General features: G+C 43.7%; 2 protein-coding genes across 2 annotated transcripts in view; one reads left to right on the top strand and one right to left on the bottom strand.

Moving 5' to 3' along the window:
* The window catches only part of LOC127231924 (gamma-secretase subunit APH-1B-like), a 15,581-nt gene extending 11,768 nt beyond the window's left edge, over positions 1-3,813 (top strand). The window contains exon 3 of the mRNA XM_051197827.1: positions 3,592-3,813. Coding sequence (XP_051053784.1) covers positions 3,592-3,759 — 168 coding nt within the window. The 3' untranslated portion in view covers positions 3,760-3,813. The remainder of the gene's footprint in view (positions 1-3,591) is intronic.
* A 15,149-nt stretch (positions 3,814-18,962) lies between these two features.
* Positions 18,963-68,604, bottom strand: Ca12 (carbonic anhydrase 12). Its single transcript, XM_051197828.1, has 11 exons — positions 68,449-68,604; positions 64,999-65,019; positions 36,651-36,830; positions 35,450-35,595; positions 32,323-32,418; positions 31,315-31,378; positions 30,879-31,036; positions 29,580-29,706; positions 20,971-21,003; positions 20,043-20,130; positions 18,963-19,350 (listed from the first exon to the last, which is right to left on the bottom strand). Exons 1-11 carry the CDS (start codon positions 68,531-68,533, stop codon positions 19,281-19,283), a joined length of 1,068 nt encoding a protein of 355 aa, XP_051053785.1. The 5' UTR covers positions 68,534-68,604; the 3' UTR covers positions 18,963-19,280.
* Positions 68,605-71,908: the final 3,304 nt, after the last annotated feature.

Below are 71,908 nucleotides of genomic sequence, written 5' to 3'. Positions count from 1 at the left end.
CTACTTTTACATTTTATATTGTCTAATTAATTGGGTTTTACTATTTCTTTTTATGTTCTGATGAATAAATAATATAACCAAATTTCAAGTTTTAAAAATTAATTTTCTCATTTGTGTGTTCTCATTTTCTATAACAAAGTTACATTTCTTTTGTGATTGCTTAAAAGTGAAAAATGGCTCTAAAGGAAATAAATTGAAGAAAATGCAAAAGACTTCACCATTCTATAATATAAATAAAAATTTAATGGGATTGACTATAGAATTATTCTAGAAAAGAATCCATAAACTTCTTAACACCTGCCATACCCACAGACACCTTTAGAATAAAGCATTCTGCCTATATGAGATTTTGCCTGCAAAATGAACCCATCTCCCTGAACAAAGCTGATAGGTCAGTGCCTTAGCTAGGGTTATGTACAGGTTGAGTGGAGATGAGAAGGGATACTTAGGGACTCTCCAAACGCTTATTTAAAAATCATCTGGTAAATAATTGTCACAGTCAAACCTTCTCCTTTGTTAGCATAAAGCTGGGGGTACATGGGAACGCAGGCTCTGACCTTATCTCTGGTCCAACAGAGGCAACATCTGCTCCCAGGTTAAGGCCATTCTACTTAGGCTGCCACCCTTATCCATCTTCCCTGCCCTGAGTACTTCCCTCTGTTATTTGTGCCACCATCTAGGACCAGTCTCTTCCTCTTTCTACACTCAGACACATCTTACACAAAACTTGTTGGTGTGACTTTCACCCTTCCAACAATTTTTTCCTCTTTGATCACAACACTACACATCTCCAAATATAATCTCCACAAATTCCGTCTCTATTTCTTAAAACTTTTATTTATATGTATGTATTTATTAGTGTGTGTGTACGGTGTGAAGTCAGAGACCAACTTGTTCTGTCTTTCCACCATGTGGGTCCAGAGAATCAAATTCATATCATCTGGTGTGACAAACAACCTCTACCCACTGAGGCATTTCACTGATCCTGTCTCTTCTACTTTATCCCTCAGACTTCTTCTAGCCTAATGTAGCTCCTGCTCAAACCACCCTCCCAAACGTTACCTTTCCAAATCTAATGGACATTGTTCTTCATTTATCTTGCCAGCCATTAAGATTTATTTTACTTTAATTTACGTGTTTATATGTGAGTCAGTGTGTTGCAGGATATTTGATCACACTGTGAACCCTAGAGTTTGCATTTGTGTTAATTCAATAAAATCAACTGTGTGTCAGGAGATCAAGTTAGTAACTAGTTGACAGAAATTAATCATAGAGAGTCAGAGGATGTCTATAAGATGATAGAGTGATGCACAGGAAGTAGTAGGGACAGATTTTGTGTGGTGTGGGTTCTTTTGTTGTGGTGGAGCAGAAGGATGCTCTCTTTCAGAGACAACGGCAAAGACAGAAGGTCAGCTAGTTGCTACTCAACCTCTCTGAGCCAGCAAGTTTTCACACCCACTCCACCCCACCTCCTAAAACAAAAACAAAAAAAACAAAACAAAAAAACCCTGCTAGGTTGGTCAGAGAAGCCAAGAAGCAACCATCTGACCTTGCTTTTTGGCCAGAGACCCATCAAGAGATATGCCTCTCTTCACTTGTCCCCAAACCAAAAGGAAGCACCAAATTCAAGTCCCTGCACTTTCCTTATTGTATGTTCCTGTGTGTCTTCTCTATCAAAATTGCTGGCTTCTCTATGGCAATTCTAAGAAGTTAGTCACTAGCTTTGCCACCTGATTCAAAGTAAACTTTATGTAACAGTCTCAGAGTACCACAGTACAATCAAAATCCCCACAACATCAGTATATACATACATACATACATACATGTCTGGGTATGCACAGAGGCCAGAAAATGTCATTGCCCTAGAGCTGAGGAATAAGAGGGCACCAGATCTTCTACAGCCAGAGTTATAGTCAGTTGTAAGCCACCCTTAATGGATGTTGGGAATCAAACTCCAGTCCTCTAAAAGAGCAACAAGCAAGCCATCTCTTCAGCTTAGTAGCTTTTAGAAAGAGTTTCGTTTTCTTTCTTTTTCTTCCGCTACAACACACTGTCCTGATTTTTCAGGACTCCTTTATTGGATCATAGTATTATAAATGTTGGAGTACCACAGGACTCGGTTTTTGCATTACCTGTGCCTGTCTATGCAGTTGCTCCTTGAATAACTACAATAATGGAATAGCATTGTATAGGCTGTGCTTGTATATTTCCAGCCTCTGTCTCTCCTATGAGTATCACACTCAGACATCAAAGTAATTGTTTGAACTCTATCTTTGAAAATCTTATGACCTGTTACCCTTAACCATACATCTTTCAAACTGATTTGCACCATTGATAGCTTGTTCCTGCTACCCATTCCCAGTCTGTACCAAGTTCAGTACTATTCAAACATTCATTTACCTTCAGGCTAGAAATGTTAGAGTCAGTCTTGGCATCTGCCTCACATTCAATCCACCACCAAGCCCTGTGAGCTCTTCCTGTGCACTCTCCAGCTCCACCACTAGCTCCCTAAGGTGCCATCCTGTGCTCTCCTTGCCCACTGCAATCTTCTCCTACCTCATGTCCTTGCTTCACCACAATTTCCTTTAATCCATTTTATTCAGCTTTGAAAAATCAAAATTAATCATTATCTCAACCTAAACCTTGTCTATGACCCTGCATTTCACAGAGAATAACAGTCACATTACTGATTCACAGACTTCGCACTTGTCTGACCACACCTGATCCTCCGTTCCTAAACTGTATTCATACTGGCTGGCTCTAGTTTTCATCTGTATCCAGCTATCTGTCCTCACCTGTGCTCCTCCCATAGCTAGTCTGCACAGGGTTAGTTAATTCCTCTTGCTATCTGTGTCAGGTTAAATGCCATATTATCAGGATCTCCATCACCCTTAAGTAGATCACCTTGTTCTCTCTCCTGGCATTCATCACAACTGTAACTATTCTATCTTACTATCCATCATATTTTGCCATTAATTATTTATTTAATTACTTCTTCATACTTAGTAGCATTTAAGTTTCTTGATGGTGGAGACTTGCCTTCAGTAATTCCACTCACTGCACCTTGTAGCAGCACTCTGTCAGTCATGCTTTGGTGCTGGGGATTGAACCCAGGGCTTCATGCATAATGAGCATGCACTCCTCCTCTGAGCTGTGTTCCTGTTAGAGTTTTATAAGGATTAAACTTTGGAATCCATAGCAATTGTACAGCCAAAAACATAATTCTATTTCTTCATGTTCCTCTGAATACTAATGGTTCATATTAAAGTAGTCTAGATGTGCCTGCCTTGGTTGCAAATTCTTAGAGCCTATTATATTAACCCAGAAATGGCTATAAACCAGGGCCAGGTACTTTCTGTTAAGTATCCCATTAGCTTCTGACTAACAGCTTTCTTCTGGGGTTGCCATCTGAGCCAAGCAAAATGCAAGTTCACAGACCAGTGTCTGCTGTGCCTTCTGCTGTGTCTTCAACACATGACAGTCATCTCGTGTTTGTTTGTGAGATGCAGTCCAGCTGTTGAAAGCTGTGTGTTTCCCTCTATCTCTGTTTATTCCACAGGTTTCAAAAGCTGACTTATTTTTCCTTTTCAGACCTTCATAAATCCTTATTATGGACTAAATCTGGTATCAGCATATATAATCATGGTGCTCATGGGCATCTGGGCGTTTTTTGTTGCTGGAGGTAGCTGCCGAAGCCTGAAACTCTGCCTGCTCTGCCAAGACAAGGACTTTCTTCTTTACAACCAGCGCTCCAGATAACCTCTGACAGTCGGCACCTCCAGACAGCAGCCGGTGCCTTTAGAGGAAGCACAACCGTGTTCTTCTCTAAAAAGACCCTTTGCTCCTGTAACTTGGAAGCAGCGGAATTATCTAGCCTAGAACTGTCCCTGTGCTTTCATGCAGTGGCCTCTGGAAGAGCTGCAGCATGGCCTGCAACCTGGTTGCACATTTCAGCCACTTGGGGAAATGAAGACTCATGCTTCTGGACTTCCCTCCAGATTTGATTATCCTGGATGTGCAGTGCAGCTGAGAATCACTGGGGTCCACTGGGAAGTTCTGAGAACACCAAAGGAGAATGAGGGCTGGTACTTAACTGTCTCCTAAGCCAACTTCTGCTGAGCAAGTAAATCTTTGAATTAGTAACCTGGGTAGGCCTTGTCTTTTTATGTACTGATGTCACACAAGGCTGAAGGGCTGTTCTCTCTGTGAATGGCTTTCATGTCCTTCACTAGCACCGCAGGCCGTGCCTCGAAATGCAGTACCCTATACTGACATTATAACTTAGCTAAGGTAATTTTCCTCAAGGTTTATTTTTCCATTGAAAGTTTCTCTTCCTGAGGCATTAAATTACTCCTTTAAGTATAAATCTGGACTCTTACATGCTGGCTTCCTTGGGAGAGTCCAAAACTGTGCCAAGTCTGTGAGCATTCTCAGTTAAAGGCTGCAGTGTGTTCTGTCTGAAGCTGGGCTGGTTGAGGAAAAGCTCACCATTTTTATCTCTGAGAAGCCAGGCAGGGAGATGAATGATGTTGCCTTGGCAGAGTTTCTCCGGACCTTGTGAGAGCAGCTAAAAGCACAGGGTAGCAATGTTGACACCTTCCATTTGCTCCCATGACACTAAACTGCACTATCACCCAAATGCTAGACGGTGAAATTGGAGATGGACATTAAACTGCCAGACATCAGTCAAGCTGGCATGTAACTTTTCATCTTCAGCAGGTGTGTCTAGCTTTCTGTTGCAGTGATACAGAAATCCCTTCGTGAGAATCGCCAGGGGCTTTGCTAGTCTTCTAAATAAGTCATCTGATTTCCTTTTTAAGATGAAATGCTTCTGAGTTTGAGTGTGCTAACTGAAAACTGTTCCCAATGAAAGTCTTTTAGGAGCTTAGATTGTAAAGTAGAAATTACTGCATGAAAGTGGTGTCCCCAGCACATCCAAGCACCTTCTAAAAGAAACAGTAGCAGCAGTGAGAGGGTTTGGCAGTGACATGGAAGGAGGACATGACAGTCCTGTGATGACAAGAAGAACATGTGGGGTTCCCCCCCGCCATGAACTAACCATTAATTGGTGAACCATGCTTACTTGAGCTTCTCAGTGTAGAGAGGCAAGAGTAGTAAAGCTTCTAGGAAGATTACAAATCACCAGAGAAACCACTGTAGTTATCCCCTTCAAGGTTACTTCAGCACTAATATGTGTCAGCCATTCTGCTGTAGTTTGTGGGTTTTGTAGGTCTATGTAAGATTTCCCCTGGACTAGAAAAGACAAAGATAAAAAAACCAAACAGTGAACATCACTGTGCTGAACAAGGAGCAAGAAGATGCCCATAGAGTTGGCATGTGTCCCTGTCTGAGCATGGTATTTTCTTTTATTAAACTAAGTAAGAAGCACAGATAGTTGTTTATTGCTGCTGCTGCCTTACAAACCTTGCATGTAGCTATTCTGATAAAATGTTCATCTGAGGTATGGAGAACCTGCGGATTGTACTGCTATTCATACTTGAGCTCTAAGCAAGTTCTCTAAGTACTAACAGCATGATATTTGAAATGGGACGATTACACAATCTCATTTAATAAGAACCAAGGTCAGTTAGTTTCCATCATCTACTTCAGACAGCTCACTACCACTTGTAACTCCAGGTGCAGCAGATTCAAAGCACCCGGCCTTCAGCCTTAACTGCTATCATGTACTCCCACAAACAGAAACATGCATGTTAAACAACAACAACAAAACCAACACACATGAAAAGGACATATTGCCCAGCAAATCTGTTGTCTTTTTGAGGAAATATCAAGTAGTCTTTGGTTGCCTGTGATGTTCTTACACTGTGGGTGTTGCCTGTAGCTCAGGCACAGCTGTGTCAAATAGCCAGCTTTGCTCCTTGCCAAGGCAGCCCTGAGGGAGTTGGAGTCTTATACACACACATTGAAATTCTGCTCTTATTAATAATTGAAGAAGAGTAGGACATGATGTTATACAGTACTGCACATGGATTTTCTGTGCAGAGAGGAAAGTACACATAAGATTGACCTTGGAATTGTGAATATTGTTTTCATTCTCTAGTAACAGAGAGTCAGTTGTCATGTGAATAATAGGAATGGATTCAGTGCTCTCTAATGTAAGCCACATTTATGTTCAGTTTGTTTGAATCAATGCTCATAACTGGAGGTGTGTGTCACCTGGTCTGTTCTTCTGGCCTGCATGCCTAGCAGTATAGTATCAGTGACTTCTTCAGAGCGTCTTGAGGATGTGCTAAAGGAAGTGAGGATTATATCTGCAGACTACACAGAAAATGGTTCCTGTTCCCAGTAAACATAAGTAGTGTGACAGAAGGTTTCCTATACCTAGGTTTTGTTACATTGACTTCAGCACTGTACCAAAGCAGGTGTTAACAACAGATGTGGGCAACCGAGTGACACTGTAGCTTTGCTGGGGATATAAGCATGCACAACCTGCCAAGCTAAAACATCCTATTGATGATTACCTTTTTATCTTTTTAGTTTAATAGTAGGCTTTACATTTGTCTTTTTTGTTGTTTAGAGGAAATGGATACTGTCTGTATCACACATTGTGTTTTTATATGCTGAATCTCTATGTCCTTCATTCTGTAGCAGGAGGACACTCCCCCCTCCAACAAGGTCTGTAATTTTCAATGGACAGTAAAAAGAATGTTGGCACTTCATTCTCTACATCTCCCTTATTTAGAATAGAACATCCTTCAGAATCTGTTACTATAGTCATCACCTCATTTGAATCCAGCTGTACATTCTATTGTCTATTATTGATTAGTTATAAGACTTTTCAAGGTGAAGTCAATTAGGTAATTTAAAGTTCACAAAGGGTATCTCATATCTGTGTGTTCAGAGATGATTTATTGCAAAGACATTCCTTGACACTTCTTAAACCAAGCAGACAAAAATCCTCAAAGATCTTGGCACCTTACTTTGGAAAATCTCCTAAGCAATTGTGAAAGAATGAACTTACAAACCATCACACGACAGTAGTTGAAGACCAGAGGCAGGTGAAAAGGAGCATGATTTAGCTTCTATTTGGTAGCTTTGTGTAGTTTTATCTTTTCACTTTGCCTCCTCTTGGTGTAATGAGGCAGCTGAGTGTCTTGGTGTGACCTTTACTTCAGACAGGAGGTTGGGGGAACTGAACTGTGAGGACCTATCACTGGAATCCACATAGTAGCCGTTGGCTCTGTTTGAAATGAGGCTGCTCTAGGTTTATACTGATCATGTTACTGGATGGCCCAGCCTCAGGGCCAATGGCTCTGAGCCACTAACTTGTAATACTGGTGGAAAGGTGCACATTCCTCAGTTGTTAGCCCAGAGTCACTGTCCCTTTCTCAAAGCTGTGAGCCTTGTTAGATGTCATCTGTGTTAGAAAGATTTCCAAGTAACCAGTCTTGACATGTGAGAAACACCTAGTAGAAAAATATAAATATGTTGTTTTCATCTTATTAAAAATTAGAACAGAAGAAACACTCTGCTAGCCTATGGTACACTTTTGAGTAGAACACTTGTATTCCATTGAACACACTCTAAGATGACCATTCTAACTTGTGGGTCCCAAGACTTTTTGAGGCTCAGTGACTTGTATGTGATACTTGTTATTTAAGTGTAAGTCTTGCAAAACTGTACTTTTTATATACTTGTGTAAAATCAGAAATGGTGTTTTATAGTGCTTTCTTCAGGTGTGCCATTCACACAAGTCTATTTAGAGAGGTTTAGAGGATGGAAGAAACAAGATACTATAGAGATTTTTGTCATTGAAGAACTTCTAGCTAACCATGTAGATTAAAACATCTAAGTTTTAGCCAGTCATGAAGCTCATACCTGTAATTCCAATGCCTGGGAGAGTGAGTTAGGAAGAACACTGTCATCTCAAGGCCAAACTTAGCTACAGTGTGTCCCTGTCTCAAAAATCTATAACTATTTTGCTAAGAAAATCAGAACATATGCTAAAAATTATGAGTAATACAAAAAGTTTGGATATATACCATTTCAGATTTTAGGAAGATGAAGGGTAGAACTGAAGTAGTACACACACACACACACACACACACACACACACACACACGCACCAGGCCATAATTGAAAACCCTGGGGCTGGAACCCAAGCAGGAATTGGAAAATGAGGAGGGAAGTTAGGAAGGAAGAAAGGGAGGGAGGGAGAAAAGGAGGAGAGGAGAGAGGGAGGGAGAGAGGGAGGAAGGAAGGGAGGGAGGGAGGGAGGGGAAGAGGGAGGAAGGAAAACCATTGGAGGATATAATGTTGGTAGCAAGAGCAAAAGCTCTCAATGCTGCTGACTGGCAAGCAAGAAGAGCAGGAGCAGATAGTGATGTGCAGAGAGATGAAACTTGCTGGTGACCTTTATGAAAGCAATGGCACTGTGGAGATAAGGTTGATCACTTAAATGGAGTGGGTTCTAGAGAATGGGAGAACATTCCAGCCTCTTTGGTACAGTATTGTAAAAGGGGTGGAATAGCTGAGGAGGCTGTTCTTTTGTGTTATGATGAGAGCTGTAACTATGTGGGGGATGTATTATGATGGGAATGATTCAGTAGAAAGCAGTGGATAGAGAGGGCTATATTTATCTTCAAAAATTCATTAAATAAATATGGTTGTTCAAATTAGAAAATAGGAAAAGAAGGAAAAGCTAAAGGAACAAAAAAGATCAAAGAATAGCACTAAAACAATGGAGAAAAAGAAATGTATATCTGGTTCTTTGGGACAAAATCAATAACATTAGTAAAAACCAGTTAGATTGATAAGAATGAAAGAGAAGTCACTAATGTCATAAATGAAGCATCACTGGAGATCTCACTTTAACAGATAAAAAGGGGAATACTGTGATTAGCTTAATGTCAATATAGTTAAAATTCTAGATGAGGGGCTGGAGAAATGGCTCTGCAGTTAAGAACAGTATACTGTTCTTCCAAAGGAACTGAGTTTGGTTCCCAGCAATCATGTCCGGAAGCTCAGAATCATTTGGAATGCCAACTCCAAAGGGATATAGCACCCCTGGCTTCCATGGGTACCTTGGCTCATAGGCATATACCCTCATATAGGCATATATACATTGTATAGTTAAAAATAATATTTTAAAATTTTTTTAGATTAAATGGACCAAGTCCTTTAAGAAACACTTGTAAAGCTTACTCAAGAAATAGAAGAATTCGGGGGTAGGAGATGCAGCTCAGTGATTAAGAGCACTTGTTGATCTTACAGAGGACACAGGTTCAGTTCCCAGAATCCACACAGTGGTTCACAGCTTTCTATGATTTCAGTTCCAGGGGTTTTGACACCCTCTTCTTCCTCTGAGGACACTGCCATGTGGTGCAAATATAAGCAAGCAAACTACTCATATATATTAAATAAAAATAAACTTTTTTAAAAAAAAACACATAAAAATCTGTATCTTTGTTCATTTGTCCTTTACTTTGTTTATTGAGACAAAGTAAATATGGCTACTCTTGCTATCCAGCTTGCTCTGGGAACCTGGACTTACAAGCAGGCCCCCACACCCACCTGGGTATACATGGGCTCTGGGAATCTAAATCCTGCCCTCACTCTTGTACAAGTGCATAGACCACTGAGCCATAGCCCCTTTCTTGCCTCTTAATATGGCTTACCATTATCCATTGAGAGCTGGAGGTCACTTAGTAAGTAAAATGAACCATTAGGGTGAATTTCATGTTAAACTGCATAGGATTAGACTACATCTAATGTTTGCTGATCGTTTGTACCAAAACCTTGGGGTGCTCTTATTTTGCTATCCTATCTTCTTTGGCCTCCCTAAGTGCCTATTTTAGACTCTTGCAGCTCATCTGCTATGACACACTATTGCATCCTGGAATTCTATTGTTGCAGCAATTCAGTGGGAGATCACATACTATAATCTTAAAATTAAGTATCAGCTTTTCAGTGAGGTTTATCCCTGGCTTTCTCCTCAGTAGGTAAGATGGGAAGAATTAAAGGGGAGGGAAGTTGGAGAAACCCCCTTGATCCACATAATATGAGGCTCTGATAAGCATTTTTTTTTTCTAAAATTGGGAATGAGGAAAACACAAGTATCCACTTGCTCTACACTTATATGATACAGAGCTAGAGTAAAGTAGGAAGAGAAAGAAAAGACATACAGATAAGAAAGGAATAAGTAAAATTACCCTGTACTTAGAAGGCTTAAGGGCTCTACCAGAAACCTCTTAGATCTGAAACACTTTCAGTAAAGTAGCAGAATATAAAACCAACACACTTAATCTCCTTTTCTATGTTCCAATAAATGGATATGCAGAGAAAGAAGTCAGAAAAACAGTCCTGTTCATAATAGCCTAAAAATATTCCTAAACCTAACCAAGGAGGTAAACAACATCTATAATGAAAACTTTAACATACACATACACAGAGAGAGAGAGAGAGAGAGGCAAGCTGTTGTAAAGACAGTATAAGGAACATCTACCCATGTTTATGGATCAGAAAGTTAATATTATGAAGCTAGATATGGTAGCATATAACTTTAATTTCAGCACTTTGGAGGCAGAGGCAGGAAGGTCACTGCAATTTTGAGGCTAGCTTGGTCTGTCTATAGAGCAAGTTCCAGTCGGGCTACAGAGTGAAACACTTTAAAAAACTAGTATTGCAACAATGGCTGTATTACTGAGAATGAGCTGTAAATTTGGTGAAGTCATCATTGCATTGCCAATTATGTTATTCACCAAATTTTAAAAAAAAAAATGTCATATGGAAGCAAACTGCTAAAGCAATTCTAACCCAAAAGCACAATGTTGGGAGTTTCACAGTCCCTGATTTCCAATTATACCACACATCCATAATAACAGAAACAACATGGTACCGACACAAGAGCAAGCATACAGACTAGAAGAGTATCCAGAAATAAACAACAGAGCCATAGCCAGCTAATTTTTAATGAAGTTGTTTTTAAAAACATGCATTGGAGAAAAAGCTAGCCTCTTCAAATAAAGTAGAGGAAACAGAATATTCCCATTGAAATCAGAACATCTCACCCAGGGTAAAAATCAATTCAAAATGCATCAAAGGCCTACCTTCCCTTCTTGGATAGTCTAACTACCTCTCTGGGGTTTCCTTTATTTAGTTGTTCTCTGAACTTTCTTTTTAAAAAAGATTTATTTATTATGTATACAGTGTTCTGCCTACATGTATACCTGCCTGAAGAGAGCACAGATCTCACTATAGATGGTTGTGAGCCATTATGTGATTACTGGGAATTGAACTCAGGACCTCTAGAAGAGTAGGAGCCAGTGCTCTTAACCTCTGAGCCACCTCTCCAGCCTGTGCCATGAACTTCCATATTTCCACATTTTTATTCTCTTTTGCTCCAACTAGGAAGCACCTGATTTCAAGTCCTTCTCAACTGTGTTTCCTGTGATGCCTTACCTGACTTAGAAAGGTAAGTGGCTTTCTCCACCATGAATCCTTACATGCTTCATTCTTAAATCAGGGGATAATTTGCATACTATAAAATAATTTGTGATCGAATGTATGTATACATTGGCCTTCATGTACTCTTGTGTCAATCCTCTCCTGCCAAAACAAAACATTTCTTTCCCCTCAATGGTTGCTTTTCCTCCTTTCAAGCCACTCTACACTGACAAAACCAGTGGCTCTCATTGCTATCAGCAGAGATAAACTTTGCTTGTTTTGGACCATCAGGATGACTCAAAGGATAAAGGTGCTTTCCCCACAAGCCTGGTGTCCTGAGTTCAGTCTCTAGAACCTATGTAAATGTAGAAAGAGAGAACTGACTCAACAGATTTGTCCTCTGATCTCCACATGCACATTGTGACCTACATGCCCCTTCCCTAGATACAACAAATATATGTATGTGTGTGTACACATATATATATATTAAAAAGTATTTTGTTTATATTTGAATTTTATATAACTAGAACAACATGATATACTTCTGTCTTTGACTTCTTTTGCCCAATAATTTCCTGAGATTCATTTATTTTCACAAATATCAGTATTCAAAAATTTAGTTGGTGAATAGAATTCAGTTTTGTGCTTATACCATTATTTGTTTAGCCATTCTTCAGGAAGGGACAACATAGCATCATGTTCAGGTTACTATATGCTATAGTTAGTGGCTTTTGTCTACCTAAATGAGACTGAACTCATTGATAAAGAGATCCTGTCTGAATTATGCTAGAATCCCCATTTACTCTGTACTTAACAGACAATGGTTGCTCATTAAATCTTTGCTTTCAAATGAGATGGTATATGAGAAAGTCAGTTGAAAATGACTTTAATAGGAAGGATGCTATCTTCATTTCACAGGTGGTTTAAAGGGAATGCTAAACCCCTGAACTGTGTTTGTTAATGGCTACATGGCCCTCTATGGATTCAAGTGGTTCTATGTGAGTCATAGAAAGAAACACTAAGATATGTGAGATATGGTGTGTAACACGAAAAATAAAAGACCCAGAGACTAATATTGAGGTCCAGACTTCAAGCTGAAGATCAGAAAAGTAAAGCAGCTAAGCCAGTAGATGTTACCTCTATCCAGCTGAAATGGCAATCCTGTCTCCAAAACTCCCCAGAGGCAAAAGGTTGTCACCAAGCTGCCTGAATGTGGCTGGAGGATCAATCTCCACATGAGCCCATTTGCTTTTTATAACTCCCCAGTGCTGGGATTAAAGGTGTGTAATACCAAGTGCTATGATCATCTTTATGTGACAGTGTGGCCTTGAACTAACAGAGATCCATCTACCTCTTAATCCTGAGTCCTGGGATTAAAGGTGTGTACCACCACCACCTAGCTTCTATAGTTAACTAGTATGACTGCTTTTCTATTTTGATCTCCAGTGGCTTTAATAAATCATAAACAATATATCACTATAGTGGTATAATCAGATATGCTAACTGGTTATGTTATATATGTAACTAGATAAGTCTTTGCTACTCTAAGAGAAGCCTGGTTGGCTCTATCATCACTGAATAGCTGTAGAGGTCTCAGTATGCCCTTAAACTCAGGATCCTGTGTTTGTTGTGCACATTGTAGGCAATTAAAAGAGTTAATGTTTGAAAGAAGTTAACTCAAGTGGAAATGATGAGTTTGACTTACAGTATTGAGAGGTCATAGCTGGGCAAGTGAGTAGAGATCATGCTTCTTCCCATAGTGGGAATCTAAGGGGAGGATTAGGCCAGCCCTGGCCAAACCTCTTCTGCTTGGTGGCCAGGAGGAGATCAGGTATGGTTTGCCTATATCTGGTTGTCTTTCCCCCCCATATTTATTGAGTTATGTAATTGCTATAATAAGGCTTATATTTAAAGTGTAAAATTTGAACATTCTTGACATACATGGAGAAACCAAGATAATGAACATACTCACCAGTTCAGCCACTTCTCATATACTTTATATTATACTCATATTATACACACACACACACACACACACACACACACACACACACACACAGTCCACCTCTCCAGGTAACCATTGATCTGTTTCCTGTCACTATGTTTGTATTCTTTTGAATTCTGTCATATGAAGTGATATCTAAATATTGACTGAGAAGCATGCTCTCACACTGTGTATAGTTAGTGTTTTTCTCTAGACTTCCTTAGGAAAAGAGAAAGCCCATAAATGTGGCCTTGGGAATTTAGCTTTACTGAAATAAGTAGTAAAGATAATAGCCTAGGAGCTGAGTCAACTTTTTCACCCAACTGTAGTTTGTGGTGCCAGATCAGACTATACCTGAGTGGAAGTCAGAGTTTAATGTCACCAAGCAGGCTGGAGGCAGGAGGTTGTTGACTTTCTGGAAATCATTTAGTGCCTTCAGCCTCAGGGATCACTGCATGACTGAGTTAAGGATGAAGAGTTCTATTACAAGAAAGTACTTCCAGAACAGCAAGATGGCTCTGTGAGTAAAAATACCTGCTGGCAAGCCTAAAGGCCTAAGTTGGACCCATAGGACCCATATAATGGAAGGAGAAAAATTACTTCTACAAGTTGTTCTCTGATTTCTGTAAGTACACTGTGGCAGCTGCCTGAGCACACATGTTCATACCACACACACACACACACACACACACACACAGAGAGAGAGAGAGAGAGAGAGAGAGACAGACAGACAGACAGACAGACAGACAGACACAAAGAGGGAAAGAAAGAAAAAGAAATGAAATACTTTTAAAAAGATGTTTTAATGTGATCTGTGGAAGAGACCCTCATTCTGAAGACTATGATGCTCTTTAGCTAGCCAGATACTTGTTTCCTACTTAGGAGATGGAGGCAGTGTTCCACCTTTACCTGGATGATTGCATCATGGGACAAAAGTACATTGAAACAGTCAAGCTATTCAAGTAAATACCAAATTGCTAATTGACCTACAGTCATAATGATACAGTCAAATGTATGTCAACTGATGACAAATACTTTTATGGTGAATCATTCAGTGCAGTAAAGCACTTTGGCTCTTATCTGTGCCGAATTATTATATAATGAAGGGGCATAAGTGGAGCAGGGTTCTCCCCATGGCATCCAGCCTCACATCTCCCTGCAACATTGCAACAGTTAAATCTGAATCGTAAGAGCCACTGTGAACCCCTGTCTGGGTGACCTTAAGAGTGGATGGCAGCTCAATGTGGCCATATCCAGATCTCGCCTGCAAATGGTGACTAAGGATTGTGCAGATTTCCCAGAGGTCTCCATTGTTTCTGGGTGTGGGCCTTGTGAGATCTGTGAGTCCCTGAAGGAGCACCACTCTCTAACACGCAGTAGATCCATAGTGAACAATGGAAGCGACAGAGTTCATGTGTGCATGACTCTGCCAGTACCTAGCCTCTTCAGCCTGACTGGCACCCAAAGTCTAGAAATACCTTGTAGATGAAAGGACCTAGGAAATGGGAAGAGGTTCTACTGAGGACAATCAGGCACCAGCTACAGTGGGAGTTAGGCTAAAGCACCCTAAGTCCAAGTCACTCCTCAGCACCTGGACCCTCCAGGCAGTGTCCAGGGTCAGGAGGACTGAGAAGCTGCTAATACTAAAGGAAGAGATAGGAGGAGAGGAGGAACCAAGTACAAGGTCTGGTGCTAATATGCTCACCATGCCTGATTTTCATCTTCCTCCTGTCTTCTTCCTTCTCTGGTGGCCTCTATACTCTGTCTCCCATCTCCAATCTTCTAACCCCAAGTTGGTCCTCTAGACCTGCCCCTCCTTGTGCAGTAAAATGTGGTGACATGTAAAATATACAACAGATTTTTAAAGTGGATGATAGTATAATTGAAATACCCCATTTAAGTGCTGATTACATATTGGAAAGACACTATCTTAGGTCCATTGGATTATATGACATTATTAAAATTTCACTGGTTTCTTGATCCCTTTTTATGTGGATTCTAGAAAGTCTAAAAGGTGCTGTGGGTGTGACATTATATTTTATCTCTATTGGATGCTAAATTTATAGTCCTTTGGTTTGGGATGCCTCCTTTCAGCCATCTGTTCAAATCTTTTTTTTTTTTCAAGATGGGGCTTTATTATGTAGTCAAGGCTGTTCTTGAACTCTTGATCCGCCTTACCTCAGCCTCCCAAGGGTCAGGAACACAAGGATCCTGTGACTTTTTCTTCAAGATCCAACTTAGGTAGTTTTAGCTGTATTTGGAGGGGAGAATGGTCAAGCTGAGGGAGCAGGGATTGAATGCTTTATACCACTGATAGCTCCCACCTCCATGCTTTCCTGGCTTAACCCAGATGAGTGTTGATTTTATAGAATGGGGAGGAAAGCTGTGGAGAGAGGAGTTACTCACTTCCTGATTCAGAAGTGTCTTCCTAGCTTCCTGCCTAGAGGCATGAAAGCAAATCCAAAGCATGAGCTTTTCAGGAGCTCTGTGTCTTGCTCCCCACACATCTGCATCCCTGCAAGTGCCTATAATACCTGTTAGAATGTCAAGGTGGAGAGTTGGAGAATGCCTTGGTTCTCAATAAAGCAACCATCAATACCCCTGGTTTGTAATGTTTCTAATACAAAGCTGGGTCAACTGCTGTGTCACCTCCTAGAGCATGTTATTCATGGATAGTTCACTGTTACAGAGTGAAAATTAGAGGCTTCTCTAAATAACTAACACAAACAATGATAGTACCTATTGTAACAGCACCTCCTCTTTAGCAAAGCAGTATGTAAAATCTGGATTTAGACAAAAGGTTATTTGGAGGTGGTAGCATGTTTTGAGAAAGGATTTAAAATAAGAAGGCCATCCATCCATCTATTGATTGCAGTATTCTCAGGGTAAGAAGAGACCTATTCTCTATAGTCGTAGCCTTTTAGTTTGGGATACCTCCTCTTTTTCCATCTGTCTGTTCAAATCTAATATGGATATGGGTACCCAAAAGCCATAAGAGGTGTTGACCTTGGACCTGGAGTCACAAATGATTGTAAGCAACTGGACATGGGTATCAACCAAACCTCAGTTCTCTGCAAGAGCATCACATACTCTTAACTGTTTAGCCATCTCTCCAGTCACTGGCCTTTGGCCTCCCGATGCTTCTGTCTTAGCCTCTCAATGGCTGCAAAAGCAGGCATCCTGTGACTTGTTCTTCAAGGCTCAGCTTATACCCTGTTTCTCTCCTAAACCCTCCCCTAATTACTCTGGATTTTCCAGCCTCACTAATAAACAGCTACCTGACTCAGAGCTACACACATCATAAATCTTCATACCCCTCCATCCTGAGACATTAAGTCCATCTGTATATTTTTTTAACCAGATTCTAAGAGCTAGATGCAAAAGACAAGACTATTTGTTCTCATTAGTTACTCATCACCAGTAGAAATGCTTCATCCACTCTTACTTTACTTTTGGGGGAAAAAAATCAGTCTGATGTGAAAAATATTTTTATTGTAATTTCTTATATTTTCAGTGTATGTCATCATTACAATCATTGGTACAATAAATATAGAAGTGCTAAACAGGCCATCGTCACAGTGGCCTATGGGATGAGAGGCACAGGGAGCCAGGGATACTATCACCCCTGGTACTTCCTCAGGGCCGATTGGGAGGCCTTCAAAGAGTATTGAGAGGAAGAGGAATAGACATATGATTAAAACAGTAAGTGCAGCAAATTCTAGAATGCCTATTAAAGCCATGGGTACAGAACAGTGAGGCTTGGATTCTCCTGTTAGAGGCAGAGGAAAGACTACAGAAACCAGTGCCTCTCCTGTGTCCCCAATGCATGGCCCCACCCGCCCATGCCTTGTGTTGGTCTTCTTCATCTGCCATGTGCCCAGCCCTGTGCCCGCCCAGACTCTCCTAGGCACCCACCTTACACCTCACACAGCCGAGTTAAGGAGTGTAAGGTGAGCTGTGCATCACACACCACAGGACCGGTTTCCCTCAGTGGTGGCCAGGTATCCAGAGTGTTTGAGAATATGGAGAAAGCTGCATCTTCAAGAGTTAAAGGTTGACAGCACTGATTCTTGGAGCATTCTTTCTGCCTCCCCGGCTTTGTTTCGTCTCAGTCATGAGGGTTGAACGAAGACCGAATGTCTGGACCATGCTGAATGGGAAGAGGGAAGGAGAAATGCCATTTCCTTTTGGTCCTCAGGCCAGGTATGATGATCTTGCCGTGCTCTCATGTAACTTGTTGGTATATAGTTGAGACAGTCTTGCTGTCCTGGAGTGCTTTATGCTAGTATCTGGCTGACAGTTCTGGCCCCCTGAATTGTGTTGCTTCTTCTTGAGAGTTGTCCTTACTGTGGTGATACCATCAGGCATGTCAGTTGCAAGGTTATGGTGGCACCCAGAGTCCAAGACTGTCAGAGATCTTGTGTGCATGCGCATACACTGCACACACAGCCAAGCCTCCCTTGGTTCACCTGTAACCTTGTTCAGTAAAATATACTACAAAGAGATAGGGATTGCCACCAAGTAAAGTTATAATGGTAGAAAAAGATTTTTATCAAGTCAGAGGAAGAGTAGAAGGGAAAAGATACAAAAACAAAACAAAACAAAAACCTTGTGCTTCAAGAGGACATTCTATGCTGTCAAAATGAGATTAAATAGGAGAACTCCCTGTAAAATGCAATTAGGGGCTGGTGGCTGAGGCTCATGGAGCTGACTGCTTTCCACAGGGTCTCACCTCTGTGGGAAGAACATGAAGATGGAGTATTCTCAGAAACTGTGTGACTGACGGGGGAGAATATGTAGAATCTTGGGAACATTTTGTTGATTTTGGTATTTAAATACCAGGACCTGGTTTGACTGTGAAGATAGCTTCCTGCTTTGATAGTATGAAAATACATTGTGACTAAACACCATTTAGACTTGCCCACAGACAGAGGTGTAGGGATATCAGACAAGGTAGAACTGACATTTGGACAAAAGAGACAAAGCTGTAGAGTAGTGTTGCTTCTGTCTGTTTTCCATGGATTCAATTCCATGAGCCACAGCTACTGCAGGAAAGAGAAAGCAACTTGTTTTCCAGCAATAGAATGGAGTGTAAAGCACACCTGCCCTCCTAGAGCTAAGTAGGCCGTAACTTAGACTCAGTTTCTCTTATACTGTATCTTGATTCTGGTTCTGACTCCAAAGGAAGACTGCTGGACAGTGCATGCCTTCCCAGCCCCTCTGTTTCTTTTTATCCTGGTCTTCTTTATCCCCACTAAGAACTAGAACTTTGGCCTGCATTGCCGCAAGTTCTGGTCAATGTCTCTAACCCAAAAGACAGGACTGTGGAAATGCCCTACTATATAAGTTTTTCATTGTTTTCTGATGCTTTCTGTCTCAATTCAATAGGCATGAAGTCAGGCTAGAGGGTCTGTCAGGGCAGAAGGAAACCCAAGGAAGATAGCTCCTCCCTAAGGAAGCTGAGGTTCAAAAGTATCACCTGAGCAAAGGGTATATGCTCTAGTTTGTAGTTTAGAGGATAACTAGGATGTCCAAGGCTCTGGGAGTGTATCAAGATGAACCCAGGATGGAAGTGTTTTCCAAACCATAATAGTCCATCAGCAGGTTAGGTCTGTGAGCCAGAATCCAGAATCTTTAGCCATCTCAAGTAGCTAGAGCAATCCACTGAAAGCTCCTGCCCCCTAGTTCAGTTCATCCCACTCACTGGTCACCCTGGGGGGCTGTGACAGCAGAACAGGGGAGGCCCAGCCAGAAGCCTCAAAAGAGTCTGGGGAAGGGGTTACAGTTGAGCTTCAGAGAACACCTTGAGGTATTTCAAGTGTCCAGAGAGCCAAAGTATGTAGTGTCCAAATCAAGGTCCTTCCTTGGATGTTTGAGAGTGCCAGAGACCTCAGGCATGGACCTCAGTCTCCTTCTTGATGGCTGGTTTATAAATGACTCCCTTGTTGCCACCTTTTTTGCTACAGGAACAATAAGAACACAAGTCTTTGTTAGTCAAAAAAAGGAGAGAGAGGGAGCCAGAGAGCAGCCTGGCTCGGGTATGGAAGGAGTTTTAAAAGTCTAGATTCCTCTCTGGGGGATCTTTCCCAGGTCTGTTGGTCTTGGGAGGAAATGGTGTCACACCAAACATTAACTAAAACAGAACCTACTTCTTTTCTGTTTTCAAGGCCTGATCATACCAGACCTGAATTCTGAAGCAGGTGTTGTTATTACCCCCACTTCAAACTTCTGATGCCATAATCGGAAACCTTATTTTCCATACCAAGAAAAATAAATTGTCCTAGGAAAAGCCAAGCATGGCAATAAAACTACAGGCAAAGGTATTTATAGCTAATATGAGTGAGAGATCAGGTTTTTCTTAATTTTTCTTGGTGCAAAGACAAACACAAGTCAGAAGACTTGTCTAATGCCTCATGGCTAACTAGTAATGGCATAAGGCTGGTAGAGTCACCTCCACACCTGAGCACAGTAACCCTTAAACGTTTCATGTGAGGACCTAGACACTAGTATTTGGAGAGCAGCACTCCTAGGACAGTGTGGGTTACACAACAGGGGCTCTTCCTTCTCCAAAGTTGTCTCGCCAGATAGCCAATCACCATGGGCACATAAGCGGCACATTCAGAATGGGAATTCTGAATCCAAACCAGCTCACCTCTTCTTCCTTCTGAAGAGCCAAATAGACACTGCCAGAACAATAGAGATGCCAAGAACACCAGCCAGGGCCACTGAAAGGATGATACCTGGTGAGGAGGCAGGGAGCACATGTCACATTCCTTCCTTTTCCTCATCTGATCCCATAGTACATGGCTGTGAAATTATGTCCTCACTCTACAGTTGTCCTCAGAACACTGTGATTTCCCCACCTCTCTTCTAAGATTCCAGCCTCTGGCTTTGTGGGACTGACTGGCTGGAGAATTTAGAAGGGCATCTACATACTGCAGTGGTTTTCCAACAGGGGTTCTCAAACTTGCACAAGTTAGGATCATCTGAGAATCATGTTTACAATGTAGACTTTACAAAAGGTCAGCCTTCAGAGACTTGGTTTGGTCTACTAGACCTGGGACCCAGGAATCTGCATTTTATTTTCAAACATCTCCAGCCAATGTTGATGCTGATTCTTGTGGTCTGTGAACCACACTATGAGAAACCCTGTGCTACAGAGTAAGATCTCAGTCTGCTTTTGCTTACTGGATGGAAGGTCTCTTGGGATGATTCTATAAATGTTGCCCCTAATTTTAATTGCAGTCCCAAATAACCAACACCATGGTCAAGTTCATGTGATCAGCCTCCTGACCTTAAGTTTAGGTATGTTTTGAGGCAATCTATGCTCTCCAATGTTAAACAACAGAATGTCTTAAATAGGATCTTTGCATAAACACCACAGAGTGATTCAATCTTTTCATTAGAGCAACATTTGATTGGCAGTTCATTTTTTAATTAGAGAGCAGCTTGAGGGATACCAGAAGCCAAAGCGACAGCAGAGAAGCAGAGAAGATGGGCTGAAAGTATCACAGGCCCAGATCACACTGAAAATCATGGGATCACCCAACTGTAACATGCACACTCAGGAGACCACATACCCAAACTCAGTCCTGTGTCGGTAATGAGTCCTACTTCAAACAGGGGAGAAAAGATTGGAAGTTAATCTGGAGCCAGACCATGATGGATCTGACCAGTGCATAACATGCAACTCTTTCATTGTTGGTTGGTATTCCAGGGCTTATTCAGATTTTAGAAATACCCCTGTCTTAGGTTGCTGGGGCAAGGGAAATTCCCACTTGGGGATCTATACCGTTTTTTCCTCCATCCCCTGTTCCTTTAGCACTGTCACTTTCTTTGCTCCAGCAAGACTTCAGTTTTTAAACATGGATAAGAACCAGTCTACTTTGGTAGGTTTTCTATCTCTCTGTTACCTGTCTTTCTCAGTCAGCCACCTGCCACCAGCCTTCTCCCTACCCCCACCTACTCTAACATCATGGTTTGGTTCTTTCTTTTCCATTTCTGCTTGGCTCTACTGGACAAACTCCTCTACTGTACCACTCTATTATCTCTACTTCATGAGACTGGGGTATTATGACTTCTACCCACGAGTCACTGTTAGAAATAAGTAGGATGAGTTTAGAGTTCTTCAGTGGGGCCCAGCCATCAAAGGTAAAACCCCACAGCCTACTAGGGATCTCCAAGGGCACAGTCACCTGTGACTGCATCTTTCTGAATAAACAGAGGAACCTAATCACAACACCTTCCCTGAGCAGCTCATAGCCTGCTTCCTCTTTTCTCTCAGCCAGGTCCTCCATCTAAAGAAATTTGTTTACATACAAACTTTTCTCAGGTAATTTTTAGAAACTTTGTCTGTGTGTATGTGTGTGTGTGTGCCTGCTTTGCTGTCTATTTGTGATGTTTTTTTTCTAATTCACACTAGAAGCTTGAGTTTGTCAGACTGTGGTAACCCAGTCAGACACACAGAGATAGCCTGCACCTGTAAAGCTCACCATAGAAGCCAGTACTCTAGGTGAGCCCAGGCCAAGTGTCCAAGTGTGAGGTGTCAGCCAAGGGTCATAATTCACCCTTGGGGCTTTCAACATACTGAGGCACAAGGCCTGAGACTGCAGGGTAAGGTTTTGCTCATCTGCCTTCTCCTATCCTGTGGCCAGAATCTGGCTGATTCCCCAGGAGCCATAATACCTGTACCCACCTCTCTACTGTCCTGCAATTTCACATCAAGCCTGCCAAGCGTCTGAGACAAGCCTGAACCTGAGTGGCCCTGGCTGCTGTGAGAGTAAACTGGGTAGATGTGAGGAGGGTGTCCCCAAGGATAGGTGGACTGTTCCTGTTATGACTGGCTACCACCAGTAGTTTATAGCTCTTAAGTAGCTCCCTTGGTCAGATTGCCTGCCCAAGCCTCCCTGGTAAACTGAACACAGGGAACAGTGTATGGCTCAGGATGTATGTAGGACAGGTTCCCACCCAGGGAGAATTTCATGCTTCTCCAGTGTGTACTGTGTGCTCCCTCTAGCCTGGGCCCCCAGAACAGTACAACTTAGTATTTGAGTTTGCTGTTATTTGGTTTTGTTTTGTTTTATAGTACCCAGGTCATTTCTATCTTAAACAAGCTCTGGGTGTTTCTTCTCTAGCCCTTTGATGAAACTCACTTTTGTTCCTCAAGCCCAGAAGCTCATAGTGCTGTTCTAGCCACATAAGCCTGTCACTCACAAACCACCTAGCTAGGTTGTTCAAGTTGGGCCATGTCTTTCACAGTCACCATAAACATGTGAGAGCCACATGGGCCCAAACAGCGGAGCACTTCTACCACATGGCTAAAGGAGTTATCTGTGTACTGTGGTCTTGGATTGCTGGCAATCTAGGCTCTAGAGTGATACTTTTCTCCAGAATGGTCCAGCTTGGTGACTTCTCAGGAGGAATAGTCCAGCATTCCTTGCTTGCTCTGCAGGATTTTGACAATGGCATAATTGAATTCAGTGCTCCAACCCAAGTTTTTCACTCCTTGGTGGACTCTGTCAGGGATTAAATTGTCTTTCCTTGGAACAAGGATGTGAGCACAAATAGCAGAGAAGACAGAGAAAGTTCAGAGACTGGAATAAGTGAATTTCCAGATAAGACTTTGATGTTGAAAAAAAAAACAAAAAAAAAAAAAAAAAAAAAAAAAACAAAAAACAAAAAACAAAAAAACGCAAAGCAACTAAGGTGTTAAGGAAGGAAAAACTGGCAAGGGTCTCATCATAAAAGTTCTACCTCTCTATGATGCCCAAGGCAGGAAGATGTGGTTAAAATGCCATCTTACCAATTTAGTCATACCATCCAAGGTCTACAGAAAAAGACTTTGCTCAGAGGGATTGAGGCCCACTGAAGATAGGTCCAATGAGTCTGCTAACTAAAGAGGCAGGCAGCTAGCAATGAGATTTTCTGGGTATAGGGAGAAATGTGGAGATAATTTGAGAACTGAAGCAAGAAAAAGAAGGCAAGTATTTCTCAGCAGAGGCTCATCCAGGTGAGACTAGTTTCTGGACAATTAGAGTACTGGCATCAAAGATGGTGTAGGGTGGACAGAGCTGGAGAAGGTATGTTCAGCTTAAACAAAGAAATTGTTTGTTTCCAAAGAGGACATTGGCATGAGATTCCTAAGGAAAAAATGATGAGACAGATGAGGAAATGGAGACAGGCTTGCTCTCAGAGGTGACCCATGACAGCCAGCTGACGATAACTTAGCAGAAAAGACTCCTGAGATAGATAACTCAAGCTGAGAAGATGGGGGAGTATTGCTGACTCAGTGCCTCCATAGAGCATGTGGGTGCCAGCCAGAGTGAGCAGAGATGGGGCAATGTGACACACAAAAGGAAGTTGCGCATAGGTACAGGCAGCAGCATTGTCCAGGAAGAGAGGACACCTGGAGAAGGTCAGGAACTGCTTGACACAAAGGCCTTGCTACCTGGACTAGCTGGTTCAGGAGCTGTATCTTCTCCACTGGCGTCTGGCTGCCCCAAGGATGCTGGTTAACTGCTCTTGAGGTGCTCTGAAGCCTCAAGTACAAACACAAACAAGTCCAGCCCGAAGAGCAAACACTCATTTATACATCTTGGAGAACCTGGAACAACAGTCTAGTATTCTCTAGTTCCACTTTCAATTATGTTTGATTGTGGGATGCATTCTCTTATTTCAAAGTCCTGCCAAAGCATGGACTGTCCTCATAGACAACATGTTCTGTAGGGGTGATATATGCATAGGCCAGTCTTCAATGGTCTCCAGTCTTACAAAAGAAGCCAGGAGAGTTTAGGTTTACCAGGGGTTTGACTGCTTAAGAACATGACATTGGCTGAGAATGATAACAAGTTCCCCTTAGCATGTGATGTTAAAAGCCATAGAGTCAAGCGAGTGCAGTGATAGTGTTCCTTCAAATTGTACTTTGCTTAGGAAAATGCCCTCAGTGACCAAGCACACATTACTGTCTTTGGCAGATACTTTTAACCAGGCCTATTTTTCATCAGCCCTATGCAATCTAGTGAGAGGATAACTTCTACAAAGAAGTTTGCCAAGAAGGTACCACTAGACAGATTAAAAAGTAGCTGACTTATAAAACTATGATAGAAACTGAAGGCTTTTTCTGGCTTTTTCTCCCAGATTGCAAGCATGCCTGCCACTCTGCTGATAGCATGCACTGGGCATGGGGCCAGGAATAAAGAATGAATGATCCTAAGAATCAGGCATCCTTTCTAAAAGGATGTAAGTATATACTGTATAATGTTCTCCCCCACCCTCTGGTTTTACTGTATTATAATAAATGTAGTAATATAGTTGGCATATTGGCTATATGGCACATACTATACTATACACATGAATAAGTCAGATGAAAAAGGTAGCTCTAAGGTAGTAGGGAGGGCTTCTGAGAGAGTGTGACTAAAGTTGAGTCTCAAAAGAACTTTGTGGGGGCTGGAGAGATGTCTCAGAGGTTAAGAGCACTGGCTGTTCTTCCAGAGGTTCTGAGTTCAATTCCTAGCAACCACATGATGGCTCACAACTATTTATGATGAAATCTGGTATCTGGTGCCCTCTTCTGGTGTGCAGGCATACATACTGCACTATACATAATAAGTAAATTTAAAAAAAAAAAAAAAAAAGAACTTTGTGAATGGGAGAGAGCCATTCTGGACAAGAGGAATAGTGTATGTGCCTTCCCTTTTTTAGGACGCCCTGCCGTGTGGGGGGTGGAGGGGCTGAGGCTGAGAGGACAGGGGTGGGGCCAAGAGCTGACATGGGAGGGCCAGCCAGGGGCCTCACAGGAATGGGTCCAGCCTTCTGCCTGGCCCCTTTCCCAGCTGTTGTTCCTGAACTCATCCTGCTCTGTGTCAGGGGCTTGTCATCAGGAGTAAGATGGAATGCTTGGGGTGGGGGGTTGGTGTTTGTTTGTTTGTCTCTGCTCCATAAAGCACAGTAAAGCCATGCTAAGAAAACTCATGGTGTGTTAAGGGGTCTGGGACTTCGCTCCTTAGCACATTTGATGATTGCTGCTGACAGTTCAGACTGTCTAGTATTCCCTAGTTCCACTTGCAATTCTGTTTGCTTGTGTGATGCAATCTCTTATTTCAAAGTCCTGCCAAAGCATGGACTGTTCTCATAGGCAGCATGTTCCAGGTCTAGGAATTTGAAGGTAGGAACTTCTCTGATTTGTCACTGGATGCCTTGGAAGAATTGATGATACTCTTCCATCTAATAGTTTTTATTTATAAATAGAAACTTGAAGAAACACAAGGTCAATACCATGGCATATAAGTTGTAGTCTCAAAAAAAAAAAAATTATTAGCCATCTTAGCTCGGTAAAATGTCTCTCTTTTGAAAGTTCTTCTAAAACTATGCAGGTCTCTCCAGGATAAGCAGGATCTAATTATGTTACTCTGCAAATGACCATTGGTTAGAGCCCTCCCCCTCAACGGCCAGCAAGCTCAACAGTACAGCACACTCACTCATCTAAATGCCCCTCAGCTGGCTCTAGATCCCTAGTGAGTAACATGCAGTTCCTCAGAGCAAGAGACATGATTATAGAAACTTTTTGGCCTCATTGTGTCTCTCCAGTTTCCTTGCCCCTAACATGCTTAAAAGAACCTAGACAATGTTAGTACCTAGGTACCCTTGCCTTACTATCTATCACCATTTGGACTCAGAGTTGGTGTCACTGACTGGGAAGAAATTAACCTACTCCTGGGCCCTGGCCTGTACTCTTTTCAGCATCCTCCCTTAGGGTGCCTGGCTCTCAGGAAATCTGAATTGGCTTCAAGTGAGTCTTCTCTCTATCACCCCACCTTGAAAGCAAGCTCAAGTCTTCCTTGGAAGAGACTATTTTCCAGAGTCTCTGCATGACCTATAGTTTTCCATCTGGAGTAGGAACTTTAAGCCATCAAAATGGCCACCAAGTGAGAAAGCCTCACACAGATAGAAAGGAGACAAGGGATGCTGAGGGCCCTGCAGAAAGGTGCTCAGATGAAGGGGTCTGTAGACTTTCCCAAAGGAAGACCAGGTTTGTTTCTCTTGCCACTCCTCTTAGCCTTACCGAATTATATAAGAAGGGCATTTACTTACTAATGGGAACAAGGCTTTTCTTGGGTTAGTTTGTTTGGGATCATCATCACAGGACTCAGGCTTTCATGATATAATACAATAAAGACTAGTGATGGCTCCATGGTTAAGAACACTGGTTGATTTTCCTGAGGAGTTGAGTATGATTCCCAACACCTACAACTGCCTGTAACTATAGTTCCATGGATTCCAACATCCTATTCTGATCTCCTGGGGCACTAGGCATGTACATGGTATACAGACATACATGCAGACAAAATACCGATATGCATATAAAATAAAAATATAAATGTAATTAAAATAAATATTAGAGCATGTGATATTCAACTTTAGAATCCTATACTAATGGGGATAAAAACTAGTCCTAAGCCTACAAAGTCACTGACCAATATCCTACAATTTTTTGTTTTTTTTGTTTTTGTTTTGTTTTGTTTTTGTTGTTTGGTTGGTTTGTTTTGTTTTTACTTTCTTTTCCTGGAATAATGTTTGGATTCCTTAGCTCTTTAACTTCCAAAGGAATCGGTATGAAACAGACCCTAATTATAAATGGGCCTCCATGGAAGAACCTGCAAAGACCTGAACCCAAATCACTCAGGGGTTGTGTGGACAAACAGGCTCATGCTATAAACCTGAAATTGCATGTTATTCAGACCTGCCCCAGGTTGGCTGTTAGAAGCCCTTGTGAATTCAGGCACGCATGGACAGTGTGGGGGTAAGAGCTGAGCTTCCTGGGGGCTGCTTCTTCATCTTGCCTTAGGAGGTAGCTTTGTTTACTGACTGTGCTTTGGAGTATGAGAAAAAGGGGTACTTTTGCCAAGTTTCTATAATCAGTCTAAGTGAACAAATTTGCCTTGAACTGCTACAGATTCTCCAAGGAGAAAGCTGAGCCAAGCCTCACGGAAGCAGCATCTCTGACCAAGCTGTGCAGGAGAGTCTGTGGCAAAGCTGCTTTGGGGCTTTGATCTTGATGTCCTAAGCCAAGGATTAGTCTTCAAGCTTCTGCCTAGAGCCTTCTCAAGCTACTCCAGCCAGACTTGAAGGATCTACCAAAGCACTCAGCTACAAAGCTGACTGTATGGTCCAGTCTACAAGCAGCTACTTAGACCTGAGCCCATCTAAGGAGATGGCTAATTAGTGCCAATGCCATAGTCCATCGGTACAAGTGGGGATTACTTTTAGTTGTCATAATCAAATTCCTGCACGGCTTCTTCTGATCCTCTGTAACTGCCCCCAAACACTGACCCTGCAATGTAAAGTTAGGAATGGCGGTTATTAGTGTCCATTTTGAGTCATAATATATTGGCACTGAAAGTACGTCAGAGCAGGTCTCCAGCCTAGCATCCTGTGGCCAAGGAAACCAAGGCCAAAAAAAGGGTGTGCTTTGTTCACATCACACAGTCAGGAGAAAACAAGCAATGCCTTGAACTGAGGTCTCCTGACTTCAGGGAAAGTATCTGTTACCCTCTTTCCAGGTACATATACAGACTAGCTCAGAGAGCAGCTCTTACAGCCCTTGAGCTGTAAGCAAAATCTTGCCTGAGGACTATGGTCCTCATCTTTAGGCTTTTAAATGTAAGACCTGAAGTAGCTCCATACAGTGTATGATGCCTCATGTCTATAACTCTAAACTCTTGAGAGGCTGAGGCAGGAGAACCATAAAGTCAAGGTTGAAAGGTAGCCTGAAATACAGGAGACCTTGTCTCAAGAACAGAGAACTGAAGTACCTTTGTTCAATTCTACATACTACATAGTCCACTTAGAAGGGACAGGAAATGCTGTGTCCATAGTGGAGAACAAATGAAAACATCCCAGGCATTCAAATCATTCCCTAGAAAACAAGTGGGTTGTCACTGTCTTACACATTCTCAGGACCACCCTGTTCCCAGATTGCATTTCAGACTCAGAAACTGAAGAGAAGGGGAATGACCTTAATTGAGTGGTATCTAGAGAGAATACAAAGCACAAACCCTTGGGCATGAGGATAACCCACAGAAGACTACAGACGTTATGCTGGCCATGCCGATGGGTCAGTTCAGAAGGGAAGATTTCTAATGCCTTCTGGCTTTGAAATGCAGTCTTCATTGGCTTATGACTAAACTGAGCAGATGACAATTACAGTCTCATATAGTAAAGGAATGACAATAACAACAACAACAAACCATCAGGTGAGATGAGGGGCATGGCTCCTCTAACAGATAGGTTTGTGTATTGCTTTAAAATATGAACACCTGACCCTATTGAGCTATGAATGACATAAGAAGGTGGCAGGGGCACTTCTGCAGATCTGTACTGCTTCTGACAATCCAAGATCCCTAAATTTGGCAAAGCTCAGGAAGGTCTGGTGAGAAAGTTACCCCAGAGGTTTGAAAATGGGTGTGGATGGCAAGAGTTCTCCTTATGCCGTCACCACTTTCATTGGGCAAGTGAAAGGTCCTGACCATTACCCTTAGAGACTTAGAAGGAATATTGAGTTCCTAGCAATTGAAACCAAAGTATTAAGCTTTACTCGGCTTGGGATGTGTTTTCTGGTGCTTTTGAAAACTCCAAGATTAGACACAAAAGCTATGAACCCTAGTGCTTGCTTGCTAATGGGTCCTGCTCTGTGAGACTTTGAACAGATGTGGCCATGAACATGGGTTATACCCTTGACCCTACAAAGAAGCATCTATAGATAGTTGTAGTATGTAATCACCTCCTTTGACCTGGGGCAGGGCATATGTAGCCCTTGATGACAAGGAAGTCTAAGGTGGGAAGTTAGTCTCTCCTCATGCAAAGGGTTCCATGTGTCTTATGATAAGGAATAATTCTTTAGAGCAGAGAAGTCCCCAAGAACATCTCATCACCACCTGTGGGTGTCTCCCACACTTAAGGGCTCTGGCCTGTGTACCTCAAAGCCTGGGCTTCTCTCCAAGGACTTGAGGAAGTGGAGAGTACTGAAGGGAGACTACTGTAGCCCCTACACCAAAGCTCCTAGACGTGCTCTGGTTCCTTGGCAGCCAGGGGACTCTTAGCCAGTCTCCTAAGGGCTCTGTTTCCTACCAAGGAAACAGACATCCGGTAACCCACTGCTGCCTCTCCCTTTTCCCAGAACCTTCCTCCTCACCTTGTCGGAAGGAGATATATACCAGCTTCTCATCGAACTTCTGGACCTGCCGGAAGTTGTTGACCATTTCTTTGGGGGAAGGATCATCCATGTGTGTGAAATACAGAGCTGTCTCCAAAGCCAGCAGCTGAGGGGAAAAGTGGAAATGGGTCCCATGCGCAGATGATGCTCGCTGGCCTGGCTTACTGGGAAGAAACCTCTGGAATCAGCCAATGGGGTGCTTGGCAGTAGGTATTTGAAAGCAATGGGAAAGCCAGAGAACAACTTCTCCATCCTGAGGGTCTCACTAGCTAGCTACTGCTCAGTTGGGCCGGGTCCTTCCTGCTGTCAAAGTCCATGACCCTAGAATCTGCCCCCAATGAAGGGAAACTGAAGAGGATGACTCCTTAGCCTCTCACCAAGATCACATTCCTTTCATGACCCTGAACTGGAACTCAACTCTTAAGGCAGTGGGGGCTAGGCTTGTTTTTTAAATAGTCAAATCAGAATAAAAGACAGAGGGAAGAGGCCAGCTGGTGATGTGACTGCTGCCTCCCTGGCATTTCACACCCCCATGAATATGATACAGTTGGTTTCTATGGTAGCTTCTGGGTTAGGCTATGTCTGCTTCTCATGCTTTTCACCTATGATTCAGCTCATCACCTCTGCTGTCCACCCACCAGCTGCCATTTATCAAGGTTTCTCAGTTCAGAAGCTTGTAGTAAAGAGCAGGTGTTTGACAGTGAGAGCTGACTAGAATGACTAGGGTGGGGGTGATTATTATACAGCACCATCCAACCTTCTCTACACCTTTCTTCATGCTTTTAGGCTATGGGGTAGCAGGATGATCAGTGACTCAACTCAGAAGTCAAGTGACCCTGAGAACTTCTAACCCTGACTTCCAGCATGAGTGGTTGCTAATGACATGATTCTTACACTTGTAGATTGTGGGCTCCAAGAGCAGTGACCCTCTCACCACTGCAATCCCAAGGCCCATGTGTTAACCTGATATGAACTTTATTCTGAGCCACCAAAGTTGCCAGGTGCTCCCACCTGGACAGCAAATGCCACCCAGCCACTGATGGGTGTGTTAGCAAACTCAGCTTTGCAGCTCTCTTTAAGAACTGTGGGAAGTGTGTCCATTTTCCTAGCTTGATGTTTAACTCCTCTTAGATCTTAGTCTGTAATTCCTATAGCATTTCAGTGGAAGGTCACTGGAGAGTTTCTGAAGAGCTGCTAATGGAACTCAGAGGAAATCAAGTCATTGGTTAGAACAGCTTATGTCATGGAACACGATTTGTACATTCTCTGGCTTGTTACCTGATCCTGGGAAATCTGCACAGGGTTTCGGAAAACTGTCCAGAGCACAGTAGGATAACAAGGAGGTGTAGTCAGAGACCCTTCATAGCGGTAGTATTCGCCAGGGCTCTCAGGCAGAAGTTCTTCAATGTTGAAGCCTGGGATGAGTACTTGTTGGCCTGGAGAGACATATTGGGAGTGAGGGCACCAGCCTACCTCATGATAGGAGAGGCATAAGCGTAGTAAATGAGCTTAAATACTCATATTCAGGCACAGTGAATGTGCTCTTTTCTGGGCCACATGACCCAGTGTCACAACACTGCCCAGTAACCTGCTGTTCTCAATGTGGTGAACACAGACAATACCCACCCCTAAGCTGTTGTCATTCTTAAGGTGACACAGATGTGACCACATCCTGTGTAACAGTGAATGAATTAAGTAGCCAAGCGCCCCTCACCTTTGTACTTCACATGTTGAAGATGACTGAAGATCTTGTCATAAGATGGATTGATGGAGCCTATCTGCAACAGAGACCAGGCAGGTTGAGCTGGGACAGAATAAGATAGGCTCAGCCTGCATTGACAATTACCATCAGAGGGTTGGAGGTTCTCCCTGAGGACCTGCCTACAAAGAAGATTCTGACCCATCACCAGATTGGTAAGTGTTAGTATAGTGGTCTTGACCTTTGGCATCAAATGATACCTAGTTTCAGTTTAAGACACCAGGTTTGAGTATCCCAGTGTATAGGGTGTATTCCTGGTTATCTGATATGAGCCCAAAGACTACACCAGTTCATTTAACCTAGAACCTAAGGAAGTTTTGAGTTCACAAAAGCCACGCCAGATAAGTAAGCATACTGGAAAATAGGAACATGTTGCCTCATTTGGGGAAAACAAAGCAAGCTGATCATTTCCTACCATCATCCCCAATTTTTGAGCTAAAATCTTGATGTAGCCCATCCTGACTTCAAATTCTCAATAATCCTCTTGTCTTGACCTCCAACCTGCTGGGATTACAGGCATCCACCACCATACCAGGCTCCATTCTTGTTTCCCAATATCAAACAATTCAGAATGGATTAAATAATTAAATAATTCAGTCCAGAGTGGAGTTGGGGTGCTAGGTGTTCTATCAGTGATGGATGCATCTGGTGGTGTCACATGAGGATCCCTGTAATCACAGGCCCTCCCCAGCAAGGTGACCTCATACCATGCAACAGGACTGGAGGAAGGGGCTCATATTTTCAGTGTCATGAAAGCTATATCTGTTTCAGCTGCCTAAATAGAGAAGAGGCTTCCTGTGAGAAAAGACAGAAGGAGCCTTATGAGGAACAGCCCTGTTCTAGAGGCAAGGCAGGGCCATCCAGGAGCAACTCACTACCAATTCCTGTGCACAGAACACATGCCTGGTACTGATACCATCCCTGCTACAGACCTCATATAAAGAAGCCCTCTGAACCTCGTACCTCAATGAGAACAGCAAGGACAGCGAGGCCTTCTGACTTGTCACTGGCGCTGCTGAAGTCAGGGTACAGGTCTGAGTTATAATGGACAATGTGCAGCTGCAAAAGGAGAGAAGTATCCAGGAGGGGAAAAGTGACTCACGGGAACCTTTTGTTTCTACAGAAGACTTGAACCCAACTAGGAAGATAGGCATCTGTCCCTCCTCTCCCGCACAGAATTGATCCCTCACCCTTAGCATCTATCCCCAGCTTTCCCCTTTCCCCAGTCCTCTCCAGCCTGTAAACCAGGGCACACGCTAAGTAATTCATAAGATCCCTGGTGTCTGATAAGGCACCTGTAAAGTAGCAAAGGTACAACAGACAAGAATGAATGAGTGAATGAATAAATGGGTTTTTATGTTACCCATGAGAAGATTTTGGTGCTTTGGAGCTCTTCTCCCTTCTGATTTTTATTCTGGAGCCCGGGGCCAAGTGGTCTCCAGTAGTTTGTCATCTCTGTACTTGATCTGAAAGCAGTGCAGGTAGGGCTACAGCTGCCAGCCACAACTTAATCATAATTGATGATGCATAAGACATTGATGTTTATCCCTCAGGCTGACAAAATCACAGCATGGCTTTTATCAGCTGGGTTTAACAGTCAGATTTTAAGAGTGTATAAAACAAAATGATACTCCACAATAAAATTCTAAATGGTGGAGTTTTTAATCAGATCATAAATTAATGTAAAGAGTTTTTGAGTAATCCTAGATTTAGAGAGTATAGACACATATTATGACCCATGTTAATATAAATTCTGGTGATGCTTAATCTGACTTTTTATCCTAAAGATGGTATCACCTAACCTTCAGAAAACTTTATAGTGGATAGATCTAAATGTAAAATACATTCACTTTTCTTCTGGGCCCTTGAGACTATTGCATATTGAAACCTTTATCTTGATTTTTTTCCTGTTCACTTATCATCTCCTTTGTTGAAAGAAATTCAGCATAAGGTCTATTTTTAATGTCATTACATAGCCCTTTTGCTGGTTTTCTTTTTTTGCCTACATGTGTATCTGTGTACCATGACCATGCCTGGTTCTAGTGGAAGTCAGAAAAGGGCATTGGTTAGAGTTACAGATAGCTGTGAAATGCCAGGTAAGGGAACAGAACTAGGGTCATTTGGGGGTGGTAGGCAGAATCTTACTGAAAAGCTTAATGTGGCCTTGGGCTTAAAATCCTCATGTCTCAGCCTCTTGAGTGGTAGGATTACAGGCATGCACCACCACATCTGACTTTCATGTTATTTCTTGTAAGTTATCTTTTGTGAAGGCTTCCTTTGGGGCTCTTGCTTCACCATCTTTCCCATAAAGGATGGACCATACCATCTTAGAATGGCTTGGAAAAACAGTAGGCTTATATTTGTGTAAATTACCCAAGATGGTTATTGCTTGACTTTTGACCCTGTGGTTTGCTTCAGCTCTTAACATATTCAGACTAAATAAAAACCAAAATAAAAACTAATCTAGGTCTACAGTTGTTCCCTGGTGAGGGGCTTTAGAAAGAGTCTTCTGTGTCCCCATACAATAGAACCACCATTTCAAAGAGATTCTCTGCATAGAATCTGCCAGTTAGGCTTGCACTGATTTTTTTTTTAAAAATCAGGCTTTGTCTGATGATTATCTTAAGAGCAGAGAATACAATTATTATTTTTTTAAGATTTTATTTTTATTTTAGCTAGGCATGGTGGCACATGCCTTCTATCACAGCACTCAAGAGATGGAAACAGGAGGATTTCTGTGAATTCTGTGTCTACATAGTAAGATCCAGGCCAGTGAGGACCACATAGTAAAATTTTGTCTCAAATGTTAAAACAATTGTGTGTGTGTGTGTGTGTGTGTGTGCAACACAAGCACACGCATGTGAATGCAGTGTCTGATGAGGCCATAAGAAGGCATCAGAGCCAATGAAGGTAGAGTTATAGATAGTTGTGAACTCCCAAAATAGGTTATGGAAACCAAGATCAGGACTTCTCTAAGAGCAATATGCTTTTTTAATTTCTGAGCCATCTCAGCACCCCAAAAATATTTTTAAATGCATAAACTCTCCAAACCTACATCCTAGCTGCCACTTTATTCTCCCAGGGGGAAGTGGAAGCCTCAACATTGCAATTAGCTTGCAAGAAATTGCAGTTCTTGAGCTCCAGGGAAGGGGGGGTCTGCTCTGAAATATGTGCGCCTCCAGTCATACCATTCTACTGGGCCAGAATCACATCCCCTCCACCCTTGTAACAGACCTATAATTAGGTTGAGGCATTAAGCAGTTCAGCAATTGTGAACAAAGGGGAGAATGGTTGTGTCATTATTTAGTATGGGATCTGCTGGCTGACCAGCAGCATTTATCTCTTCCTATCTTATTTCCCTGTATACACTCAGAGCCACATCCTCAACTTAGAACTTGGAGTAGAAGAACTCAAGCCCCCTCATCAACCCACCCCATCACATGCCTGTGATACAGAAAGAACATTCTGCCTCTCTTCTCATTCCCTTTGGTATTTTAGATTAGAATCTCAGGGTGACACAGTGCTGTGCACACATCCCAAACAATTTTTAGAGGAATCTCTGATCACAGTGATGCCCTGCACATCTAAATGCCAGTCACCCCTTAACCTATGCCAAACTACAAGAATGGTCCTGGATCAGTGTCCTTATATTCCCAAGTATAATTCATGGATAAGAAGAGAAAGGATGATGTGGGAAAGTCATTTGTGAGCAGCATGTTGTGTGAAGACTGTAAAACATGGAGGAGCAATGAGCTGGGCATGATTAAGCAATGATTAAGCAAGGCAAGCTATAAGGTCTTCACCTGCACAGGACAGGAGGATGTCTAGAAAAGGACCACATGCATCACACCATGCCATCTTCAAAGCTGGCCTTCTCAGCAGCATCACACAGTAAAAGAAATAGGCAAACTCAGTACGCTGCAGCAAAGGAAGGCATAAAGATACCTGGAGAAATTCAGGGCGTGAGACCTTCCTATGCTACTGACAGGAGAGTGGTGGGGACAAAGACTATGAAGGCTGCTCTATCTGAATAGCCACATAGAGGGGGGTCAGTGCCAGGTACTCTCTCCCAGACTAGCCATTTACTCACCTCAGCAGCAAAGTGCTTCCCACTCACAGTGTGTTCAGAGCCATGGGGGTCATTGCGGTTCCCCCAGTGAAAGTGCAGCTGCTCTGCTCTGTATCGGTGGGGCTGGAGGCCCTGGATATACATGTCCGAGTTCAGATTCAGTCTCACTGTGAGGAATGGAGGAGTAGCCTTCAGAGCCCTGGCCAGCTGAACCCTGGCCAGACCAACCCTGACAGAAAGTAATCAGACGGGTAACCCCTACACAGGTACAAGTGGCTGCAGGAACAAAGCATAGACCACAGCAATAATGCCTGAAGGCCAGAGACCTGGCCTCTTTCTCCTAGTGCAACTCCACAAGCACCTTCATGGATCCCCTGGAAAGCATCAACTCTGTGCCAATGGTGGTTGTTTCTTTACTTATCCATGTATCCAATTCCTGCCTATAATAATAGAACCTTCAATGAAGAACTTTCCAAGTGGGAAAATAGCATTCCAGTGACAATTGCTATTTAAGAAGCATTTACTATGCAACAGATTGATGTACCCAATCTCTAGTGGTCACTGAACAAATCAATGAGTCCGTATTCCAAATGACAACTCAAGGAAGTCAAAATTCTTACCCAATCTGACGGCTCATTAATATCTGTGATGGCTAATCTTGGTTGTCAACTTAATTGCATTTGGAATCAACTACAACCTAAGCAGCTGGGCACTCTTGTGAGGATTTTCTTGATTAGATTATTAGAGTTGGAAAGACTCACTCTAAATCTGGCCTCTGTGTGTGTGTGTGTGTGTGTGTGTGTGTGTGTGTGTGTGTGTGTGTATGTATATAGCAAAGTTACAGTCTCTCTGACTCTAAACCCTGAGTGTCCACCCTCAGCAACTGAATTGCTGGTGCCTTGAATAGTTTGTGTTGACCCAGAACTCACCCTGGCAGCTTAGCAAATGGACCAATGGGATCAGACCTATCTCTTCCTCTCTGTCGCACAAGAGATGTGCTTCTGAGATGTGCTGCCCCAGAAGAATCACCAGAGCCAGAACTGTAGCACACACACACACACACCATAAATAAGACAGTAGGTCAGGAATGCCTCACAGACTCCTGGTAACCTCTTCTCTGGAATACCTTGGGGAACCCCTCCAGGCCAGATGGAAGAGTCAGGCCAGGGAGTCAAAGGGGTCTCAGACTTGCCTTTCAGGGTCTCTAAGGTCTCCCTCTTACCTGAATGACCATCATTGGTCAAGTTTAACAGCTTTTCAGCAGACACATTGTAACCTTGGAATTGTAAGGGTGTGAGGCTGGCATCATATTGGAGGATGTCACTATGTAGGTCTATTGGGGACTGTAGGAGGCCCCCACACGATGGGTATTTCTTGGACCAGTTCTTTTCCCCTGTAGGACCTAGAAGGAGAGATCCAAGCTCAAGCTCAGTTTTCCACAAGGAAATTTCCTCACCTTCTAATCTCTGTTTATACAAAAGTTCCTTTTCATTCCCATATCTTTCCATAGACAACCACTATTCTACATGAGGCAAGTATGGTCCCTTGGCATCCTTGTGGACTTCATCTGAGAGTGGGAAGAATCAGAAGAAATACTTGACACCTTTGCTCATTGTAACTTCTATGAGGGAGAAGAGTTGGTCCTGGTTTTAGAGATAAACTGTTCAAGACCTGGAGATACCAGCTTCTAGAATCTGGCCCAGAAAACATCTCAAAAGTACCCCAGGCCAGAAACTAGGGCTCCCATCCAATCTCCACTTTATCCCCCTGTTGACAAAATACATATATACCCTTCCTACATGAAGACTAATGATCCACCAATTTGCCATCTGCTTGTTGAGCACCTATTATTGCCAGGAATTACTCTAGATCTTGAGGTCACCAAGTTGGATACAATAGGGACATCCAAGCAGGTATTCCAGTGGGGGGAAAATGGTGAATCTGCCAAACTGTGTCAGGTGGTGTAATTGGTATCTGACTGACCATAACTCAAACCAGTCTTTTTGACTGGTGGATTCACAGTGTGATGTTCCTGATAGGAAACCCTGGGGATATAGACTCCTGATACTCACATCTAGAGTGCAGACTCCAAAAGGAATACTTGAAAAATATTGAGTAATTATAGGCTTGGGATCACAAAGCCATGTACAGCAGGGTTTTAACTGGAGTGAAGCCTGGTAATACTACAATCTAATTATTGTAATAAAATTGACAAGTCCTCTGTGAAGAGAAACAGGCTTTAAAATGAAGACCTAGATCCAGGGCTCAGGCTCCCTGCTAAATATTGGCTACAGTCACTCTTCTGTGAATGAAAACATCCCATGTTCAGATAAACCAGCAGTTCTGGATCTGTGGGTCACTGACCCCTGGGCTGGAACAACCCTTTCACAGGTGTCACCTAAGACCATCGGAAAACACAGACATTCACATTGTGATCCATAACAGTAGCAAAATTGCAGTTACAAAGTAGCAACAAAAAATAATTTTGTGATTGGGGTCAGCACATGTGAGGAATCATATTAAAGGGTCACAGCATTAAGAAGCTTGAGAGCACCTAAAAACTATGGTACTCCCACAAGGAAGAATCTTGAAAGAATGTAAATCTGTGTTTAAAAGATTATCCTCCATGGTAATTAAATGGATTTTCAGGCTACTAGCAGACATTTCCCCCCAAATAACTGAGATCTTGGGAGGCCATAAGGAGGAAATTTTGTAAATTGTGTCCTACATAGTCATTATTAGAAGTTAGAGCCATGCTGGATATTTGGGGGTGAGAGGAATAAGCATGTTAAAGATAGCAGAGTCAGTGTGGCCAAGGCCTTCAGTAGAAAATAAGGTGGGAACACAGAATACCCAGACAAGACTGCAGCAACGCCTGTCCCACCACCAGGTCATGTTCCCTACTGGAGCTGCTGCCAGCCTTGGTAGAAATGTCAGGGTTGGATACTGTATTCTGGAAGGTTCCTTCTGGCTCCCAAGATCCAATATTTATGAAGATTACAGGACTAAGCACCTTCACTCTCTGCACCAGGCAAGTTGGAACAGCTCGCCGAGGCTTGTTCATGTCAAGGCTGCTCTAGTGCGTGTGATAAGATGACGGGTGGGAACCAGCTTCAAAAGTGAAGGCACAGGTTGCTGATGTCCCTGGGCTGCCTGGGGTGTAGACACCATCTCCCCAGTCCTGGCTTCTGTCCACAGGCAAACCAGTTGCAAGCGCTCGCGGCTGCAGGGTCTAAAAGAGCCTTTCACACCCTACCCCACCCCTAGCCTCTCTCAGCATCAGCAGCCTGGGTTATTTTAGTAGTTTTGATCCTTTTAAAATCTATAACCTTGGCCATAGCTAAGGGGAGGAGATGAAAGTATGTTGTGGATGAAATACTGAGATGTAGTGATTTGTTCAAAGTTAGACTTTGGCTTAATACCAGATACCTGGCTTGGATCATGAAGCTTTGGAGTCTTCTCCCCAGGTGTTTATTTCCTCCCCCTTTCTCCTACATTCTCCTTGGAGGAGTGTCTCATTCATCCCCACATTTCCTACAGTGCCTGGCACATGGCAGGTCCTCACATGTTTACTAATTCTCCCACCTGTTTCCTGCTTAGTTTTCTGAGTGCACTTGATTACTTGTTTGAAGTCCCCCACATGCTTTTTTCTTTTAAAAAGAATTGGAGCCAATTGTGGTGATGCATATCCAGAACCTTAGCCCTGCTTCTTGCACTCCCCTCCCCTTCCTCCTCTCTTTCTTTCATGTCTGTGTGTCTGCCTTTTCTGTCTCTGTGTGTCTGTCTTTCTCTGCCTGGGAGGGTCACTGAAGGCTACAATTTGTCATCTGAGTCTCAGCTTTCACAACTTTATTTTTTTTTCTGAGACAATGTCTCATATATCTCAGGCTGGCCTTGTACCTCTGATCCTCTGCCCTCATCTCTCCAGTACTGGATTGCAGGCAAGCGCCACCATGCCTAGTTTAGGTTGTGCTACATATCAATCATTCTACTGAACTACATACCCAGCCCCAGCTTTCAGACTCTTGCCAAGTGCTCCTTGCCAGAGAGCCTGTGCTGGGAGCAGCTCTTATAAAGCAGCTCCTGTAAACACTTGCCTTTGCTCTGGGTTTCCACTCTTCTATAGGTTGGACCCCCATCCAGAGCCCCATCCCATGATCGTGAAGGAGACCATGTACATCCCAAAGCTTGTTTTCCCAAGAAAAAGCAAGGCATTGTTTCTTTCTAGTTCCTGAATTTCCCTGCTGATGGCAAAAAAGCGGAAAGATCTTTGTTTTAAAATATAAAGTAGAACTAACATGGCACAGTTCAAAATCTTTCTCATGACTTCTGATTGGGAACTGTGAGGCCCAGGATACAGGACCTGCATTATCTGAGGACCAGATTATTTGTATATAGAAAATTTCAAATATACCCAGCAGCAGAAAGAGATAAGCAAGGTGAACTCCACATCACCCAGCTGTGACAGTTTATGAGTTACGGCTGGTCCTGTTTCATCTTCTCCATCTGCCTGGGTAACTCTGAAACAAACCAGCTTGATTTCATCTGCACGTCTCAGGAGGCTTTCATAAACCATGAGCACTCAGAGCAAACGCTCAATACCACTGTTACCCCTGCAAAGTTAGAATTTGATATTACCAAATTCAATCACCATTCAGTTTTACAACTAGATCATATCTTCTTCTTTTTCCCAAGGAAACAAAATTGGAGTTTATTAAGAAATGGTGCTAAAATGGGTGGTGGTGGTGCATGCCTTTAATCCTAGCGCCTACCTAGGAGGTAGAGGCAGATGAATCTCGGAGTTTGAGACCAGCCTGGTGTACAGACTGAGTTCTAGGACAGCCAGAGCTGTTACACAGAGAAATCCCAAAAATCTCAAAAAAAAAAAAAAAAAAAAAAAGAAAAGAAAAGAAAAAAAGAAGGAAGGAAGGGAGGGAGGAGGGAAGGAGGGAGGAAGGAAGGGTGCTAACAGAGTTATGTGTGGGTGTGCAGTGTAGACAAAAGACACAGGTGCAGACTTCTAGAGGGACTTAAGTGTTTAAGTGTCTTAGGATTAGCCCCAGATACAACATTGGTGGCTTCTGAAGTTCTGTTGTTCAAAAGGCTTCTAAGAGATGTTCTTTTTTTCTTATAGTAAACGTGATCACTGGGTGGCTTCTGAAAGTACTGGCTGTTACAGGCTGGTAGGATTAAACATGTAGGTCACAAGGGACTATGGGATCTTTACCAGATCTATGTTACAAAGAAGTCCAGACATGTTTTCACTGTAAGCAGGGCTCATGCTCTTGTTTGTGAGAGTCAGAGAGTTACAGCTGTGGAAGAAGGAAGGTTAATCCAAAGGTCCTGAGCCAGTGAGACAGCACTGCAAGGAAAGAGCCTGATGCACGAGCCTGAAGACCTGAGTGCGATTCCTGGAACCCACCTAAAGATGGACGCAGAGAACTGGTTCTACAGAGTTGTCCTGTGTGCCCACATACAGATATCTTGGGTCCAAAGGTTATATGTGATTAGGCTGTAAGCATAATTTATTGCCTTTTAATTTTTATTCATCATGTATGTATGTGACACTGAGTTCATGCAGAGTCAGAGGACAACTTGTAGGAGTCAGTTCTTCTCTTCTTCTGCCTTGTAGGTCCCAGGGATCACACTCAGGTCATCATTCTTGTCAGTAAGTACCTTTACCCACTGAGCCATTTCACAAGTCCTTCATTGCTATATTAGCATTCTTTTTTAATTACTATTATTATTAGTATGTGCAGTACCAGTGATAGAATCTGTGGCCAAATGCATGCCAAGCAAGTTCACGACCATTGAGCTCCAGCCCTAGCCTCTGCTCCTTTAACATTCTTACTTGCAATATCTCTATGGAAAAGAGAATATTGTCTCTATGTGGCAGGCAATATTCACAATGTATTTTAGTTTTGTTGAGATTCCTGGCTCTCAGCGAAGAGGCTTCAACCAGTCTCCAGAGCAAGGGGCTCCTTTCCCATCTTATGTCCTCTCAATTTTCCCCATTTTCTATCTAGCCTCAATTCCCCCCCCCTTGAGATTTTGGCCCCTTACTTTTATGGGTTAATGATGACCTAAGATTTCAGTTTTGAAACTACCTGACTGTTGAACAGGGATACAACCTGCTAGATCCTGCCTATTCAGGATCTGAAGTCTAGACTTACCTTCCCTGAGGGAGAGTATATGAGAACCTCTCAGCTTGGAACCTGGAGGATCTCCATTCTATGGACAGTAATGTTTGAGTGTCATCTCAGATGGCACTAGGGAAAATGGCAGTAGCAGTAGAGAACAGAGGAACCTGAATCCTTTCAAAGACATTTACTGGGGTGAAACTAAGAAGCCTGACTGTGCAGAAGAACGTGATTTCAGTTAAAATCAGTATGAAGCAAAGTTGAGGCTGACATCAAGAGGAGAGAGGGCACTTAGGGAAAGCATGCACATGGTACAGGCTTCTTGAGAGAGAGCCGCCAGCTTGTAAGTTGTTAATCATTTTTATTTTGTTTTGTTTGTAAAAATTAGTATTCAGTAAGGTCCATACATTGCAGCAGTCAACACGCTGGGCACAGGTCACAGTTTGATGGTGCAGTGCCTTTGTCAGAGAACACCTGGGCCTCTCACACCGCTAACACTCAAAATCTCAGTCGGTGAGCCCTGCTCATCCTCCACCCTCAGCTGGCTGAGTCACAACTTTCCATTACCACCTCCTGCACCTCAGATTAGACACTCACTCTGTCACCCTGCAAGGGCCCTCCCCAGGCTGCCCAGTCTCTACCTTCCTTGTCATGTTGCCAGGCTCCCTCTCCTGCTTCAGTCAGATGGATCCCATTAGCCTGCTGTAACCAGATTGCTCTAGTGGTGGCCTTGCTTCTGTGGCCTGGTGGGTCCAAACACTCCCCACTCCCTTATTCACAGCATGCTCTCCCCATCCCCCAGTACGACAAAGCAGAAATGAACTGTTTGTCACGTTTTTAAAATGACCCAGACTGTCAAGGTTTTCAAAAGCCCTTGCTTTTTCCAGCACTGCACTTTTCTTTCTCCTGTATCTGGCCTTCCTCCCCTGATCCCCTCCCACATCTGTGTGAAGGACCACTGTCCCTTTCTCATGCTTTTTGGCTGAAATTTCTAAAATGAGCTTAAGAGACTGCCTATGTCCATGGTTTGTAACCACCATCATGTGTTCATAGGGAATGGCCTTCAGAAGTCTGAAATCTTTGGAGGAGTCTGGAGATAGCCTCAGGCAACTCAGGTGCAGAAAGGGTTGAGTCACTGCCATTGTAGGAACCTCTGGTCAGCTGGCTGAGAAGTTCAGCCATAATGAAGCACACACTAGCTTTGGCAAGATTTGAACTGGGCTTTGACATACAGATGAGCTTTGGAAAGGCAGAGATTTTCAGCACAGGACATCGTGAAGTTTGTGGGCACAGCATGTTCAGAGACTGGAAAAACAGACCTGACCAAGCATCCAGGGTGGGGTATGGGGTGGGGATGTAGGGGTGGTCCATCCTATAAGATCAGAGTTCATCCTGGGTTGAATAAGGCACTCCATGAACGTTTGCTGAATGCTGCAGACTAGAACATAGCAGCCTGTCTGAAAATGACACCCAGATAATGAAAACCCCACCCAGAGATCCTGAGATTCTGCAGGCTACAAAGGTGATGGGAGAGGAGGATCAGCTATGGGAAGAAGCGATCTAAATGGCTGGCATTCTGACAGGACTCAGCCAGAGCAAGCCAGCCATCCTAAAACAATGTTGTGGTTTCTAGCCCTGTACTCCTGTACTCATCTCTAGGTTTTTTTGTTTTGTTTTGTTTTTTGTTGTTGTTGTTGTTGATTTGTTTTTAATATACATTCTATCTTTGCTTTCTTGTCCTTTGGTCTTGTTTGTTTTGTTTGAGACAGGGTCTTATGTAACTTTGGCTGACCTGGAATTCAATCCATACACCAGGCTTGCCTCAAACTTGGGGCAGGCCTTCAGTCTCTTTCTCTCAAGTACAGGGATTACAGGCATGCACAACCACATTCAACTCATTATGCATCTTGTTTGTTTGTTTGTGAGACAGGGTTTCTCTGTGTAGCTTTGGAGCCTGTCCTGGAACTGGCTATGTAGACCAGGCTGGCCTCAAACCCACAGAGATCCCCTGCCTCTGCCTCCCCAGCATGCACCACCAATGCCAGGCTCTCATTATGCATCTTATTTTGCATTCTAGTTACAGAAAATTTCTAAGCATTAACAAAAGTAAAGACACATAGTGTGGGCTAGAGATGGTTTGCTTCAGTCCTCAGCACTGCAGAATTCCAGGAATAATCACATGCCTGTAATCTCGGCACTCGGGGTAAAACAAGAGTTCAAGCCCAGCCTAAGTCACATGAGGCTCTATTTTGAGAGAGAGAGAGAGAGAGAGAGAGAGAGAGAGAGAGAGAGAGAGAGAGAGAATATAGTGTAAAGACCATGTACCATCTTTTCATGGCTTCAGTAGTTTGAGAAGTTTGACTCCAACTTCTTCCATTCCTTCCTTAAACTACAGAAGAAAATCTTCTAGTGCTGGCTGATTTTGTGTCAACTTGACACAAGCTACAGTCATTTGGGAAGAGGGAAACTTCAAGTGAGGAAATGTCCTCAACCATGCTATCCTGTGGGCAAGCCTGTAGGGCATTTTCTTGATTAATGATTGATGTGAGAGGATCTGGCTCTCTGTGGGCGGTGACACCCATAGTCAGGTGATCCTGATATGTATTAGAAAGCAGGTTGAGCCAGCCATGGGGAACAAGCCAGTAAGTGACTTTTCCTGGCTTCTTCAGTTCCTGCCTCTAGGTTTGTGTCTTGAGTTCTGACTCTGACATTGCTCAGTGACAGGAGTGTGACCTGAGAGTTGTAAGCTGAAATAAACCCTTTCCTCCCCAAGTGTTTTTTGGTCATGGTGTTTTAGCACAGCTACAGAAACTTTGACTAAGACACTGCTGATATTTATGTACCATTAAAGATAAGGGTTCTTTAAACCATATGCTCATTTCACATGTAACACTTGTTTATCATCCATTAATGTTAAATATCCAGTGAGTTTTCAAATTTCCATAATCATCTCATAAATCAATTTTAAGAGTTTGTTTGTAGCCTCACTGCTCAGAAGGCATCTACATTCACAGTGTGAGACCCATTATTGCTCTGGGCAAATGGTTTATGCAAGTGATTGAAGAATAATTTTATAACCTGTTTGCAGACATGGTGTCTGGGTAAAAAATAAAATTGTATGGGCTAAGTAATTTCTTAGTTTTATATACCTGATACATCCACATTATAGCAATATCATAATAATAAATGATGCATGTAATTACCCCAAGGCTTGTTTACAGTTTCTCACTGACTATCCTGTGTGCTCAAAATTAATAACAATTTTTATTAGTTTAATTATGTGTGTATATGTATGGGTCAGGTATGTGCAGGTGAGTACAGTGCTCATAGAGGCAGAGGATGAAATCCGGTCCCTTAAAACTGGAGTTAAAGACAGTTGTGAGCTATTTGACATTGGTTCTGGGAATCAAACTTAAGTCTCTTGAAAGGGCTCTTAATCACTGATCCATCTCTCCAGCCCCACAGTTTTAAAGAAAATATATGTTGTTTGTGAACTGACAGGATTGTATGGAGTTTGGACTGACAAAAATAATAAAAACTAAAGGTATATTCATTGTCTCTGATGTTGAGGTTGGCCTTCAGGGTCTTCTTTAAAAACTTAGTTGCTCAGTCTTGCCTACTGCCCCGCCTTTGGTCACACTCTCCGAGGCCAATACTCGGGGTGTCTGTGTGAATGCTTAAAGCAGGCAGCTGCCTGGCCTTGTCTCTTTAGACTGGCTATAAAAGCAGATAAGAACTTCAGTTGACAGTCTAGATGTTGGTGAGACTTTTTGCCAACGAACAGTCATATTTTCTATACAATGAACATTTGTAGGTTTCGGTTAGTCCTTCAAAGACTTTGGTTTGTTTGTTGTATTCAGAGGTCTAGGAAAAGTGAAACCATGGCTAGTCCTAGTGCATAAATGTGCATGAAAATGATTAGTGACTGTAAACCACTTAACAGTGTGAATGCACACTGAACAATACAGGATGCAGTAACAACAAAAACAGTGTTCGGGGGCTGGGGACAGAGCTCATTTGCTAAAGTACTTCTCATTCGAGCATGAGATTGCGATTGTGTTCAGCCAGCACCTAACTAAAAAGCTACATGTGCATGTACTTGTAATCATCACAGTGCAGGAGAGGATGAGACAGGAGGCTCTCTGGGTCACACTGACCAACTAGCTTAGCCTAAAGACTGGCAAGCCCTGGGTCCTAATGAGAAACCATGCATGAAAAATAAGGTGGTCAGTTCCTAAGGAACAGCACCCAAGGTTGACCTCTAGCCTCTACACACACACACATACACACACACACACCGGAGTAGCCATATACTAAATAAATCAGAAAAATCTCTAATTTCCTCCTTGAACTGCTATTTAATCTTAAAGTTCATTTATTCATTTCTTCTAAAGGTGCCTTCAGTGTATCAGGCATTAAACCTGGTGTTGAATATGATGGATGACAAAGCAGATCTACTTCTGCCCTTGTGGAGTTACACTCCAGGGATCAAGACCAATAATGAATTACAAATAAACAACCTCTACACAAGTCAAATAACTACAGTCTGCAGTTGGTTGTTGCTTTGAAGGAAATGGAGAAACCACTGCTGGGCACTAGTACAGGTAGACTTGCTGAAGGAGGCTTAAAGAATTAGATAAAATGAACCATGATCAAAGCTGGCAGAACAGCCTTCTAGATGGAGAGCGTGGGGAGCCTATGTCGTGCACAGGAAACATGCACTCAGAAAGAACCTGGGATCCATTGGGTTTCTTGCCAAGAGATAAACTGCTCTGTGGTGAGGCTGAGCAGACATCATTTATGGTCCTTCACATGTTGAAGAGATCTTCCTCTCAGGGGGCTAGTACCCACCTCTCTCTAGAGAGGTCATCCATCAGTTCTGATCCTGTGACTTGAACCATTGAAAATGCAGCTACGCCCCAGAATCCCTTTGAGAAGGGAAGGAGCCCTCCATTCCCTCTAAAACCAACCAAACAACAGGTATCTCCAGAATATTCTTCAAATACAGAAGCCACATTTTAAAACTACATTTAAAACACATTTTAGTTCCTGGAGTTCATTGAGAAGTTAATTTTTAAAAACATATATGTTTTTAACGTAAGCAAACTTGGCTGGACTTGGCCTGCCCCTGTCTATTAAGTGGTCAGACACAAGCATAAAGGCAAGATCCAGCCAGAAGGAAGGAAGCTGCCCAGGACCACATGTTAATAATTGACGGCTGAGGTCTTCTGATTGTGTTATTTACTAACAGAGGTCAAGGAATCACACCAGCAGGGAAATTTTCCCTTTGTTAATGTTATAGATCAATCAGGCCTTGCCTGAGAAAGGGAACAAAGGCTAGAGAGCCAGGATGACTCCTTACTTAGAAATCTTGAAAGGCCGAAAAGGCCACTCTTCCCCTTGGATTTTACCTCATAGACTGGTCAAAATAGACAGTTTTCTAAAGGCATCTAAGCCATCTTTGTATCCAGATTTTATCTTTATTGTGTCTATTTTAATTTGGGTCTACTTAAGAGGCAGAATCAGCTTGGGCCTTTTAAGTCCACCCCAGGCCACTCTGCCATCGTTTCTGTACCTGCCATGGTGGAAGGGGCTGATGGTACAGGTTGGGAGGATGAAGCTGGGGTTGTCAAATGACTCTGATAATCACTGCCAACCTCTTCTTTCTGCCCTTCCACACCCACCCACCCCTACCCAACCCACCCCCACCTATAATCTTCTCCAATAGTCTCCAGTATTGCTGGGGTAAGGGGTAAAAGGGCTCCATAACTATTCATACTCTGACGTCAAGGTTTTTGTTGGGTTCTTTCTGGAAGAAAGCTTTTTATAGCGAGGAGGGTGGAGTTTCCAAGATGCCAAAGGTAAATTACCTATTTGCTTTTGCTCTCCCATCTCAGCCACCCTCTGGGCAGGCCCTCAGGACCTTAGAGTCTTAAAGTCTGTCACAAAGAAGCTATACCATTTCCCTGGGCTGCTGTGTGCGTTTCTCACCTTTCAGAGCTCCCCAGAATACCTACCTACTCACACTCTAAGGCAGGTCAAAATACTTGCCCTCCTCTGTGCTATGCAGGGCCCTTTGCACTCTTCCCCTCTGTGGCTACTACACTCAGCAAAAGAATGCTTGGTCTTTCTATGCCTGTAGTCCAGAGGTACCTACAGTGCTCCCAGAGAAACAGCATCACCACCAGCACCATCATCGTCATCTCTCTAGAGCTCCTTCAAGATATATATTCTAACTGGGAATATAGCCCAGTTGGTAGAGCTTGCCTAGTATGAAAGAAACCCCAGATTCCATCCCCAGCACCAAATGAAGAGTGAAGGAGCATGTGAGAAATTCTACCTCTCTGGAGGTAGAGACAAGAGGATCTGAAGTTCAAGGTCACCTTTAGCTAAAAATAAAGAAAACAAGAAAAGCAAGCAAACAATGAAGGCTCTCAGGCCCCATCCTAGATCTACTGAACCAGACCCTAGTGGGTGAACACAGGGACTGTTACTGAATATCACCTCCCCAATAAGAAACTACAAAAACTACAAGCTGGCGAAGCAAGTTGCTAACATGGCGCTAGCCTACCCTGATAATGAAAACAAGCAGCTGCCTGCTGACAAGGGAACTGTGCTAGGTGTGAAACTGAGTCCACAGCAGACTCTGGCCACCAGCCTAGCCAGACAGCAGCATTATTCACAAATCCAAATAGTGGAAATAACTCATATCTATCAACAGAAGAATGAGTAAGCAAAACCATGGCAGAGGCACTCAATGGAATATTACCAGCCATAAAGGGCCGCTCTTATTCCAAGAACATAATCCACAGGATGCCTGAGGGCTTGGGTAGGCCTCTATATTTTCACAACAGCCATCATGAAGCCAAATGCATAACAGAGGCTCCTAGACTTTTACTCAACAGTTAAAGAAATGTGTTCTCTGGTTCACATGGTCTAGACTCTGAAGGTAGTTGCCAAACTTGTTACAACACAGACCGCTGAGGCTTTCTGAAATTCATTGTTTCTGATGTTATAGTTTGGAGATGGAACCTTGAATTCTGTATGTCCAATACATCCCACTGAAGTGCTGCTGTTGCTGGGCTGGGCCCCACATTTTTGAACCACTGGCCTAAAGTAGGCCTAAAGGTTTCCCAAACTTTGCCACACAAAGGAATTCCTGTGAGCTTCTAATCTTGCCTGACCCTGGCTGTGAGGTTTTGTTTAACTGGTCCTGAGCTACCCCAGTGATCCTGCTGTTCAGTTAAAGTTGAGAAGTACAGGCAGAGGCCCTCATCTGATCTAAGGCCTTGTGGTTGGGGCCAGGGCTGTACTTTTCTCTCCTGTCAAGGCAAAGTTCCTCTTTTGTTTCATAACAACAACCAAAAACTTTTTTGAGACAAGTTTTATATAGTCCAGGCTAGCCTTAAACTCCCATGGAGTTTAGACCTTGAACTTGTGGATTCAGAGTCCATAGTGCTCATTGTCACATCATAGAATCCATTAACTTTGAACTTCTGGGGACCCTGCCTCTCCCTCCTGAGTCTTGGATTATAGACATATACAACTACATTAGGTTTTATGTGGTGCTGGGACTAAATCCAGAGGACTCCATGCATGCCAGACAAGCACTTTTCCAGCTAATCTACAGTCCTAGTTGTCTTTTTAAAACTTTTTTTTAATTACATTTACTCACGTGTGTTTGGGGTGTCTGAATATAACTTGCAAGAATCAGTTCTTGCCTACCACCACATCAGTCCCAGGAATTGAACTCAGGTGGTCAGGCTTGGTGGCAAGCACCTTTTTCTGCTGACTCATTTCACCAACCTTCTCAGCCCCATTTTGTAAGTATTCTTTTTTTTTGTGCAGCATAATAGACAAAGGTATTCACACATTCACAATGTGTGTGAAACCATCAAATCTGTTTAGTTCTAGAACATTTCCATCACCCCCAAAGGACTCCCCAAACCCAGCAACCATAGCCCATTTTCTCCATGGAGTTGCCTATTCTGTATATTTTATATAAATGCAGTCACATGGTATGTGATTTCAGAGTGGCTTCTTTCATTTCCCATCGGATTTTCAACACTTGTCCTTCTAGCATAGTCACCCTTCATTCCTTTTTGCAGCCGAGTACTATGCTGTTCTGTGTATATGACCGTTTACTTATCCATTCATAGGGTTGATCTTACTATAGGTATCTGGTTCTAGTTAAATTGCTTTTGCCCTTTTGAGTAGTTGTTGGCTAGAGTAAAATATTGGTGGTTTCCCCTCTCAAGTTTCAGAAAACAGGCTGTGAATGAACCTGAAAAGCAGTAGGAAAAGGCAGGGGGTCAAGAAGGCTATTATTCATAACAAGCTCCTGGGTAGAAAGAAGACTTTAAATATCAGGTGCCACAAGAGGATGTAACAATGTTCCTGGCACAGAACAGAGACCCGTGGGAGAGTAAACACTGTGGGTGGAAGCAGCCTCCCTGGCAGGCTGCTTCCCTGGCACAGAGAAGTTAGCAAATGTCACAGGTGCTTCTCTTCAGCAGTGCAGCTGCTCTCCGGCTGGCAGGAGGACTCTGATTTCCCTCACTCCTCCAAATCCATCTTCTCAAGGCTCATCTGTTATACATGAGAGGCTGGGGGGATGCGGCCCAGGCTGGACTGGCATTTGCACAGGGGGTCAAGGAAAATTGGAATATCTAAATTGAATGTCACTCTGGACTCGGACTAGTTGTGGATTTCCCATGTCTGTCCACTGGGTGTGAACCCCCTTTCCTGGTCTGGCTTCTCTCTACTCTGAATATATTACCTGTTCACTTCTGCATCTTCCCCTCCTGTTCAGACCTTGATTGCTTACTCTGCTCAGTTCCATGTCCACAGACCACCCGACCCAAATTTTCATTCTTTTACCCTTGTTTTCTCTGCACCTTACTGTGCTGCCTTGCCCTGACTTCTTTATTCTCTCTCTCCCTTTCTTTTCATGTTATGAGACGAGATCTTACTGTGTGGCCCAGCCTGGCTTCAAACTCCTCATCCTCCTGCCTCTGCCTCCCAAGTGCTGAGATTACAGGTGTGCATGACTCTAAGAAGCCCTGCAACCCCAGATGCTTCTAAAATTTCTGTTTCCAGGACACGGCTTTGTCTCAGAGTTACCTTAAATCTCTCACAAATCTGTGATTTTGTGGTTGTGCACCTAGCCTTTAATGGCTAAGCCATTTCTCCAACCCAAGGCTGCCTGTCTCTCAGTGTGAGCTGTTTGGTGGTGACTTTTCCTTAGCTTCTTTTCTTCCTTTCTTTCTTTCTCTCTTTCTTTTTCTTTTTATCTTTTCTTTTCTTTTTTTCTTTCTTTTTTTTTTTGTTTGTTTGTTTAGTTTGGTTTGGTTTGGTTTTGGGTTTTTGAGAGAGGGTTTTTCTGTGTTGCTTTGGAGCCTGTCCTGTCCTAGAACTAGCTCTGTAGACCAGGCTGGCCTTGAACTCACAGAGATCTGCCTGCCTCTGCCTACAGAATGTTGGGATTAAAAGCATGTTCCACCAACACCCAGCTTTGGCTTATACATGCCTCTGAGATGATCTATTCCCTTCTCATACCACATGATTCCCAGGGATCAAACTCAGATTGTCAGTCTTGCTGGCAAGCCAATTTAGTCACTGAGCCATCTTGCTGTCATATCTGTTTTCATGTCTGTTTCTCTTAACCATCAATCCACCTTGGGTAAGGCCATGGCCATGATCCCACCCCATCGCCCTATATACCACCAAATGATCAATCCACAGAGCAAATCGGTAACAACTGGGGGAAGGATAAAGCAATCAGTGAACCAGCAAGTATCCAAAAACTCTCTCTGAGGTAGCATTGGATATGAAAAATGAAGAAGCTGACAAGCTGGCACAGGGTGTTGGATTCATAAGCATGTTCACTTCCTATGGCAGCCTTCCTAGTATTATGGGAGGGAGCATTTTGAAAACCCTTCTGAGCTATGGAGATGGCAGTAAAGTGCTTGCTGTTCAAGCATGAGGACCTGAATTCAGATCCCTAAGACCAATGTAAATGCCAGACTCAATGATGCACATCCATAGCTCCAGTGCCGAAGTGGAACTCCTTGGCCAGCCAGTCTAGCTATATCTAAGAGCTCCAGGTTCAGTAAGAGACTCCATCTCAAACAAAACAAAAAGTAGGTATGTCTACACACTCACATACACATATATACCACAATACATACATACACACACACACACAGAGAGAGAGAGAGAGAGAGAGAGAGAGAGAGAGAGAGAGAGAGAGAGAGAGAGAGAGAGAGAGAGAGAGAGAGAGAGAGAACCTTTTCTTAGCTGAAGCTAAGAGTGCTTGCCTAGCATACATAAGCCCTTGGGTCCAATCCCCTGCCTGCCTAAGAGAAGAGGAGAGGGAAGGGGAGAGGAAGTGAGGGCAGAGGGAGAAGCCTCTCACTAACACATGGGTCAGTAGCTCCCTGGGTCCTCAGGCCATGGGCAGCATCAACTATAGAGTGGAGCTGAGTCCCCAGCAGGCTAGTGAATGAAACAGTAGGACACTCAGATATACACACAGTGGCTCTGTACCCTTGCACAAAGCCCTGCTTTTCTTATCACAAACTTATTCTGTGCTGGACCCAATTCTTGTTGCCTCACCTGCATTGTTATTTTAGACCAAACCTAGCGATTTTCAGTTGAAGCAATTTGCCCCTCCGGGAACATCTGGCAATGTGTAGATAGATACATTGTTGGCTACCACAAGCAGGGACATGCTGTCAGCATCTATTGGACAGAGGCCAAGCATGCTGGGCAATATCCTGCAAGGCACAGGACCACTCCATGAAAAAATATCCCACTGCAAACTCAGTCATGCAGAAAGTCAGAGGATTGTTCTTGTCCCACCGGGACAAGAAGGGAGGATCAGATAACATCCACAGAGAACATATTCCTGAAGGGAGTGGATGCTGTCACTGTCAGTCATTATGGGCAGAAAAGAGGAGTGGGGGCCTGGCCTCAGGGATGAGAGGACATAGTCCCAGGGGCTGCAGCCCATGAAAGCAAAGCTGATGTCTATAACAGGATGACACTGTCCCCTGCCATCTGAAAACTCAGGACATGGTGGTTACCTTCAGGGAACATGGGCAACACATGTCTAGTCTGGATTTCCCTCCATATTTTTGAGAGTGAGATCATGTGTGTGCATGCCAAGGTTTGAATAAGAATATCAGAAGACAATTGGCAGGAGTTAGGTTTCTATTTCTACCATGTGTCGCTGGGAATTGAATGCAGGCTGGCAGATTGGCAGTGCCTTTCCCCATTGAGCCTCCTTGCCAGCACCAAATTTTCAGTATGTTCTTCTCTCTTTTGCCTGGTAGTGGGGATTAAACTCAAGACCTTGGGCATGCTAGACAAACATTTGACCTCAGAATTATGTCCCCAGTTTGCTTTCTGTCTTTTGAAACAAGAATCTACTGTAGTCCAGGCTAGCCTCAACCTTGATATGCAACCCACGATGACCTTGAACTCCTGATTCTCTTCCTTTAATCCTCCCATGTACTGGGATTAGACATGTACTACCACATGCCATTTATGCAGTGCTAGGGGAGGATCCCTGGGCTTTTCTCATAGTAGGCAAGAAATATATTAATTGTGTTACATCCTCTGTTCCTTTAACTACGACTACCTTGGGTCATTCTAGACCAGCAGTTCTCAACTTGGGGGTCAAATGATCCTTTCATAGGGGTTGTACATCAGATATTTATATTACAATCCACAATGGCAGCAAAATTATAGTTACAAAGTAGTCATGAAAATAATTTCATGGTTGGGTGAGTCGCAACATTCGGAATGTTGAGAACAACTGCTCTAGAACCACAAGTAAATTTTCTTAAACTCCAAGACTTAGTGGGTTTAAAGTTCTTTTCTACAACGTCATGATTCACTGAGCATTGACTATGCCCTGGGCAACTTCCTGATAAGGCATTGACTAACTTTTCCTACAAAAAGCTAGATCAGAAGGATTTCCAGCTTTGCAGGTTATACCGTCTCTGTCATAATCCAGTTCTGCTGTTGTAGCATAAAAGCAGCCCCAGGGAATATGCATGCAAAATACCAAAACCACACTCTTGTGCAACTTAATTCAAAAGAACAATGGCGGGCTGGACCACAGTTCTGAGTTATTTCTAGTTATATAGCTATCCTATAACATAGGAACCTTGCTCTTATTTAGTAGATAAGGTAACTATGCTCAGAAAGATGGGACAACATGGTGTGCTGGGTAGTTTTGTGTCAACTTGACACATGCTAAGCTAAAGTCACCCAAGAGGAGGGAACCTCAATTAAGAAAATGCCTCCATAAGACCCAGTTGTAAGGTATTTTCTTAATTCATGATCGATGGGAGAGGGCCCAGCCCATTGTGGGTAGAGCCATCCCTGGGATGGTGATCCTGGGTTCTATAAGAAGACTGAGCAAGCCATGGTGAGCAAGCCAGTAAGCAGCACTCCTCTATGGCCTCTGCATCAGCTCCTGCTTCCAGGTTCCCACCCTGCTTGAGGTCCTGTCCTGACTTCCTTTGATGATAGGCAGTGATATGGAAATATAAACTGAATAAGTCCTTTCCTCCTCAATCTGCTTTTTTGTTATGGCATTTCATCACAGCAATAGAAACCCTAACTAAGACATATAACTACCCACATAGCCAGTGACTAGACAGGCTGAGCTGGGAACTGTGGAAGCCCTTGTTCTCCACCATAGCAACCTCTCAACACAGTCTGGACAAGTGATCAGAGGTGGCCAGGAGATAAAGCCTGTGGTATAGGTGAGAACTGAATAACAGAACAGCAATGGAGGAGGTTGTTACATCAAAAAAACATCCCCTTAAACAGTTCCAGAGGAGGTCATAAAAGAGAAAAAGCAATGATTATATATAAGACACCAGTGTAGGCTGTGGTACATGAGGTAAAGTGAGTGTTTAACTCACAAGAAGCTCTGTGTTCAGTCCCCAGCACTACAGAAAACCAGGAGGAGTGGCACACTTGGGATGTCAAGACAGAAGGGTCAGGAGTTCAAGGTCATCCTTTACTCCTTAGCATGTTAAAGGTCATCTGAACTACGACTTGAGACCCTGTCTCAAACAAACAAACAAACAAACAAACAAAGACACCTTTCTGCTGTTCCCCAGAGTGGAGTTTGAGAGAAGGTGAAACTGGAATAACCTCTGAATGCTGATCCAATGCTTAGTAGTTTTTATAAAAGGAAGTCCTTTCTGATAGCTGACCTATAACACTGTGGTGTGTGTGTGTGTGTGTGTGTGTGTGTGTGTGTGTAAAACTACTCTGTTGTTTTCCCCTAATGGAAAAAAAGAATGGTGAATGGTGTTTTGACAGTTCTCATACTTGATAATGTTCTTTCATAAGTTACTTCTAGCAGTCCTTCCCAAAGGTGTGAATTACAGTGGGGGAAGTCAGAGGCTTTGAACCATCTACCAGTGCTGCCACTCAAAGCTGTACTAGCTGTGAAACCTTTGGTGCCTTTCTTTGACTCTGAGCTTCACTGACAGAATTCCGGGAGTAACAGCTGTCTTACAGGACAGCCATGAGGAATCGGGTTGTTTCAGAACAGTCTAAACAAGGTGAACTATATTACTGGGGCTCAGATCTTGCAGCAGAATCTCAATTCTTCCCCCTCCCAGATTTAGGAACAGGCTTCCAAACTTTCACAGTAGGTTCTGCCTTTTACTTCACCCAATACATGCATGTCTTGTTTTATGCCTAGTGCCCAGTAGCATTGTATTTCATTCCATATTAGTGTCTCCTTCGAAACCCTACCATCCTAGATCAAATGTCATGTTCAAAGTGCCTTTTCTGAGTCATAGAGCTGTGTCCATAGATGGATGCTTACTGAGTACCTCCCCTGAGTCAGTCACAGATCCTGGATCCTGGGTAGCCCCCATGGAGAGGGAGGATATCTCCTTCAGCACATGGTCACACTCCCTCTGAGTAACTCTCTTCCTGGGCACACATGACCCCTTACTGACCCATTACCACTCAAAGGCCCTAGAACACTGCCCTGTACACAGCAAAACCCAGATCAAAAGCTGCCACTGGGGAAAAAAGTCTTCATAGATGGTCAGTCACTAAGTTAATGAAGCAAAGACCTCCCTGGGGCAATTAGGTAGAAGGACTATTCTCTAACCCTGTGGTTCTCAAGTCTTCTACTAGATATCCATTCAGAGATGGGAACCTTCCTGGCTTCCTCCTTGCTGACAGACCCATTATACCAACAGGTCTATCAAAAGTGGAGATTCTCAGGGAATTATCAGCAGGAGTGGCTTTAAGGCGGAGCCAAGCAATGGTAAATGAAGTCCCAGACATGTAACTCAGTAACAAACTGGGAGGCTCCCTCTAAGCAGACTGTAAGAGATGAAGGTGTCAGGAGAGGGACATAGCTAAGGGTAGAGGTCATGTGTGGGCATGGGTGGGCATGCTGAGTCTTCTCAATATCTCTGAACCCAGCTCATCTCACAACCTGTAGGACCTGCTCCTCCATCCCTATTGAATCTGGCAGGCCAGTTCCAATCACAGGTCTGCTCCTTCACTCAAGCACATCCTCTACTCCGCTCTCATCCCAGCCACTGTACTCCTGAGGGCCATTGCAGTCATAAGGCCTCAGAAAAGGTGTTTTGCTTTGTTTTGTTTTGTTTTGTTTTTGAGACAGGGTTTCTCTGTGTAACAGTCCCAACTATCCTAGGACTCACTTTGTAGATCAGAAAACGGCACTGATTCAGGATTGCTCCTAGAGAAAGCTGCATTTCCTCCTCAGATGTTGAGAGTAAGAGTGGTGACTTAGATGCCACTCATTTCTCCTCTAAGCAATCACACCAGCTTGATCCACATTTCCCATGAGCATGACACTGTGAGCTGTATCAAATATTTGTTTATATCAACAAGTATTAGTCTATTGTGTTTCCCTTAACCACCAAGCCTTTTATCCCATTGAGGGGAAGAAAAGCGAATTAATTTAGCATGATTTGTCTCTGACAAGTCTACACTGTCTACTCTTTTTTTTTTTTTTTCAGTCCCTGCATTTCCCCTGTGGCATGATGTGTCATGTAAGAGTACAATCCCTGGCATAAAATAAGCATTGCTAAATGCCTGGGGAAGCGATGCAGGTGAGAGTCAGGAGACCTGGGTCTGGCTGTGCAAGGCCCTTTTGATCTTTGATCTGCTTAGCCCACTTGCCAACTCTGTTTTCTTGGGCTTGTTTGAAATGGGGGCATAGTTTGGATGGCTGCATCTGCACTCCCTCTTCCCTATCCTACCAGGCAATGATGACTGTCAGGATCTACATGAATACTCAGTGAAGCCCAGCTGAGGGTGCACTGTTAGCTACCCATATACCTGACTAAATCCTTCCAGCAGGTCCATGTTGCCATTCCCCTTATCCAGAACCCACCCGTCTTCCCTCACGTTCCTCTGCTCTCTCTTCCCAGTGTTTTCCACCTAAACCATTCTTCATCCCACAGCCAAGATGGTCCTTCTCAAAGCTTCCCCTTCACATGATTCTTCTACCTAGAACATTCTAGTAGCAGCTTTCTGCTACTTTCCTAGCTGGCTGAGGGCTCTCAGACTCTAGCCTCTCTCCAAGTTCTTTCTCACTTCACTGAAGTCCTGTGTCTTTCCATAATATACCAGCCTCCTAGCTGACCACTGTACAGGTTGTCCCTTTGTCCCCAATGCTCTTTCCCTGGCTCTTACATAGCCTTCAAGACTTGGCTCATGCTGCCCCAGTGAACTGTGACCCTTTAGAGGGTCAAAATACCCTTTCACAGCTGTCAGATATCCTGAATATCAGATAGTTACATTATAATTTTAACAGTAGCTAAATTACAATGATGCAGTATCAACAAAATAATTCTATGGTTGGAGGGTCACTACAACATGAGGAATGATATTAGTGATTGCACCTGTCAGGAAGGTTGAGAACCATTTCTCTAATCCCTTCCTGGGTCAGGGCTTTCTGCTCTGTGTTTTAAGAACCTATAACTTGCCGATTCCCCAGATTGCCAGTCCCATAACGGAGCTCAGCCCCAATGCTTGTCTATTTCCTCCCCTGCAATGTCTGGCATACTATTCACTCAGCAAATATTTGTGATATGAAGTAAACTGATTCTCTCAGGTGTATTGAAACCTGTAGTTTTTGACTGATAAATTGTGACCAGCTCATGGTTGTATTAATTTTTAAAAAGCAAACATTAATTGGGTAGGGACATAGCTCAATTGCTCAGGTGCTTGTCCAGCACACACAAAGTCCCAGGTTCAATCCCCAGCACTGCCTAAAACCAGGCATGGTGGTACCCACCTGCAATCCCAGTGCTTGCAGGTAGAAGCAGAAAGATCAGAAATTCAAGGTTATTTTCAATTACAGAGTGAGTCTAAGGCCAGCCTGGGACACATTAGTCCTTGCCTCAAAGATAAATAAATAAAAATAGGAATTTATTCAAGCTGAAACTACAGTTTGTCTCTGGCCTTCCTGGTAACCAAAGCCAAGAAGGGAAACAGTGGCTTGCATGACTGCCCCAGACCTGCTACGAAACAGATTTGTCACACCACCCTTTGTCACCTTTTTATTCTCTATTTCTCATGTTGTTTCCAAAGAGGGGCTACTCCAAAAGAGTACCAGGCTTGACTGGCTAATCTCACTCTCTGATACAGTAAGCAAACCCATCATCATGACTGGGGTACTTCTGCTGGACCATGTGTCGTGGAAAGAGGGAGAGCAGGCCTATCCGGTATGGAATTTGCACGTGTCCCTACGAGAACTGCACAGGTCTTCCATGTTCCACCCAGAGGTCCCACAGCTAACTGAGTCACACATAAAGGATTGCAAAAGCATTGTAAAAGGTGAGGTGAACTAAACCGAACCATCTGACTTAGAGTTATACCAGTTCTGAGTCAACCTTTATAGACACAAGGAGGTGGCAGCCAAGATTTGTTCCTTCCTGGTTGGCATAAATTAAATGACAGGCAGGGACTCAGAAAACTTGCTCTGTAAAGGGATACTTCTGTAAACCAAAAGGACACGTAAATTACATTGCTAAAAGTCCTTTACTTACCCAGCACTACCTGAGTGTATGAGCTGTAAATGGATGGAAGCTCAATGACGCTATATTCAAAATCGAATGAGTCCCTGTTCTTCCTGGACACTGTGAGCAGAGTGTGTACAAGCTGTTGCCTTTCCCATTCTTTGACCCTTTCTCCATATCCCTAGCATCTAGAACTCTGTTTCTCAGTGAAGATTTGTGAAACAACTACTATATTTTCATGGTTCTAGATGCCACTGATAACAAGATCCATGCCCAAAAGCTCAATGCATTCATTGTGCATGCCTCCAATCCCAGAATTCAGCAGGCTGAGGCAGAAGAAACCTAAGATCCAGATAACATGGGAGACACAGTGAGACTCTGGTCTCAAAAAGACCTATCTTGGTTTCAGAAATGCTAAAATGTGAGGAAGGAAAATATATGGGAACCAACAAAACAGGGTCTTTGACCATGGCAGATGCACTTACTATATCCTTATCCCATGGTGCTGCCCTGGAAAAGTCTGGCTGGGACTCCAGGGCTCCTTCACTGCAGGGTTACCTGGCAGAGCATGGTTAGAAAATGATTAGGAAAGAGGGCCTATCTCCCCGCAGACTGTGGGTTTCTCTAAAGCATTCTATGCACCACTTACTTCCTTGCTGTTGTGTTTTGGATTTGACATGCTCCCCCAAAGACTCATGTATTGAAGGTCTGGTCCCCATTTGGTGGTGCTATGAGAGGTGATCAGCTCACCAGGACAATAACTTCAGCAATAGAGTAATCCATCAGTGTGTTCATGACTTAATGGGCTCTCAGAAAGCTGACTGGAGAAAGAAGGCTACTAAGAGAGGGTCTATGAAAGATATGTGTGATGCTCCTGCCTCTCTGCTCCCTGGCTGCAGTGAGGCAGCCCTGCCCCAGCACACCCTCTCTACCATGATACAGTGGTGTCCTGCCTCACTCTGGCCCAGAGCAATGAAGACAGCTGGTGAAAGCTGTGAAGCCATGAGGAAAAAACAACTTTTCTCTGTTGGGCTATTTGCCTTGCCAGGTGTGATAATATATGCCCTTAATCTCAGTACTTGTGAGGCAGAGGCAAAGAAATCCCTGTGAGTCCAAGACCAGCCTGGTCTACACAGCAAGATCAGTGCCAACAAGAGCTACATAGTGAGATCCTTTCTTTTAAAAAAAAATAATAAATTGGGCCAGGTGTTGGGGGTGCCCATCTTTAATCCCAGCACTCAGGAGGCAGAGACAGGTGAATCTCTGTGAGTTGGAGGCCAGCCTGGTCTACAGAGCAAGTTCCAGGACTGGCTTCAAAACAATACAGAGAAATTCTGTCTCGAAATACCAAAAAAAAGAAAAAGTTGTTAGCAGGGTGGTGGTGACACATACCTTTAATCCCAGTACTTGAGAGACAGAGGCAGGTGGATCTCTATGAGTTTTAGGCCAGCCTGGTCTACAGAGAGAGTTCCACAACAGGCTCCAAAACTACAGAGAAACCATATCTAGAAAAAACGGGGAAAAAAAAGTATTTTTCTTAGGCATTTTGACACATTCCTAGGAGCTAGACTTACGAATGCCTGCCTGGAACTAAGACACGTGTGCATGCGCATACACACACACCAGCTTTGATTCAGCCCTTTTGCCAAATTAAAACTTTCTTTTAGTCAAATGCATAGGAAACCATGCATCTGCTCCTCTCTAGCCATGAAGACCCTGCATGGATCTAGGCACATGCAGCTCAGAGTCCCATCAGCCCTAGGTCATGTTCATTTCCATTCTTAGGCTCAGGCACCCAGTGGGCCTGCTTCCTAGAAACTGGTGCTTGGCTGAAGTGATCTTGGATATGCAACCAGATACATGGCCTCTAGGTGCCAAGAAAACACCAGGAGATTAGATTCACCTTCATCTTGGTCTGAAGGACAAAGCCAGAAAGAACATTCTGGGCTCGGAGGCTCTTTTGTATTTTTGTCTCATTCTTCTCAAAAAAAAAAAAAAAAAAAAAAAAAATCCTTTGTTTAATCAGAATGTAAAAGGATATCTACTGGCTATTAAAAAAAAAACAGTTGAGAGAGAGATGAGAGATCACATGGGTGCATTGGGTGCTCTGCTGTTATTGGGTATTGAGAATGGACAAGAACATGGCTTTCAGCTTTGAGCCAGCCTCTTCCCATGGATTATCTTATTTGATCCTCACCACAGCCCTAAGAAGCCCAGGGTGGTTCTCAAATTTGAATACACACCAGACTCATACAAAGTTTTTGCTAAAATTATGGCTGAGCCTACCCAGCAGAGTCCCTGATTAGTGGGGCAGGGCCAAGAGCCTGCATATCTAATGGTCACATTGATGCTGATGGTCTTGGCCCAAGGACCATGCTTTGAGACACACTGAGCTAGCTGCTATCACTCCTGGTTTTATAACTAAGGAAATGAGGCACAGAACACTCAAGTTACTTTCCTAACAGCAGCAGAACAGAAAGTGGCCTAGTAGATATGCTCAAGATCTGCTGGCTTCTGGAATCTCCATACTTCTACATCCCAGTTTTCTGCCAAACTACACACCCAATCATCGCACCCAACTGTAGGGATGAATACTGCCATCTGTGTGCTCTCTAAGGCCAGCTGTAGCCATTAAGACACAGGAATTTGGGAAGCTGTAGACCAAGAGTCTCCAGGACACACTCAAGCCCCAATTCTGCAACCCAGGAAAGATGAGGCCCTTTGCAAGTGGGCAGACCACACCACACCCCAACAGACCCTGCATGCCACTGCTTTAATTAGCAGTAACTGGGACTGGAGCCCAGATTGGATAAATGAGAGTGGGTCAGATTGCTGGTCTCAGGGAAATCCTCCGGCACAGGGACAAGGTTCAGTTCTCTAATAGGAAAAACATGTCTGGCCTTTTCCAGTTTTCCAAAGAGTACTTTGGGCCTTTATTCATGCTCAGGATGGCAGCTGTGGGACGCTGGAAAAAGACATGCACCCCCTTAATTAAATCTGCCTTGTAATTGCATGTGCCCCCAGCTGCCATTTCAGGCCCTTCTTTGGGCTTCAACAGGCCTGCTCTTATTACTGCAGTTTGGGGGGTGGGACCACATGGGTCTACATCCCTGTTGTAGGGTAAAAAGAAAACTTTGCTTTCCAGACTCCTTTCCTGTGTTCCATCTCTGGGTCTTAAAGTCTAAGAAGGGCTTAAAGAGAGCGTGCAGGGCCTCAGGGCACATGTGTTGGCAGCAGCTTTGTATTCCAGCAGAGGCAGGCAGAGGGCAGGTGGAGGCAGGGCCTGAAGGACGTGAAAGATGTGAACTTGATGTCTACTGCTATGGAGGATCCCTGCCTGACTTCCAAGGGGAATTTTCTGTGTGTTCATGTTCATGTGTGTGCAAGATGAGCACTCTCCATGGTCCTTCTTTAGACTCTGTTAAGCTTCGTTGTTTTTTGTTTGTTTGTTTTTGAAACGTGCTCTCTCCATGGGACCTGGGATTAAGCAGTTGTGCTAGGCTACCTGGCCAGTAAACCCCAGGGATCTATCCCCAGGGGTCTTTGTCTCACCAGCATTTGTATTAGAAAAGTGTGGCCACTCCTAGCTCTTATGTGGTTCTAGGGAGAACTCAGGTCTTAATGCTTGTGTGGTAAGCACTTTACTAAATGAACCATCTCCCCTGCCCTCCAAAGGGTCCCACCTGAGCAAACTCAAATTGTCAAGCTTGGCTATAGACACCTTCACCCGCTGAGCCATCTCTCTAGCCCACAATGGGGTTTTTGTTGTTTTCTTCATATGAGACTATCAAAACCTGCCTGTCTGGGGAAAATTACTCTATCAGCTAAAATCTTCACTTCTCACATTGAACCTGACTTACATACAAGCAAGTGCCTGTATCATGAGCCTACAACTTGGTGAATTTACATAAACTTTGACACTATATATATATATATATATATATATATATATATATATATATCCAGCTACCCTGATGACACTTCCAAGTCACCTCCTTCTTGCCACCCCAGGACACCCCCTCTTCTAACTTTCAGCCACAGATTTGCTTTACTGGGCTGGAGTTTGTTCTAGGCTCACATGACAGCCTAACTTGCAAGTCAGTCACCCAGCAGTTGAGCAGGTCAAGTGCCCAGCTCTACAGGGCTGATGGGCACTGTCTTAAAGCCTTGGAATTCTAAAGCCAGCCCAGGAACAGATGGGCAGAACTTGGCCCATCTTGGCTGGAAGATGGTGCTACATCTTCCATGAGGCTCAGTGCCAGGAAGGAATAGAATTCTTTCTCCACATACTTCTAGAAGTTTCCTCTGTGTGTGAGATGCCAGCAGAATCAGTGGAACAGTTAGCACTGACTCTCAGGCTAGAACGATCTTGGGAATTGTCTGCATAAGGTCCTTTAGTGGCATGCATGAGAATGTCTCAGGCCTAGAGTATGGCTCAGTGGGCAGTGCTCATCTAGATTCTAGAGGCCTTTAGTTAGATCCTCAGCATACCATAAATAAGTAAATAAATAGTTCTATCTCTTAGGGAGTGTTTTAAAATGCAGCTTTCTCAGGCCCCTCCTTACATATAGGCTGAAACCCGGAAACTTGCATTTTTAGACAATACTCCAGAAGATTCTGATGTAGTCAATGCCAAGATATAGGCATAGAGACACCAGTCTAGATAACTCCAACCCCCAGGGTTGCACATGGGGCAAATGAAGCCCAGAGGGCTTCCTGAGAATGACAGAATCCAAGTACCTACCCTCCATTGTGATACACACATGCACATACATGTTTATACATGCACACAGAGAGCCTGTCTGAGGGGCTACTCTGTTTATTCTTCTTTTGGTGGACTCTTCACCCTGCCCTTTTGTAAGGTAGGTATGAAGACAGGGAACAGAACAGAGTTGCCACAAAGGCACAACACTTTCCTGTCTCCCTCCCATTTGCCCAAGTGCCTTCTTCCTAAAACCCAGATCGGCTCTCTGCCCTGTCCCACTCACTGCATGCAGAACAATCAGGAATTTCATAGCTGCCACTACTTGATCCTATCTTTCTGGCCTCCAAACCCATGACTCTTCTATAAACCATTCTCCATGCACATCCTTCAAATTCCAGCTTGCTCAGCCTCCCCTCTGTCCACCCTTGGCACCTGGGCCAACAGTACTTTCCCACCTTTCCCAATCCTTCCATTCTCTTAAGGCCTAGATAGAAGCCTGGTTCCTTCAGGAAGCCTCATAACTTCCCAGCTCTGGACTTTTTCTCTGACAATCAGAGCACTGGACCATTCATTTGTAATTTGCTGTTACTACCTATTATGTTCTGCTTTGAATTATGAACTTTAGTGACTCCCAGCTACAGAGCTCAACATACCCTTCTAATTACCCACCCACCTAGTAACGTTCCTAACACATAATAAGTACATAAAGGATGTTAGTAATAGTGGAGCTATGCAGTGCTGGGGGTGGTGGGTACAGAGGACCCAGAGGCTAGGCCTGAGAGAATGTGCTTTTGGTTCAGTGACTTTCCTAGGCTTCCTGGGCTACCAGAATATTCCAGGCTAATCTTTGCACATGAAGGTCAGACTTCCCTACAGTATGCTTCTACTCTCATAATCTCCTGACTGTCACCATCCATAGCCATTACATTTCCTGGCTTTAATGTAAGCAGAACGCCTCTGCTTTCTGTACCCACCTGGGCCACTGAAGTCACTTCTATGCTGTATATTATGCAGGGTCCATGACTCTGTCCCTATCAAAATATCACTAATTTCCTGCACCCACTAAAGGACCAACCAAGTGCCTGCCATCCCATTCCCACTCCAGCCAGTGGTGACATTGCCAGTTCACTGCAACAATGTAACTCTACCAACTATCTCTCAGGCTGGCCAGGCAGGCTAGCATGTTCTTGACCCAGCCCCATAGAAGCCCTGGACCATATTTAACCTAAGTCAAGCCTCCCTGTTCACTAAGGACTGGCCATCATCTCTGTATCCACAGCTTGCTTACAACATGGCCACAAGAAGTTAATTTCAGATCCACTGACAGCTTAAGTTCTAGGGCCTGAGCCAAATTTCCAGAAAGGATCCCTTTCTTCTTTGTTTATTGTAGGAAAGACATCCTGGGAGGAAGACGGCTTCTCTTCTGCCAAGGCCCCTGCAACTGGAGGTCTAGGAGAAATCCTTACTGGAATTTGGAAGTCTCACTACTGAGTCTCACAGTTCAAGCTCCTATATCAGGCTTTCTGCCTGGGGAGAATGTACAATGTAACTCTCAGGAGGAGTCATTCTCCATGATGCCCAGCTTTCTCCAACCTTGCCCCAAAAAGCCTCAACCAAGTTTCTAGGTTTCTTATTAAATATAGTCATCTTCCGAAAAGTATATTTAAAATATCTACTTACCAACATAGGTCCACTTGGATCCTGTGAAGAACAGAAGGAAACAAATAAGTAGAATAAACTGCAGCTGACAGAGCCAGGAAGACGCTGCACATTTAGTTGTTAAATGGGTGAAACTGAGAAGGAAGTCAATGCCCCAAATACAAACTTCTGACTTGGAGCCAGAGCCATGACTCCTCAGAGCTGTGCTCCACACAGAGCTCAGGATGGAGAGTTTGTGGAGTGTTTGTGGACTCAGTAGGGGGCATCTGGAATAGATGACACTCCCAGACATCTTAGAAAAGCTAAACATTATTAACTAGGCAGGGAATTCCATGTGACTTGAAACCCTAAAACTATCAAAATGTTCTTTCAGCGGAAGCTCTCTCTCCTACCCTCCCTTCCCTCTTCCAGGAGATATCTGTGTATGGGGTGATGGTGAGCTCCTCACAGTGGGCCAGACACCCATGTGTTCTATTCCCTCCCCTACTAGAAACTCTATTTAGCATCTTGCTTTTTTCTACTTGACAACATATCCTGGAGAACTCATCACATCAGTACCCAGAGAGAGACAAAAAAAACAAAAAAAAAAAAAAAAAAAAAAAAAAAAACAAACAAACAAAAAAACAAAACAAAAAAAACCCAAAACAAAACAAAACTCCCTGTGAATGGAAGATGTTTTCCCCCAAGGGAGCTACCATCCTCATCTGAGCTGCAATGCCATGCCAGCAGTGGCAGGAATATGGAGGAGAAATTCTGATAGGAATATAACCCAAGCCACCCACCCCCTCCCACTCTACATCTTTCACACCTCACAGAGGTCCTTCATTCCTCATGTCACTTTCTTCTTGTCACCCAGCCTGCTCACTTTCACTTTCCTTCTGGAAGAAGACTGGAAGTTTGACTAGATAACTTGTAAAGCCATATTTCTGTGGTAAGATTGACACATGGATGTACATGTGTCAACAGGTGCTTAGGTACAAGTCCTAAGCACCTGTCTCCTGGCATCTCTGAGTGTCTGTTGTTGGAAAGAACAGCTGGAAAACTAAAAACTGGCCTCGCCTTTGACTCTCAATGAAATGGAGTGTCAAGTATCTGACCACTCACTCACCATGAGCAGGAATTCCCTACTCACACCTATGGTGATTTCTAAAAGGGAACTTTGATCTTCTCCATGAAACCCCCCCAATTGTTGCTATACTGTCTTGTTTAATGTCTTTGCCTCCATGTTAATTTTGTTTTTAATTTTCAAAATTAATGGGTGATTTTGATTAAATGAGACATTTGTCATAGTTTAGAGTCAGGTGTCTCAAGGCTTTTTAACTAGTATTGGCCCCCTTGAAAATCACTTGCCATTTACTTGCATCCTAGAACAACCATTTTGAATTCTTTTAAATAATTCTTTGGGTATTTTCTCCACCTTAAGAACATGTTTATATTGTCCCCATTCGGGTTTTGTAGAGTCAAGCACTGTTTATTGACATCCCACCTTAGAGGAGCAGAATCTAGTTTCCTCAGGTGATGTAAAGTGACCTGTCTTAGACGGTGTGCCTACTAACAGCCTTAGCACATTTGTCACTGTGTGCCATGTTCCCATGAATTTCAGGAGCTTCCCAAGGGGGCCAAGCTCCTCTTAGAATAGAAAGAGCCTGGGTTTGGGCAGTTCTGCACTTCTTGTTGGAGCCTGCAAACCCAGTTGGCTTGGGCAGGGAAATGCCCTGAGGAAAGAATATTTAGCTAAGTCCAGGCCAGGAGTTCAGGGTCCTGCCCTGCCTGCTTTCTGCCTTGGGGGCTAGCAGCTTCCAAGTGCTAATGACACTGCATCTGGACCGCAGGAGCCTGTCCAGCCCTCCACCTTCAGTTCAGATAGAGCAACTCAGCTGAGTTCCTGGAAATGTTCCTCAGCCATAGTAACAAAGAGTTCCACTCTGTCTCCAGAAGACCTTCAGTTTCACCTTACACTCCTCCCACCCCTGGACCAAGGGCTTTCCTTGGGCATTTATTAGTGCCAAATGTGATGAATTTCAATCCCCCAAGTCCCAGGCAGGGCACACTTTGACCCCTTACTCAGCTAACCCCCCAGCCCCAATCTTGGATTAACTGGCCTTCTGTCCACTTCAGTGAGTTTTGTTTGACTTTATCCCCTGAGGCAGTCAAGAAATCAGCACAACAAAAAGCCAGCCGTATAAAAGCTTAGAACCCAGAGATAGCTAAAACAGGAAGGGGGGGGGGGAGTTAACTGCAAGCTCCCCCAAGGCAGTTTGAAGAATGAGGAGGAGAGGAGGGGCCAGCAAGAAGGAGAATGGGGAGTAGCTGTCAGAGAGGGCGCCACAAGTTTGGAGGAAAAGATCAGTAGAGAGCCCCTCTCTCCCTCCTGTGAGGCGCTCAGTACTAAAAGAGTTGGTAAATTTTGGTCTCCATAGATTTCTTGAGAGTTAGCAGTTAGCCAATGTTAGTAGTTTTCAAAACTGATCCCCACTTTGGAGGACTTCTCCCACCTCCTGCTTCTTCCTGACTGCATGGCAGACCCTGCCAGTCAGCAGATGAAGATTCAGCCAAGGGGTAGCTTGTTGCTCCCAGGGCTGGCTTTCCCCACAGGCACAGTGGTATCCTCTGAGAAGGAGAAAGGAGTGCCAAGTTCTGACACCACTAAGCAGCCCAGGAACTGTATTTACCCACAAATATCCCCACGATGTGGAGATTGTCACAAGCAGGACCCAAGAAGAGCAGCTGAGAGACAGGCAGGCTAAAGCTTGCTTACCCTTTCTTGTTCTAAGGGAGTTAATTAACCAGGCTTTGGACATGAGCCCATAGCTCAGGTTCCTCTTCCCACCTCAACCCGACACCCTGCTTAGTACCCTCGGCACCCTTACCCTTCGAAGTTCAGCTCTTATCACAATTAGAAATAGGGGTGCACGTGCGCACACATGTAGGTGCAGGGTAGTAGAGTCCTCTAGGGGAAAGACGATGATTAAGGATGGGCTACCTTATCCCTTTGCCATGGAGGTGAAGGCTGATGGTTAACTGCTTCTGAGTTCTGAACACCAGCCTAACTCTCCTTCTTGCGGATCTCACACCACTCAGGAAGCCAGACATTTCTCATAGCTCTGCAGGTGGTTCCAGGATTCTGGCTAGCAAGTTAAGCCCCATCTCCAAAGCTAGTATGCTCAGAAAAAGGCAAACCGTGCACAAAGCACCATTAAAAGGGCAATACAGAGAAACCCTGTCTTGGAAAAAAAAAAAAAAAAAAAAGCAACGTATCTCCAACCTCAGTAGATTATGCACTCTAAACGAAAAGCAGGCATTCTTCCTTGAAAATGTGCTATGTACACAGCTCCTCCCTGCTTCCTCAGTAGTGATTTTATTTTATCTTGCAAGAGCCTGGCAAGAAATCCTTCTGCCAAGACGTGGCTGAGTGTGCTGGACTCTTAAAAAAAAAAAAAAAAAAAAAAAAAAAAAAAGCAGAAACTTTACCGTTGAGTGGGGCCGAGCTGGAAGGCTGCTCCTTTAGGAAAACCAGCAAGAGGACTACGACCGCGTGCAGGCTGCGGTGGGGCATCTTTGTCCTGGCGACTCAAGGCTGCCACTCGCTCTGGGACTAGGAGGCACTTGGAGCTGACTGGGGCGCACCAGCATGTGTTGCAGCCTGAGATCACAGCTTGCTCCTTTGCAGTGTAGGCTCCTAGCTGCGCCCTGGCTGCTTTTTAAGCTGCGATTCAACCCTCAAACGTGATGTCATCGTGCAAGGGGGCGGGGGCAAAACGCCCAGCCTACCCGAGAGCTGGAGCCCCAGGTCCTAGGTGAGTTGCAGTCCTGAGTTCAGTGCCCTTCAATGGCCCCTCGCCGCCGGCTGTTCCTCTGGCCCACTTGGGGAGCCAGTTCTCCCAGGGAGCTGTGAGAAGTCTGGGGACCATGCATCACTTCTGTGGATGTGGCCGCGGTCTGTCACTGAACTTACTTGAAATCCCCCCTCATAGGACGCTGTTTGAGCCAGGCCTCCCTCAGGGAAAGAATGTTTCTGCATGGTCTGGACACGGGTTAGCTAAGGAGCTGTGAGTTGTACAGCACATCCAGATTAAGCTCCTTTCAATGAAACCACAAAGAGATGGCAAATAGGAAAATGGTATAATGAGATTCACATGAATGAGCAGCTTTACCTGGTGATTAGAATGTCCCCTACGAAGAGGCTTGCTCGGAGTATCTGTCCATCCTCAGTAGGAAGCTGCCGGAGAAGGTGCCCTCTCTGAAATAGTAGTAAAAGAAAAGGACTTGCATCATTACTGGGTGTCTAAAAGCATCAGAGACTGGGCTAGGTGTCTCAGTCTGGATCAATGGCCAAGCTGTTTGCAGTGCAGGTTTACCACCTGTTGCTACTTCAGCCCACTTTTCTCATATCTCTGCCTGCTTTGCAATGTGCACACTTATGCTGGATGAAAGCATGCCATTCCGATTCCCTTCATGTCCAGCTAAGTCGTATTGAGCTGCTGCCCTGTTGTCCCCTACCCTTATTTCCTGTATCTTCTGTTTGTTATTCCCACCCCTGAGATTGTTTCTGCTTCCTGCATCCCTGGGTCTTCCATGTGTCTCTGTGCCACTCCAGGTGAGGGTCCTGGTTATCTTCCACTAGTAAACCTGACCCCCTACTACCTACACACATGGCTCAGTAACCTGGTTCATCATGCCCTCTTCTCTGAGCCAAGGCAACCAGCACAGCCCTCTCCAGTCTGTCTGTTGATACTCAGCTTACACAGACTCAAGCTGGCCTTGGTGACCAGTGAAGCCACTGTTCACCTAGAACTTAGAGGGGCTGAGCAACTGAGATCCACCAGGAAGTAGATGCTCCCTGCATTTCAAGGGGCGTTGCTGTTCTGTCCCTAACAGCCCAGCTATTGTGTGGGTAATAAAGGGCTTGAAATCTCTTCAAGGAAGTTGTTACAATGACAATTTTGTCACAAGCATTTCCAGACCACAATAAGCTTAAGGGTGACCTTTTCTCCATGATAAATGGCCTTGAGTGAGCTCTGGAGTGGCCTAGGCAGTGTCTTTAGAAGGTGAAATGGACTAGGCATTGTAAAAGCCAGGGAGACACCTGAAGGTTCAGAAATGGAGATTCTGGGCCCTGTGAAACCATGACTAGTTCCAGGCAAACTGGACCATGTCCAGACACCTGCCTGTGCCACTCCCATACCAGGTGTTTTTCAGTGTGTCTGAAGATGTTCAGTTCGACTTCTCCTGAAATGTCCACTATAGAAAGACCCCCAAAGATGGAGAGGTGGAAGGAGAGAAAGATGGATGTAATAAAACAATAAGACCAGATCATAAACTAGGTTTCATAGAGAGAAAATGTGTGTGTGTGTGTTTATTGTGTCTCTATCAGAAAGCTGGCAAATTAGAAAAGAGAGTCAAGCAAAAGAGAATCAAGAATATAAACTAAAGCTCGGTGTGGTGGTTATTCCTGAAGTCTCTTGACACATGGGAAGCTGAGGCAGGGAGATCTCTGAGCCTCATGGTGTAATCATGTTAAGGAAAAAGAGGCAGGATAATGTGGGAGGGGGTAATGAGGAGATGGCTCGAGCGTAAAGGTGCTGGGAAACCTAATGATCTGAGTTGATCCTTAGATTCCCACAGTAGACGAGAACTACTCCTTTAAGTTGTTCTCTGACCTCCACATGTATGCCAGTTCTCTTTGAAAACAGTACATGATTTTGAGCACTGAGCTTTCTCTCCAATCCCAAGAATTTCATTTCTTAAGGTAGGGATAAACTCATAAATAGTAAATAGTGTCACTTAATTGGAATGATTCATCTTTGTGTGGAATCAAAGAATGGACTGCATGGATGAAAACTAATACTTATTGATTGTCTACTGTTCATGTGACAATGTATGGTGCTTTATTCTTAAAGTCACCTGTGGGGTAGCATTAGGTTTAGGGACCTGAGGCTTGGAGAAACTCAATCCTTTCTTGATGCAGATTCGCAAAGCTTTTGAATGGGTAAAGACTATATTCTCGACCCAAATAATTTTTCCATGGCTACCCTATCAAAGCTTTGGATGGGGCATGTGTGCTTGTCTCTTAGCTCCACACAAATAATAATAATAATAATAATAAATAATGTTTTTTAAATGAAAGGACCAGGAGTGGTGGAACCTACCTTTAATCCCAGCACTTGTGAAACAAAGGTAGGAGGATCTCTGTGAGTTTAAGACTAGCCTGGTCTATATAATGAGTTACAGGCTAGCCAAGGCTATTTATTGAGACCTTGTTTCGAAAGAAAGAAAGAAAGAAAGAAAGAAAGAAAGAAAGAAAGGAAGAAAGAAAGAAAGGAAGAAAAAGAAAGGGCGGAGAGAATTGCCATAAAGACTTAGAGTGAATTTGAGGGGGAAATGTTTTTAAAGGATCAGAAGTGGGGAAGCAAACTGAAATGAATAGAATGATCAAACTTTAAAAGCTGAACAATGTGACCCTAACCAATTTACATCCCCAACTCCAGGCATCTTTTCCCTGTTGCTGAAACTTGCGTAGCTCTACAAATGAGGACCAGCTTTGACATCATCAGATAGGGTTGTTGCCTGTCAATGAACAGCCCATCACTCATTGATTTAGGATGGGGCTCTTTTGTGCATAAAATGTGGTAACTAGCCAACAAATGGATCCAGAAAACAGCGCTGTTTAATGGTATATCTGAACAGACCCAAGGGCTAGGCTGGAGAGTGAATGGCAGAGGAGAGTCAGGGAAAGAGTACCAATTGGCTGTCTAGAGGTCTGGACTGAAACAGCTGTGCCACCCACTTCATGCAATCTTCCTGTCTGTAAGAGGAGTAAGTCCTGCCCTGGTTGCTTAACAGAGCTTATATATGGCTAGGAGGAGGGACAAGCTAGTGAAAACATTTTTGTCCAATCATTCATTCATCTTCTATGTGGCAGAAACAGTGC

Source organism: Phodopus roborovskii, unplaced genomic scaffold (assembly GCF_943737965.1).
Source record: "Phodopus roborovskii unplaced genomic scaffold, PHOROB, whole genome shotgun sequence".
NCBI classification, from domain to species: Eukaryota; Metazoa; Chordata; class Mammalia; order Rodentia; family Cricetidae; genus Phodopus; species Phodopus roborovskii.
The sequence above is the reverse complement of the archived record's forward strand: the minus strand, read 5'-3'. Positions and strand labels throughout refer to the sequence as shown.

What these genes read in the sequence shown, in the direction of transcription:
- Ca12 (XM_051197828.1), bottom strand. Translation starts at nt 68,533, where the DNA reads ATGCCCCACCGCAGCCTGCACGCGGTCGTAGTCCTCTTGCTGGTTTTC. An exon ending in ATCCAAGTGGACCTATGTTG is followed by an intron (nt 36,831 to 64,998) that starts GTAAGTAGATAT and finishes CTCTCCTTCTAG; the next exon opens with GTCCTACAGGGGAAAAGAAC. An exon ending in GACCAATGATGGTCATTCAG is followed by an intron (nt 35,596 to 36,650) that starts GTAAGAGGGAGA and finishes CATTCCTCACAG; the next exon opens with TGAGACTGAATCTGAACTCG.